The following is a 72,089-nucleotide window of genomic DNA, read 5'->3' on the forward strand; positions in this document are numbered from 1 at the left end:
ACTTCTGAGATGCATATGGAAATACAAACGAAAAGTGACAAAGAAATCACCGTTAAAATGTGTGAACCTTACTAACAAAGTACATTGAAGTGAAATACTTATGATAATAATTGTTGAATTTTAATTATTTTTAGATGAATTTCTGTGGTACTGATCAAAGTATGAAAAGTATTTTTTAGAACATAAAAAAGACAACAACAAAAAACAACAAAAAACGAGATAAAAAAACATTTGATATTACCAAATGATAATTTTCTGCATCTTATTTGATAGATATTTATTGTGGTTAATCCTGGGTATTATTTTTTTAGTCTTAGATTTGTAGTCGACTGAAAAAGTCAGATTTCATTTTGAAAATATTAATATGCTATAACCCCTCGCAATGTCTGAAAATATTCTAAGTCCATAATAAGTACAAAAAAAGCACAATGGCATTAGCTGAAAAATTCTAAGTCCCAAAAAAGTAGGAAAAAAGTACATCCATATTTTCACAATCTTTCAAAAAAAATTTAAGTCAGATTTTAGCACAAAAAAAGTACTCTGAAAAATTTCAGAGTCCAAATAAAGTACAGAAAAAGTACCCTGAAAAATTTCTAAGTCCAGAATAAGTACAAAAAAAGTACTCTGAAAAATTTCAGAGTCCAAATAAAGTACAGAAAAAGTACCCTGAAAAGTTTCTAAGTCCAGAAAAGTACAAAAAAAGTACTCTGAGAAATTTCAGAGTCCAAATTTAGTACAGAAAAAAGTACTCTGAAAAATTTCTAAGTCCAGAAAAGTACAAAAAAAGTATACTTTTTTGGTACTTTTTCAAAAAAGTAGGAAAAAGTGTATACTTAAAGTAGCATAAAAGTATACTTTAGTGTGCTTTATTTCGGTATGGGTATATACACATTCTTTAGCTTAGTTGATTAACCTGCAGACTATTGCTAAGTTGATAAACCTGCACACTATAGCTTAGTTGATAAACCAGCACATTCTGTAGTGTAGTGATAAACTATACAATATTCAATGCCACTTATATTTAAGTTGTTATAATATCAACAATATGCTATTTGAGAAGTTATCTTATGAGTTTTGAAGAAAGAATCTGTTTCCTGATTCCATGACCATTTGATGTTAATTCTGACTTTGAGATTGATGTTAGGTGATCAAGGCAGCCTGTCAGGTAATTAGCAATGTGAAAAGGAATTTAATGAATTCATAGCAGAGAAAACTATCTTGATGGAAAAATTAGGATAAAATGTGTTTTAAATGAATTCACGGCTGAAAGAATTGAATTATCTGTCACTATACAGGAATCAAAATTCAAGGTCATAATGTCTTCTTGAGCTAAATCATGACAGGTTAAAAATTCTGAAAGCATTGAATCTGCTATAGATGTGTATGGGGATATTTAAAGTCCATCAGATATAGTTTGGATCTTCAGCCAACCATCATTATAGATATTCAAATTGTTCTGCAGTATGTGTCCATGTCCATGTCTGTCCAGATTTGTCCGTCGGCTGTGTGTCGATTTTAAACAATTCTTGTCATTTTTTCTTAGAAAGATATTTATCAAACTTTGAATGTAGGTCTTGCTCCCAAGTTGTGCCTATTCAATTTGGAGTCTGATGTTGAACACAAAATGACCAAAAGGTTAGGCCATCTTTGATTTTGGCAGTTTAAGATTTTTTTTGATTATTTCTTGAAAAGAACTAGAAAGATATTTCTCAAGCTTCATAAAATTATACAGGTTCTCCTGGTTGCTAGTTGTGCGTTTTCAATTTTGAATCTGAACCAGAAAACAAAATGGCCGCTGCAGGCAGCTCTCTTTGATTTTGGTGTTGATATGTTTTGAAAGTGTTGATGTGTTATGTGAATTAAGATACAAGATCATTCCTGATGATAGTTATATAGAAGGTAAATAACAAAGATTTAATGTATCTTGATAGATACTAGAAATTGTTTGTGATATAGGCTATATGTGCTTCCTTTGACAGAATACACACATATAATAACAACAGGATGATTTCCTGTAATGCTGGCTGTGCTCATGGTTCTGAGTTAAATGTGCCCTCAAGCTCTGAAATACACCTAATAATGTATACTGCTGTATTGTTGAAGCACCTTGGCGACCCGGATTTGGGTGACAACATGATGATTGGTTGGTATTGAGAGTAGAAGGGATTGGTTAATGGCATTTTTTCTGTTTTAAATATTGATGCACACTTTATAAACTTGCACTTGGAGTGGGGATTTGAACAGATCAAAAGAACTAATAGAGACAGGTTTGGCTTCTCAGTTGCAATTTTAATCCCAAAGACGACCGTTGTGCTTTTAATCCTGCGATAGATTGATGAAATATTTACAGAAGTGTGATGATGATAGTTTCAAATCCATACTGTATTAAGTTATATGATGAAGAATTGTTCCTCAAAGGTGGCATCCTGTCGTTTTTTTGGGCACATGATTGCAGAAATAAAATCTGATTTAATGTGCGGATTGTATTAGTTTATGGTCACATATCACTAATTTAAGCTCCAAAGTTAATGTTTCTATTTCAACTGGGTGTCTAATATATCAGATCTGTTATTGATTTTGCGTCTTATGGGCTGGATTTGAATAAAATATGAGCAAATTTTGTAAGTTTATACTTTCTGTATGAACCACTGGAATTTCTATTTGACTGAAATATCTGACTGTTTTAACAGAGAAAAAAATTAGATCTTTTGCAGAAAGATTGATGTGATTTTAATGCATCTCTGAAGTAATTTGTTTTTCTGGTGAATATTAAATAAGACAGAAGGAAGGGATTTTTCTGGTGAATATTAACTAAGACAGTGGGGAGGGGCTCTCTGGTGAATATTAACTAAGACAGTGGGGAGGGGCTCTCTGGTGAATATTAACTAAGACAGTGGGGAGGTGCCCTCTGGTGTGAATATTAACTAAGACAGTGGGGAGGGGTTCCCTGGTGTCAATATTAACTAAGACAGTGGGGAGGTGCCCTCTGGTGTGAATATTAACTAAGACAGTGGGGAGGGGTTCCCTGGTGTCAATATTAACTAAGACAGTGGGGAGGTGCCCTCTGGTGTGAATATTAACTAAGACAGTGGGGAGGGGTTCCCTGGTGTCAATATTAACTAAGACAGTGGGGAGGGGTTCTCTGGTATCAATATTACCTAAGACAGTGGGGAGGGGTTCTCTGGTGTCAATATTAACTAAGACAGTGGGGAGGGGTTCCCTGGTGTCAATATTAACTAAGACAGTGGGGAGGTGCCCTCTGGTGTGAATATTAACTAAGACAGTGGGGAGGGGTTCCCTGGTGTCAATATTAACTAAGACAGTGGGGAGGGGTTCTCTGGTATCAATATTACCTAAGACAGTGGGGAGGGGTTCTCTGGTGTGAATATTAACTAAGACAGTGGGGAATGGTTCCCTGGTGTCAATATTAACTAAGACAGTGGGGAGGTGCCCTCTGGTGTGAATATTAACTAAGACAGTGGGGAGGGGTTCTCTGGTGTCAATATTAACTAAGACAGTGGGGAGGTGCCCTCTGGTGTGAATATTAACTAAGACAGTGGGGAGGGGTTCTCTGGTATCAATATTACCTAAGACAGTGGGGAGGGGTTCTCTGGTGTCAATATTAACTAAGACAGTGGGGAAGGGTTCCCTGGTGTCAATATTAACTAAGACAGTGGGGAGGTGCCCTCTGGTGTGAATATTAACTAAGACAGTGGGGAGGGGTTCTCTGGTATCAATATTACCTAAGACAGTGGGGAGGGGTTCTCTGGTGTCAATATTAACTAAGACAGTGGGGAGGGGTTCCCTGGTGTCAATATTAACTAAGACAGTGGGGAGGGGTTCTCTGGTATCAATATTACCTAAGACAGTGGGGAGGGGTTCTCTGGTGTCAATATTAACTAAAACAGTGGGGAGGGGTTCCCTGGTGTCAATATTAACTAAGACAGTGGGGAGGTGCCCTCTGGTGTGAATATTAACTAAGACAGTGGGGAGGGGTTCCCTGGTGTCAATATTAACTAAGACAGTGGGGAGGGGTTCTCTGGTATCAATATTACCTAAGACAGTGGGGAGGGGTTCTCTGGTGTGAATATTAACTAAGACAGTGGGGAATGGTTCCCTGGTGTCAATATTAACTAAGACAGTGGGGAGGTGCCCTCTGGTGTGAATATTAACTAAGACAGTGGGGAGGGGTTCTCTGGTGTCAATATTAACTAAGACAGTGGGGAGGTGCCCTCTGGTGTGAATATTAACTAAGACAGTGGGGAGGGGTTCTCTGGTATCAATATTACCTAAGACAGTGGGGAGGGGTTCTCTGGTGTCAATATTAACTAAGACAGTGGGGAAGGGTTCCCTGGTGTCAATATTAACTAAGACAGTGGGGAGGGGTTCTCTGGTATCAATATTACCTAAGACAGTGGGGAGGGGTTCTCTGGTGTCAATATTAACTAAGACAGTGGGGAGGGGTTCCCTGGTGTCAATATTAACTAAGACAGTGGGGAGGGGTTCTCTGGTATCAATATTACCTAAGACAGTGGGGAGGGGTTCTCTGGTGTCAATATTAACTAAGACAGTGGGGAGGGGTTCTCTGGTGTGAATATTAACTAAGACAGTGGGGAGGGGTTTTCTGGTGTGAATATTAACTAAGACAGTGGGGAGGGGTTCTCTGGTATCAATATTAACTAAGACAGTGGGGAGGGGTTCTCTGATGTCAATATTAACTAAGACAGTGGGGAGGGGTTCTCTGATGTCAATATTAACTAAGACAGTGGGGAGGGGTTCTCTGATGTCAATATTAACTAAGACAGTGGGGAGGGGTTCTCTGGTGTCAATATTAACTAAGACAGTGGGGAGGGGTTCTCTGGTGTCAATATTAACTAAGACAGTGGGGAGGGGTTCTCTGGTGTCAATATTAACTAAGACAGTGGGGAGGGGTTCTCTGGTGTCAATATTAACTAAGACAGTGGGGAGGGGTTCTCTGGTGTCAATATTAACTAAGACAGTGGGGAGGGGTTCTCTGGTGTCAATATTAACTAAGACAGTGGGGAGGGGTTCTCTGGTGTCAATATTAACTAAGACAGTGGGGAGGGGTTCTCTGATGTCAATATTAACTAAGACAGTGGGGAGGGGTTCTCTGGTGTCAATATTAACTAAGACAGTGGGGAGGGGTTCTCTGGTGTCAATATTAACTAAGACAGTGGGGAGGGGTTCTCTGGTGTCAATATTAACTAAGACAGTGGGGAGGGGTTCTCTGGTGTCAATATTAACTAAGACAGTGGGGAGGGGTTCTCTGGTGTCAATATTAACTAAGACAGTGGGGAATGGTTCTCTGGTGTCAATATTAACTAAGACAGTGGGGAGGGGTTCTCTGGTGTCAATATTAACTAAGACAGTGGGGAGGGGTTCTCTGGTGTCAATATTAACTAAGACAGTGGGGAATGGTTCTCTGGTGTCAATATTAACTAAGACAGTGGGGAGGTGCCCTCTGGTGTCAATATTAACTCAGACAGTGGGGAGGGGTTCTCTGGTGTCAATATTAACTAAGACAGTGGGGAGGGGCTCTCTGGTGTCAATATTAACTAAGACAGTGGGGAGGGGTTCTCTGGTGTCAATATTAACTAAGACAGTGGGGAGGGGTTCTCTGGTGTCAATATTAACTAAGACAGTGGGGAGAGGTTCTCTGGTGTCAATATTAACTAAGACAGTGGGGAGGTGCCCTCTGGTGTCAATATTAACTCAGACAGTGGGGAGGGGTTCTCTGGTGTCAATATTAACTAAGACATTGGGGAAGGGTTCTCTGGTGTCAATATTAACTAAGACAGTGGGGAGGGGTTCTCTGGTGTCAATATTAACTAAGACAGTGGGGAGGGGCTCTCTGGTGTCAATATTAACTAAGACAGTGGGGAGGGGTTCTCTGGTGTCAATATTAACTAAGACAGTGGGGAGGGGTTCTCTGGTGTCAATATTAACTAAGACAGTGGGGAGAGGTTCTCTGGTGTCAATATTAACTAAGACAGTGGGGAGGTGCCCTCTGGTGTCAATATTAACTCAGACAGTGGGGAGGGGTTCTCTGGTGTCAATATTAACTAAGACAGTGGGGAAGGGTTCTCTGGTGTCAATATTAACTAAGACAGTGGGGAGGGGTTCTCTGATGTCAATATTAACTAAGACAGTGGGGAGGTGCCCTCTGGTGTCAATATTAACTCAGACAGTGGGGAGGGGTTCTCTGGTGTCAATATTAACTAAGACAGTGGGGAGGGGTTCTCTGGTGTCAATATTAACTAAGACAGTGGGGAGGTGCCCTCTGGTGTCAATATTAACTAAGACAGTGGGGAGGTGCCCTCTGGTGTCAATATTAACTCAGACAGTGGGGAGGGGTTCTCTGGTGTCAATATTAACTAAGACAGTGGGGAGGGGTTCTCTGGTGTCAATATTAACTAAGACAGTGGGGAATGGTTCTCTGGTGTCAATATTAACTCAGACAGTGGGGAGGGGTTCTCTGGTGTCAATATTAACTAAGACAGTGGTGGAGGGGTTCTCTGGTGTCAATATTAACTAAGACAGTGGGGAAGGGTTCTCTGGTGTTAATATTAACTGAGACAATGGGGAGGGATTCTCTGGTGTCAATATTAACTAAGACAGTGGTGGAGGGGTTCTCTGGTGTCAATATTAACTAAGACAGTGGGGAAGGGTTCTCTGGTGTTAATATTAACTGAGACAATGGGGAGGGATTCTCTGGTGTCAATATTAACTAAGACAGTGGGGAGGTGCCCTCTGGTGTCAATATTAACTCAGACAGTGGGGAGGGGTTCTCTGGTGTCAATATTAACTAAGACAGTGGGGAGGTGCCCTCTGGTGTCAATATTAACTAAGACAGTGGGGAGGTGCCCTCTGGTGTCAATATTAACTCAGACAGTGGGGAGGGGTTCTCTGGTGTCAATATTAACTAAGACAGTGGGGAATGGTTCTCTGGTGTCAATATTAACTAAGACAGTGGGGAGAGGTTCTCTGGTGTCAATATTAACTCAGACAGTGGGGAGGGGTTCTCTGGTGTCAATATTAACTAAGACAGTGGGGAGGGACTCTTTGGTGTCAATATTAACTAAGACAGTGGGGAAGGGCTCACTCTGGTGAATATCATTTAAGACTGTTGGGAGGTGATTTCACTTGTGAATTAATAATTAACTAACAGAGTTGGGTGACGTTTGTGAAAAGGCATGCATTTGGACTAATGTGAAATATATAGAATATGATCTTTGTGTTAAAATCACAATTCATCTTTAGGTCAAAGGGGTCAGGTAAGTGTAACTAATGGAGAATGATTAAGGTGAGGGTAACTTGAGGGCATTGTGATGGTTTTTGAAGGTAGATTGTTGTGTTGTGTGGTTGGTTTGAGGGTGAGATAAGTATGACTAATGAACATTGTAGATATGTTGTAAGATTGTTGTATAAAGATGATCTGAGGCTGTACATTGTAGAGATGTTGTAAGGTTGTTGTATAAAGATGATCTGAGGCTGTACATTGTAGAGATGTTGTAAGGTTGTTGTATAAAGATGATCTGAGGCTGTACATTGTAGAGATGTTGTAAGGTTGTTGTATAAAGATGATCTGAGGCTGTACATTGTAGAGATGTTGTAAGGTTGTTGTATAAAGATGATCTGAGGCTGTACATTGTAGAGATGTTGTAAGGTTGTTGTATAAAGATGATCTGAGGCTGTACATTGTAGAGATGTTGTAAGGTTGTTGTATAAAGATGATCTGAGGCTGTACATTGTAGAGATGTTGTAAGGTTGTTGTATAAAGATGATCTGAGGCTGTACATTGTAGAGATGTTGTAAGGTTGTTGTATAAAGATGATCTGAGGCTGTACATTGTAGAGATGTTGTAAGGTTGTTGTATAAAGATGATCTGAGGCTGTACATTGTAGAGATGCTGTAAGGTTGTTGTATAAAGATGATCTGAGGCTGTACATTGTAGAGATGTTGTAAGGTTGTTGTATAAAGATGATCTGAGGCTGTACATTGTAGAGATGTTGTAAGGTTGTTGTATAAAGATGATCTGAGGCTGTACATTGTAGAGATGCTGTAAGGTTGTTGTATAAAGATGATCTGAGGCTGTACATTGTAGAGCTGTAAGGTTGTTGTATAAAGATGATCTGAGGCTGTACATTGTAGAGCTGTAAGGTTGTTGTATAAAGATGATCTGAGGCTGTACATTGTAGAGATGTTGTAAGATTGTTGTATAAAGATGATCTGAGGCTGTACATTGTAGAGCTGTAAGGTTGTTGTATAAAGATGATCTGAGGCTGTACATTGTAGAGATGTTGTAAGGTTGTTGTATAAAGATGATCTGAGGCTGTTTTCGACGTGAGGGTGAATGGAGGGTGATTTATCAGTTTGAGGACACGGTGAGAGACGTCACACCTTGGTGCTTGTTACCTGACTCTCTAATCCTCACCAGACTAGATGGGCTTTAGGAAAATGTGTAACAGTCTCTTTCGCATGATGTGTTTTGAAATCCTATTAGTGATCCAGGAAATATTTTTGCTAATAGCCTTACCACCACTTCACGCAAAATGGTGGCCAATGTATTGATGCATACTCTCAATCACTGTAATTATAGAGTATCCACTCAAGCCAATGACAACCTATCGTTGTTGTAGAGATACAGGTAAGCCCCGGTAGACTCGCAGCCATACCACTTACAGGTGTTAATTCTCACTAGGTGGCAGCTCTGATTCGCTCCGACTATCGGGGTCCTTATTTGGTGGTCTTAGTGACCAATGCAATTGTATCAGAATGGGATTGATACAAGATCACTGGAAACAGACTGAGGTCCCCATGGAGGGAGATAGACACCGTAAGAGCTGCCTCAGATACTGGGATGTGTTAAAATATTGATGGGTCTGTTGTAATCAAATAGCCAGTGAGGCAGTAACACTCGCTGCACTGATTTTATTGGAAACTGGAATCTGTTTTCAGACATAACTTGTTACTATTTGAGCAACTTTGCAGACACGTTCAAGTTCATTACATCCCTGAAGCTTATACACCTTAAATAAAACCAGTTATCAGAACCATTGTTGGCCCATACTGACATTGAAAATCAAATATTTATATGTAGTTTGGTGAGTTTCTTTACTGAATCTTACTACTTTTGCAATCCCTTTCTTCAAATTGCCTGACTAAATATCCTTGATGTATATGTTGTGAGCAGTGATTCAAAGGGTCTTACATTTTTCAAAAGAAACTTGTAAATGTACCCTTGTAAAATATTCATCACTTGTGTGTTTGTTGTTTTCCTGTTGGAGAGTTCCACCTGTAACCATGGACACTTTGTATCACCTCTATAAGTGGTAGTTGGGATGAAGTGTTAAGAGCTCCCCTAGTCTGTTTAGTAAATGTTTCTAGATTTTGACACATCAGCACCGTATTTCTGAACAATTCAATTTAGTTAAAAAGTCCAATCATAAACACGTTTTGCTTATAAAGCTTATCAAGCAAAACAGCATAAAACAGTGTATGTGACTGATTCTGAGCATATTTCTTACATCATTTTACAGCAGATTATAGGTCAATCCAGCTATATACTAAAAGTAGATTATTGTGACAATGTGACTCTTACATAGCAAGGTTGAGAGACAAGGTTAAGAGACAGACAAGGTTAAGAGACAGAGACAAGGTTCAGAGACAGAGGCGTGGTTAAGGCTGAGAGACAAGGTTAAGAGTGAGAGGCATGGTTAAGAGTGAGAAACAAGGTTAAGAGTGAGAGGCATGGTTAAGAGTGAGAAACAAGGTTAACACTGAGAGACAAGGTTACGACTGAGAGATAAGGTTAAGCATGAGAGACAAGGTTAAGAGTGAGATGCATGGTTAAGAGTGAGAAACAAGGTTAAGAGTGAGAAACAAGGTTAACACTGAGAGACAAGGTTAACACTGAGAGACAAGATTAAGACTGAGAGATAAGGTTAAGAGTGAGAGACAAGTTTAACACTGAGAGACAAGGTTAACACTAAGATACAAGGTTAACACTGAGAGACAAGGTTAAGACTGAGAGACAAGGTTAAGACTGAGAGACAAGGTTAACACTGAGAGACAAGATTAAGACTGAGAGATAAGGTTAAGAGTGAGAGACAAGGTTAACACTGAGAGACAAGGTTAACACTGAGAGACAAGGTTACACTGAGAGACAAGGTAAAGAGTGATAGACGAGGTTAACACTGAGAGACAAGGTTAAGAGTGAGTGATAAGGTTAACACTGAGAGACAAGGTTAACACTGAGAGACAAGGTTAACACTGAGAGACAAGAGAGACAAGGTTAACACTGAGATACAAGGTTAACACTGAGAGACAAGGTTAACACTGAGATACAAGGTTAACACTGAGAGACAAGGTTAACACTGAGATACAAGGTTAACACTGAGAGACAAGGTTAAGAGTGAGAAACAAGGTTAAGACTGAGAGACAAGGTTAAGACTGAGAGACAAGGTTAAGACTGAGAGACAAGGTTAACGCTGAGAAACAAGGTTACCACTGAGAGACAAGGTTAAGACTGAGAGACAAGGTTAAGACTGAGAGACGAGGTTAACACTGAGAGACAAGGTTAACACTGAGAGACAAGGTTAAGAGTGAGAAACAAGGTTAAGACTGAGAGACAAGGTTAAGAGTGAGAGACAAGGTTAACACTAAGAGACAAGGTTAAGACTGAGAGACAAGGTTAAGACTGAGAGACGAGGTTAACACTGAGAGACAAGGTTAACGCTGAGAAACAAGGTTACCACTGAGAGACAAGGTTAAGACTGAGAGACAAGGTTAACACTGAGAGACAAGGTTAACACTGAGATACAAGGTTAACACTGAGAGACAAGGTTAAGAGTGAGAAACAAGGTTAAGACTGAGAGACAAGGTTAAGACTGAGAGACACGGTTAACACTGAGAGACAAGGTTAACGCTGAGAAACAAGGTTACCACTGAGAGACAAGGTTAAGACTGAGAGACAAGATTAAGAGTGAGAGACAAGGTTAACACTGAGAGACAAGGTTAAGAATGAGAGACAAGGTTAACACTGAGAGACAAGGTTAATGCTGAGAGACAAGGTTAACACTGAGAGACAAGATTAAAAGTGAGATACAAGGTTAACACTGAGAGACAAGGTTAAGACTGAGAGACAAGGTTAACGCTGAGGAACAAGGTTAAGACTGAGAGACAAGGTTACCATTGAGAGACAAGGTTAAGACTGAGAAACAAGGTTAAGACTGAGAGACAAGGTTAAGACTGAGAGACGAGGTTAAGAGTGAGAGACAAGGTTAAGAGTGAGAAACAAGGTTAACACTGATAAACAAGGTTAAGACTGAGAGACAAGGTTACCATTGAGAAACAAGGTTAAGACTGAGAGACAAGGTTACCATTGAGAGACAAGGTTAAGAGTGAGAGACAATGTTACCATTGAGAGACAAGGTTAACACTGAGAAACAAGGTTAAGAATGAGAGACAAGGTTAAGAGTGAGAGGCATGGGTAAGACTGAGAGACAAGGTTACCATTGAGAGACAAGGTTAACACTGAGAAACAAGGTTAAGACTGAGAGACAAGGTTAAGACTGAGAGACAAGGTTACCATTGAGAGACAAGGTTAACACTGAGAAACAAGGTTAAGACTGAGAGACAAGGTTAAGACTGAGAGACGAGGTTAAGAATGAGAGACAAGGTTAAGAGTGAGAGGCATGGTTAAGACTGAGAGACAAGGTTACCATTGAGAGACAAGGTTACCATTGAGAGACAAGGTTAACACTGAGAAACAAGGTTAAGACTGAGAGACAAGGTTAAGACTGAAAGACGAGGTTAAGAATGAGAGACAAGGTTAAGAGTGAGAGGCATGGTGAAGAGTGAGAGACAAGGTTAAGAGTGAGAAACAAGGTTAACACTGAGAAACAAGGTTAAGACTGAGAGACAAGGTTACCATTGAGAAACAAGGTTACCACTGAAAGACAAGGCTACCATTGTACACTACCCTTTGGCGGAGTGCACCACCAGCTTCTATTCCAGAATGTTTCTAGTGCGGAAGAAATTTGGGGTCTGAATGCCTTCAACAGGCATGTAGGTTCTCCTAACTTTCAAGATTGAGATTTCACAAGGCATCATTGCCTCCATGAAGAAAGAATGTTGGGCCCCTTCAATAGATTTGAAAGATGCCTACTTCCACATCCCCATAAGGAGTTTTTACTTGCAGCAGGAAGATTTTCCAGTTCCAGGCCATGCCATTTTGGCTTACCACTGTACCTTTGCTGTTCACCAAGTTGCTGCAGATGGTTGTTGGTTCCTGCACTCTGTGGAATAGATGTCATAGGCATTTATCCTCTGATAGCACCCTTGTGGCCAAGGCAGCCTTGGTTTCTAAAGCTGTTGTTGTTTCTGGTTGAAGATCATCTAGATCTCCCCCTTAGAATAAATCTCCTTCACTATCTCAGGAAGATTGGCTCAAGCAGGCTTTTCTAGAGATGTGTAGGCTAACATCTATGTATCAATAAGGTCTTCCTTTTCTAGCTCCATAGTGGAATCTGGCACAGGTGCTTGAATTGCTAATGTGGGCACACTATGAGCCTTTTGAATTGGCCTCTTTGAAGTTTTTTCCCCCTGCAAGACAATGTGCCTTATTTTTCTGTCTTCAGGTCATAGGAGTGCTTTGTCCTCTAATCCTTCTTGCTTCCGTTAGTTCAAGAATTTTTCTACCGGTTTGCTTCTCACTGATCCTGCCTAAATCTCATCTTTTTTGAACATCAGACAAGCTCAGCAGGATATCTCATCCAAGTCCATTAATTTCCACTTTGCTTATGACCATTCCGATTACCAGGTTCTATTCCGATTACCAGGTTCTGGTTCTGAACAAGGTGAGAGCTCATGAGCTCAGGGCACTTGCTACTTTATTGGCCCCTCCTTTCAGAGTCTCATGTCCGCTTTCTGGTAGGAACAGAGTAACTTTTTTATCTCTTGTCCTTAGCTTCTCATTCTGACTGTTGGTGTTTACATACTCAGTGGCTGTGCCTCCACAATGATACAGTGTTTTGAGATAAGCTGAGAGGAAGGCTAAAGTGACCTATTCTTATCACACTTTATCATTGTGAAATGTGTTTTTGCTGTCCGTCGTTCGTTGTCCGTCATGAAACTGTAAATAATTTTACATTTTGGACATCTTCTTAGAAACCCCTGAACAAATTTCAATGAAATTTTGCAGAAACCTTCAACGTCCAAATGTTAACCAAAAGTGTCATTTATATAGTCACCACCCACATGGAGACTGAGAGGCAAGGCAAAAAGTTGTCAAACTGGCAGAAACTTCAAAAATCTACTCCTAAATACCCCAAAGTAAGGTAGAATCAGATGCTTTTTATAGATGGAAAAGTTTTAAGGTGCTTTACCAGAATTGTAAATTTCATGACTTTTAATTCTTATGTTTGCCCCTTGGAAGTGGTAAAGTTTACTCTAGTTTATATAGGGAACTTGGTAAAAATAATCAGTATTGGATGAAGGTTTGATGGTATGCATGTGTTGAGCTGACTGTCCCCAAAGGGCTGATGGGCAAAACCAAAATGGTCAAATTGGCTGAAAAACTTGGGTGAATACTTTGAAATGAGATTCGATGAAGACCTACTTGAACTTGGTTGATCCCTGCATGATGCTGTAGGTAAGTAGGCTGTGACATTTAACATTGTTTTGAATTACTTAATTATTCCATCTCCATACGTGCAAGGGAAATTAAAACAAGAAAGTGTGTACTTAAAACTTCAAACTGTGTCAGGAATGTGTTGAAACAAAATTGTTGTCTCTTATTAAGGAGAGTTAGGTGTACTTTTCTGTACCAAAAAAAGCTGAATTTTCTGTGTCTTAGTATACACTATACAGCAGTTTATTGCCATGTTTACTGTCTACAGAGGTTCCACTTGTGTTTGTTTATCAATTTGACAATAAGTTGTGTTTATCAATATGACAATTAATTTTATCAGTATATATCTTTATACATAATTAGTGGCCATACAATGGAGTTATCTTATAAGCATTGTTATTGAATTTCATAACAAATAAACTTTGTGTGTTAAAAGTGACAATTTGAGTTTAATGATCCACCTACGCATCACAGAAATAACTCTGCCCATCCTGATAAGGCTGGATATTTACAGCTTCACGTTTTGGTGAAAGTTGTGACCCAAGAATTATGACCACGAAATTTTGTCTGAGACTTACAGGAAGTACTTCTACATCCATTGCAGGTATTGTTAATATCAAAAGGTCAGAGGTTAAAGCATTTTCATGAAAACTGTCCACAACGAAGAAACTGCGTCAAGTATAAATCAAATTGTATGTGATTTGGTATTTGATTGACACTTTCAATGTTTGTCAGTGTTCTTTTCACCTCCTTGCTGGAGAGTGTTGCGGACCTCTATGTTTAACGGGGTGTTTTAATTGCCGCTACACTCCCGTACACGTCAATTAAAAGTAACGGAGTATCGCAGTCAGACAGTAATAAGGAGCTGATTGCCATTTCTAAGGTGTTTAGCCGTCTCTTTGATGGGTATATCTCCTCCCCAAGCATTGTACTTTACCTCCAGCGTGATTTGAATTTAAAGTGAACACACGGATTACGAAAGGTTCCTGGTCAATTAAACATGGTGTCAGCTTGTAGATCACATCAATGCCAGTGTGGATCTAGGTAAATGCTGCTTGCCGTTCAGGCAGTACGTCTTCGTAATCTATATGTGAAGAGCAATTACTTACAGCTTTGAAATGCGCTGCTTTAGAGGCACATATCCGTCAGCAGGGCCAAAAAAAACTTTGTGAAGAATGACCTAGTGAGGGATTCCTTGAGAAATATATTCTGAAGGATTCTTTTAGCAATATGTTCTAAACAATTTCACCTGTGTCTTCTATATATTTCTTAAATTTTTGATTTGTCAGAAGTGAATAGAAGGAAAAATATTGTTCACTGTGATCTAACTCCTCTGTAAAAAATCCAGAGCGTTAGAATTAATTGAGGCTATTTTTTGCAATGTCATTTTATGATTAGGTCTTTTTGGTTTGGTTTATTTTAATTGTTTAAAAGTCCTATTTACATCCAGGGTCATTTAAGGACGTGCCTGGTTTTGGAGATGGAGGAAAGCCGAAGTACCCTGAGAAAAACCTGCGGTCAGTACCAAGCTCCTGCCTCACGTGGGTTTCAAACTCGCCTCCCAGAAATTGAGGGCTAGCGATAAAGTGTCAGGACACCTTAACTTCTCGGCCACTGTGGCCCCTTGTTTAGGTCTTGGTTTGTACAGTTTCTGATGTCTTTGTGTGTCATAAATATTTGACTTGTGTACATGTGATACATATTATGCATGACATGTGATTTGATTCCCCATAAGAGGACTTGCAAAGGTATATAGATATGCAGCCACTTGCCTGACCAGGTAGGTTTTCTCCCGATACTCTCAAAATAAGATCCCTCACACTTCCATCTGACAATGAAGTTTACAAATATGAAACAATATCCATTCATGATATTAACACTGACTACACACTACTGTGACAGAGACTCGTATCTAATCGTGATCAGATTTACTGAAGCAGGTAAATAATCCTTCCACAAATGTCTTTGATTAGTTCCCATGACTTATATACACTGATAGATAATGCTTTGCTTTTCAACCAACATTTAACACAGTTGACCCCTGTGACCTTGATAATAGGTCAAGGTCAATGGTTTGAATAAAATTGCAGCCCTTTATCCAAGTAGCATATGCTACTGACTCAATATCATGAACCTAATGTCCTCTTTTGTATTGAGAAGTCTTTGAAATATTTTAACACATTTGACCCCAGTGATCTTGAAAATAGGTCAAGGTTATTTGTTAGAACAAAATTGGTAGCCCTTCATCCCAGCATGACATTGGTCCATTATCATGACCCTGGGCCTCTTTGGTATTAAGAAGAAGTTGTTTTAAAGATTTTTATAGATTTGAACTCTCACTGTGACCTTGAAAGTATGCCAAGGTCATTTATTTGAACTAACTTGGTAGCACTTTATATCATGATCCTGGGACTTTTGGTTGAAAAGAAGTCGAAAATGTAAATTGTTTACCGACAGATGACAAGAGATGCATGATTAGGGACAACCAGACAATCGCAATAGGTCACTTGGGATTTTGTCACATGTGACTAAAAAATGGTGGAGTGTCACATTTGGGCCCCAATGGAAGGACGTATCTTACATCATTTTTTCACCTGATTCAAACTTACCAGTTTATAATGTCTGTATGTATAGTATTAGCATTTGTTTCAGAATATGTCATAAAATAAAATGTTCTAATGCATCCTTTTGAAGCTTTAAGACATCATTTAGCCACAAATGATGCACCAGTGTACTAGCTGCTAAGTTATTATTTGGGAACCTGAATTCAGCAATGAAGACACTCACTTCACTTCAACATCCTGTGGAAAATTCCAAGTAATAATTAAAATAAAGAAGTGTTTTTAAGAACTTTCGACATTATAACATCACATACACAAGTTGTTTATTGTATATGGTATGCATAAAAGGGAATCAAATTGTGCCAAATAAAGAATGTCAAAAACATTGTACAGTCCGTTAGGAAAATAAAAATCATGTTATTTTGGTTGCACTTTTATGTCACCTAAGCCTTAAGAATTTGGCTAACATCAATTGCAGTTGGTCGACACAAGACTACGTAAGATGGCGACTGCAGTTCATGGTTATCAGAAATTTACACCAATACAAGTGTTACCTTGGCTAGTGCAACAGGTCCGATCAATATCTACCAGTCAAATGCCAACCTGTGCCTATCTGAACCCTGCAACTTTAGACCCTACACATGGGATAGTTTTTATTCAATGAAATATTATTACAGTATATTTGAGTATACATAACTTTGGATAATTGGTAGAAAGTTCGGCCATGTGTCTGGGGCAAGAGTGATGCTGGCTGTTAGGTGCCACAATAAAATAAAAGTTTCATGTAGAATGTGGGAGTTGATGAGGAATGAGCTGAAGTAGATATTAAATGATATAAACTGCCATATACAATATTCAATAAGGTTCAGTGTTGGGTGAGTCACAGAAGTATTAAGTGTCTCCCTATTGTCTTGACAGGGTTCTTACAAGGAAGTATAACTAAGACACAGAAAAAAAGTCCCAAGGTTTTATTTATCAGCTGGCTCAAATCCTTCCTCTCGCTCTCTTAGCTAAAATATAGCACCTTTTTGGTCAGTTTCCGTCTCGTACGTGTCAGTCTGACTCTCAATCAAAATAGCCTCTTATTTGTGCTTAATGTATACTTGCACAATTATTCTTGACTAAGAAACCCCAGCTTATCACAAAACTCTCAAAACTTTCTATTTTTTTTTTTATCTAAAGCCAGACTCATTACAGGTGTCTGCTCGAATTTAATGAAATTACAATTATTTTATTTGAGTACAGGTGCTGACAGATTATATAATTTGTCAATTCTGATTCAACTGGAACTTCCTAGCTGAAACCAGTATAGTTTACAATATTTTATCATCTAGCTATGACCTTAAGGTTGATAATCTACACAGGTAAGCGTCTTGAGGTAAATTTGACCTGAATATATATTGACCTGAAATTGACCTGAAAATGACCAGAAAATGAGGTTAATTTAACATGAAGAAATATTCAGGTCAATTTGATATCAATTTGACCAGAAAAAACTTCATGTCTATTTGAGATCAATTTCAGGTCAAATTAATTGACACGAAAAAATCTTCATATGAAATTAGGTGAAATTCATGTCAATTTGACCTGAAAATATTGACCTGAATTTGACCTGAATTGACATGAAGACATTTTGCCTGTGTAAATGCTACCATAGGACTTTCAAAATATTACACTACTGATGTAAAATTGATCAAAACACAAAGGCGAGACTATAAAACAACTCTGATGCCTAATTCTAAAGTCAACTGACCACTTATGTAAACACTGCTGTTATTTTGACCTTCTGACTATGCAAACCTCATCATAGTTCTATAACTTCTCTCATATAATTTCTATTAGTTAAACAACTTTCTGTTCATGTTCAAAAAATTGTTCACATCCTCAATTTACCTAGAGAATTATTTGAGCTCTTATAAAAGCATATATATATTTGGATCTTCAATAAAGCTGCCTGCCTGCTAGACTCCATTGGTTTACATAAGCAATTAAAGAAATAATAATTGATTTTCAATTTTTTGTATGCATGCAGCTTTCTGATTGGTTGAGTTTTTTTTCATATCTCCTTTAAAAAAAATGATTAAGCTCGATCTGCCCACTTGATAATGATTGGAAAATTCAATGGCAATGCACCACCGAGCAGAACTACTTTTTTATGAATGGATTTCTGTTTACTATAAGTGCTATTGTTTATTTGCAAGAAGTGTGTACTGCTAACTGTTCTTCAATGTTGTCAAAAAAGCTGCAACAATTAACACTAAAAATGTACAGTATCTGTTATGGAAGTAGGGGATGGAAATTATCTGTAATGAAAGTAGGGGATGGAAATTATCTGTAATGGAAGTAAGGGATTGAAATTATCAGTAATGGAAGTAGGGGATGGAAATTATCTGTAATGGAAGTAGGGGATGGAAATTATCTGTAATGGAAGTAGGGGATGGAAATTATCTGTAATGGAAGTAGGGGATGGAAATTGTCTGTAATGGAAGTAGGGGATGGAAATTATCTGTAATGGAAGTAGGGGATGGAAATTATCTGGAATGGAAGTAGGGGATGGAAATTATCTGTAATGGAAGTAGGGGATGGAAATTATCTGTAATGGAAGTAGGGATGGAAATTATCTGTAATGGAAGTAGGGGATGGAAATTATCTGTAATGGAAGTAGGGGATGGAAATTATCTGTAATGGAAGTAGGGGATGGAAATTATCTGTAATGGAAGTAGGGGATGGAAATTTTCTGTAATGGAAGTAGGGGATGGAAATTATCTGTAATGGAAGTAGGGGATGGAACTTATCTGTAATGGAAGTAGGGGATGGAAATTATCTGTAATGGAAGTAGGGGATGGAAATTGTCTGTAATGGAAGTAGGGGATGGAAATTATCTGTAATGGAAGTAGGGGATGGAAATTATCTGGAATGGAAGTAGGGGATGGAAATTGTCTGTAATGGAAGTAGGGGATGGAAATTATCTGTAATGGAAGTAGGGGATGGAAATTATCTGAGATGGAAGTAGGGGATGGAAATTATCTGTAATGGAAGTAGGGGATGGAAATTATCTGTAATGGAAGTAGGGGATGGAAATAGTCTGTAATGGAAGTAGGGGATGGAAATTATCTGTAATGGAAGTAGGGGATGGAAATTGTCTGTAATGGAAGTAGGGGATGGAAATTATCTGAGATGGAAGTAAGGGATGGAAATTATCTGTAATGGAAGTAGGGGATGGAAATTATCTGTAATGGAAGTAGGGGATGTACATTATCTGTAATGGAAGTAGGGGATGGAAATTATCTGTAATGGAAGTAGGGGATGGAAATTATCTGTAATGGAAGTAGGGGATGGAACTTATCTGAGATGGAAGTAAGGGATGTACCTTATCTGAGATGGAAGTAGGGGATGGAAATTATCTGAGATGGAAGAAAGGGATGGAAATTATCTGTAATGGAAGTAGGGGATGGAAATTATCTGTAATGAAAGTAGGGGATGGAAATTTCTGTAATGGAAGTAGGGGATGGAAATTATCTGTAATGGAAGTAGGGGATGGAAATTATCTAATGGAAGTAGGGGATGGAAATTATCTAATGGAAGTAGGGGATGGAAATTATCTGTAATGGAAGTAGGGGATGGAAATTATCTGTAATGGAAGTAGGGGATGGAAATTATCTGTAATGGAAGTAGGGGATGGAAATTATCTGTAATGGAATTAGGGGATGGAAATTATCTGAGATGGAAGTAGGGGATTGAAATTATCTGTAATGGAAGTAGGGGATGGAAATTATCTGAGATGGAAGTAGGGGATGGAAATTATCTGTAATGGAAGTAGGGGATGGAAATTATCTGTAATGGAAGTAGGGGATGGAAATTATCTGTAAAGGAAGTAGGGGATGGAAATTATCTGTAAGGAAGTAGGGGATGGAAATTATCTAATGGAAGTAGGGGATGGAAAGTATCTAAGATGGAAGTAGGGGATGGACTTTATCTGTAATGGAAGTAGGGGATGGACTTTATCTGTAATGGAAGTAGGGGATGGAAATTATCTGTAATGGAAGTAGGGGATGGAAATTATCTGTAATGGAAGTAGGGGATGGAAATTATCTGTAATGGAAGTAGGGGATGGAAATTATCTGTAATGGAAGTAGGGGATGGAAATTGTCTGTAATGGAAGTAGGGGATGGAAATTATCTGTAATGGAAGTAGGGGATGGAAATTATCTGGAATGGAGGAAGGGGATGGAAATTATCTGTAATGGAAGTAAGGGATGGAAATTATCTGTAATGGAAGTAGGGGATGGAAATTATCTGTAATGGAAGTAGGGGATGGAAATTATCTGTAATGGAAGTAGGGGATGGAAATTATCTGTAATGGAAGTAGGGGATGGAAATTATCTGAAATGGAAGTAGGGGATTGAATTTATCTGTAATGGAAGTAGGGGATGGAAATTATCTGTAATGGAAGTAGGGGATGGAAATTATCTGTAATGGAAGTAGGGGATGGAAATTATCTGTAATGGAAGTAGGGGATGGAAATTATCTGTAATGGAAGTAGGGGATGGAAATTATCTGAGATGGAAGTAGGGGATGGAAATTATCTGTAATGGAGTTAGGGGATGGAAATTATCTGTAATGGAAGTAGGGGATGGAAATTATCTGTAAAGGAAGTAGGGGATGGAAATTATCTGTAATGGAAGTAGGGGATGGAAATTATCTAATGGAAGTAGGGGATGGAAAGTATCTAAGATGGAAGTAGGGGATGGACTTTATCTGTAATGGAAGTAGGGGATGGAAATTTGTGTAATGGAAGTAGGGGATGGAAATTATCTGTAATGGAAGTAGGGGATGGAAATTATCTGTAATGGAAGTAGGGGATGGAAATTATCTGTAATGGAAGAAGGGGATGGAAATTATCTGTAATGAAAGTAGGGGATGGAAATTATCTGTAATGGAAGTAAGGGATTGAAATTATCTGTAATGGAAGTAGGGGATGGAAATTATCTGTAATGGAAGTAGGGGATGGAAATTATCTGTAATGGAAGTAGGGGATGGAAATTATCTGTAATGGAAGTAGGGGATGGAAATTGTCTGTAATGGAAGTAGGGGATGGAAATTATCTGTAATGGAAGTAGGGGATGGAAGTAGGGGATGGAAATTATCTGTAATGGAAGTAGGGGATGGAAATTATCTGTCTGGAAGTAAGGGATGGAAATTATCTGTAATGGAAGTAGGGGATGGAAATTATCTGTAATGGAAGTAGGGGATGGAAATTATCTGTAATGGAAGTAGGGGATGGAAATTATCTGTAATGGAAGTAGGGGATGGAAATTATCTGTAATGGAAGTAGGGGATGGAAATTATCTGAAATGGAAGTAGGGGATTGAAATTATCTGTAATGGAAGTAGGGGATGGAAATTATCTGTAATGGAAGTAGGGGATGGAAATTATCTAATGGAAGTAGGGGATGGAAATTATCTGTAATGGAAGTAGGGGATGGAACTTATCTGTAATGGAAGTAGGGGATGGAAATTGTCTGTAATGGAAGTAGGGAATGGAAATTATCTGTAATGGAAGTAGGGGATGGAAATTATCTGGAATGGAAGTAGGGGATGGAAATTATCTGTAATGGAAGTAGGGGATGGAAATTATCTGTAATGGAAGTAAGGGATGGAAATTATCTGTAATGGAAGTAGGGGATGGAAATTATCTGTAATGGAAGTAGGGGATGGAAATTATCTGTAATGGAAGTAGGGGATGGAAATTATCTGTAATGGAAGTAGGGGATGGAAATTTTCTGTAATGGAAGTAGGGGATGGAAATTATCTGTAATGGAAGTAGGGGATGGAACTTATCTGTAATGGAAGTAGGGGATGGAAATTATCTGTAATGGAAGTAGGGGATGGAAATTGTCTGTAATGGAAGTAGGGGATGGAAATTATCTGTAATGGAAGTAGGGGATGGAAATTATCTGTAATGGAAGTAGGGGATGGAAATTGTCTGTAATGGAAGTAGGGGATGGAAATTATCTGTAATGGAAGTAGGGGATGGAAATTATCTGACATGGAAGTAGGGGATGGAAATTATCTGTAATGGAAGTAGGGGATGGAAATTATCTGTAATGGAAGTAAGGGATTGAAATTATCTGTAATGGAAGTAGGGATGGAAATTATCTGTAATGGAAGTAGGGGATGGAAATTATCTGTAATGGAAGTAGGGGATGGAAATTATCTGTAATGGAAGTAGGGGATGGAAATTGTCTGTAATGGAAGTAGGGGATGGAAATTGTCTGTAATGGAAGTAGGGGATGGAAATTATCTGTAATGGAAGTAGGGGATGGAAATTATCTGAGATGGAAGTAGGGGATGGAACTTATCTGTAATGGAAGTAGGGGATGGAAATTATCTGTAATGGAAGTAGGGGATGGAAATTGTCTGTAATGGAAGTAGGGGATGGAAATTATCTGAGATGGAAGTAAGGGATGGAAATTATCTGTAATGGAAGTAGGGGATGGAAATTGTCTGTAATGGAAGTAGGGGATGGAAATTATCTGAGATGGAAGTAAGGGATGGAATTTATCTGTAATGGAAGTAGGGGATGTACATTATCTGTAATGGAAGTAGGGGATGTACATTATCTGTAATGGAAGTAGGGGATGGAAATTATCTGTAATGAAAGTAGGGGATGGAAATTATCTGTAATGGAAGTAGGGGATGGAACTTATCTGAGATGGAAGTAAGGGATGTACCTTATCTGAGATGGAAGTAGGGGATGGAAATTATCTGAGATGGAAGAAAGGGATGGAAATTATCTGTAATGGAAGTAGGGGATGGAAATTATCTGTAATGAAAGTAGGGGATGGAAATTTCTGTAATGGAAGTAGGGGATGGAAATTATCTGTAATGGAAGTAGGGGATGTGCATTATCTGAGATGGAAGTAGGGGATGGAATGCATCTAATGGAAGTAGGGGGTGGAAATTATGTAATGGAAGTAGGGGATGGAAATTATCTGTAATGGAAGTAGGGGATGGAAATTATCTGTAATGGAAGTAGGGGATGGAAATTATCTGAGATGGAAGTAGGGGATGGAAATTATCTGTAATGGAAGAAGGGGATGGAAATTATCTGTAATGGAAGTAGGGGATGTGCATTATCTGAGATGGAAGTAGGGGATGGAATTCATCTGTAATGGAAGTAGGGGATGGAAATTATGTAATGGAAGTAGGGGATGCAAATTATCTGAGATGGAAGAGTAGAGGATATAAATTATCTGTAATGGAAGAGTAGGGGATGGAAATTTGATTATTTTTTTTGTTCATGTTTAATCTGGTAGCCTAGTTAAGAGTATTCAGAGAAAAGCACCTTCTCTTGAATGTGTGGTAGTTGACTTTCAATTTTTCTCTCAAATTTGATCACAGCAATACCCATTTGTTGCTGGTATTTCTTAATGTTACTGAAGATCAACTGGCATAGTATTTGCTTCATGTGTTATTTTTTTTATAAATTGATTACCATTTAAAATACTAGAGAGGCTGTTTAATGAGTCAAAATTGAGTTGGGTACAATCTGATAATCCAGAGCTGATTTTGGTTGATGTGGGTTAATGTGGGTTACAAGGTTAGGGCTATTTTATCATCAAATGCCTATTTTAATGCATTTAAAAGACATCAATTGTGAACTTTAAGTTATGTCATCTCTCTGTTGCCCAAGAAGTGGAATTGGTGTTAATTTAGTTGTCATCAATCTGCCAGGACAAGCAGTACCATTTGACTCGGCCATCATGACTCCCAAGATCAATAGATTTATTGGTGTCTTCTGATAGGCAGCTGGGGTGCGGGCTGATTGTCATCTAATTCAGAGTACTTTATACTAAAAAATGTGACTTTAACTTTAGAATTAATGTCTCTCATTTTCTTGAGACATCCCTTATGAATTTGCAGCATGATCACAGCATAGATGCAGTATGAATGCAGCATGGAATTGCAGCATGAATGAAGCATGACTGCAGCATGGTGCCTAATTTACCTCACTATATATTCTTACTAGTTAAAGCATGATTGCAGCATGTTTCAATTATGCAAATTATGCTGGGATCATGCTGCATTTATGCTTTAAGGAAGCATGGCCGCAGCATGATCCCAGCATGGTCTGTGAAGCATGATCCCAGCATGGTCTGCAGCATGATGCCAGCATGGTTTGCAGCATGATGCCAGCATGGTCTGCAGCATGATCCCAGCATGGTCTGCAGCATGATCCCAGCATGGTCTGCAGCATGATCCCAGCATGTTTCAATTATGCAAATTATGCTGGGATCATGCTTCAATCATGCTTCATGGCAGCATGGTTTACAAAATCAATGAAAATCATGCAATAAAAACTTGAAGAATAATTTTGTATTACATTTTATTTGGTAATTAACATGGTATAAAACTTTTCATACAGGCTGTTTTTTCTAGTTCAAACATTTAAAACTTATCAATGAAATGAGAATGTGACAAAACAAATTTTAATTCTAATTTACCCATGGTACTTATTTTATTTGCCTCTTATATTCTTTTTCTCAAAACTTCCATCACATACACAACACAGCTATCTTTTTCTAGTACAATTTTCAAATACAACTAATATCAATTCATCCTAGCTAGAAGTGGTTTGTTTCAACAAAAATAGTCAGCAAGATATACAAGTTCAATGTCAGTACATACTACAGTATGTATTTATAATTCTGTTATTTTTTTCTAAAATAGTAGGAAAATAGTACAAAATAATATTTTCCAGCAGAGTTATAGTAGGATATGTATACATTTTGTCACCGACGCACAAGACTGATTTCAGACAGTATACGTAGTTTCCTCGAAGTAGCCCAGATGTACTGGAAACTGTTTTCATGTGTGTCCGTGAACTTAAAATAAACAAAAACAAGCAACAGTCGAAGACTTCTTCTATCGAATTTAACATTATTTCTAATAAACTGTGAAAAGATTATCATAATTTTGGAATCAATTCTAAATACTGACTAAATGAAATGTTGATTGACAATTTGAACAATGGTGTGTTGTTTGATGTAGCACGTACTGTAGTGATATATCTCTGTCACTGTCCCTGGGGATTTCAATACAACCAAGCTTGAGACGACTATATTATATTTTTTGCTAGTACAACAAATAACTAACAAGGATTTTTAGATTATATACATGATTTTTGTTTGTATATATATGAATGTTTACACTTTTATTATGAAAGGAAATGTTGTATACCTCGACAGATAACATATCTCGAATAATCTTAATTAATGTGAAACATAAACTTCTTAATTTCTCTTCATCCTTTCTGCTTTGTGTTAAGTCAATGCCATCAATTTGGACCACAATGCATGCGGTGTTCCTCATTCCAGAATGTACTGCATGAAGACTCAGTCTCTGTTGGAAGAAAGAAAGACTTTTAGAATATTCTTTTATTTCAAAATTAGAATAATTGTCAAGTTTTTGAAGATAATGTATGTATTTAACTGATGTACTTTTCATGATCACTTTGCTATCATTTTCATTATGTTTGCTTTGGAAGCCTTTTTATCAAGAAAATTTAAGCCAGCCACACAAAGCTACAAAATAAAACTTGCCAGGATGACTTAATTATTAATTAAATCAAGCTACTCCCGAATTCTCCATCAGTTCATATCAATGTGAAACTGCAATATACTATACATAAAACAATGTTACTTACTTATAATTCATCTTAATTCACCTATTTCATTTAATCGTTTCAATTTGATGCAATAATCTGCAAACATCGATCCTCAAAAGAATGTGGAGGTAAAGATCTTTCACGAAACGTTTCATTATCCAAAACACAAATTTTCCTCACCATTGTTTGTGAATACGTATGTACGTCATAATCATAACAAGGGTTGTGTGAGTGGGGAAAAAATGCAATTTAAGTCGGGCCGAAGATCGTTAATAATAAATAAATGAAATTGAAAACTTACGATTGTAACACATGGATCGGTACTGCGTTTCCTTCGGCCGTGTAATCTGTGATAAATTAATCATCAAAACCCTGAAAAATAAATAATTAGGTATTATTGATATGAATAGATCTATATCAAATTCATCGTCGTATAATGTGAAACAGAGACTTGTATATCAGATGTCAGAACGTGAAGAAGATTATATAATTAAAACTTACCCTGTCTCGTAACGATGTTTGTCGGTAAAAATATGCATCGGTCGTCAAAAACAACGAGAAAGCTGATATTCATTCGTCGGTAACTTGAAGTAAGTCGATCTTCTTCAGTAAGACGGAAACAAACTTCGTTTTTAGGCTATCGTCGTGTTTGTTTATACTTTTCTTCTGGAAATAAACATCCGGTGAATTCAAACATGGCTATCAGACTTCCCGCTAAACTCGTGTGTGTTGCATCATGGGATAAATATTTTACTGCCAGAGATTAACACGATTCATTTTTACTTGTGCGTGTTTTTTATTCTAAATCATAAACTTCTATTGTGTCATACTTTTAAGATAAATATTACAGTATTTAATACTTGCATCGTGCACATTTAGATCGCACGAGCTCGAGGAGCACTCTCGTCACATCTCGGGAGCAAGGTAAACAAACGAGGTCATAGGTGAACCGAACGATAAACATGTAATCTGACCAGAGGTTTTGGCCTCGTCTGTCATACGCCTATTGTTTAATATGGATGTATTTTCAGACGAGGAACCGACCAATGCACGTTTTCTTTTTATGTTCACGATTTCAAATAATTCAGATTAAAGTATGGGAATATATCGTCTGTTGTTAGTAAACTCATGTCGAGGTCGAGATCATCACAGCGCTTAACTTCAATATACGTTTTACAAGGAAGCGTCCGAGTGACAACATAAGTTCGACACATGTTTATTGGAGTTTATAGCGATGAATGTTGTGTCAAACACGAGGTGATTTCGTATGCTATTATCAGATGTAATCTTAACACCGCATATATCCAGAAAGTATGCGATACAAAGACAAAGAGCAGGTGATTCTAATCTTATTTGATTGAATTAAAAGCGATATTCCAAGCACATGTGTAACTGTTGGTAGAGTGACACCGATTTTGTTTTGGCGAACATGTTACATGTATGGCTACCTGGTAGTAAGCTGGTGCATGGTAAATGCCAACGTCTTGGTTTATGTCAGTGTTTGGATAAAGTGACTGATTCTATCTCCGATAAAAAGTGTATAATCGAAGCAAAAGTCAATATACTGGTTCTTCAAAAAACGATCTAAACTCTGAAAATTTGAATGAAATTTTTATAGGGATGAGTTTTAAGTCGTCACACGAATGTACTAACTTGCAACATTCATCAATGTTTAAGTTAATTCCTTCTGAGATAGAACTACAAGTGAAAGCTGACAAAATATCACATTTAAAAGCTGTGAACCGTTATACTAACAAAGAACATACTTATAAACGAAATATTTAATTAAAATAATTGTTATTGAATTTTAAATAAATATGTGTGGTACTGATCAAGTATAAAAAGGAAATTCTGCAACACAAACATGTTTTTAAAAATTATTTTGTTATCACCATTGATACCTGGAAATTTTCTATATTTTATCTAAAATTAAAAAAAAAGATACTAAAATATCTAATACCAACTTTTGTTAATTTTCTGTATCTTATTTTATTAATTAATAATTGTTTAGGTTAATCTTGGTACCTGGGAAATTTGGTCCTAGATTTTGGATCCTCGCTTGGACCTACATTTCACCCACAGAAATTTTGTGATGTCCGAACAAAGGAATGCCCTTTTAAGCTAATACAGAATGGCCAAGCATATACACATTTCAACTTCAACAGTCATGTTAATACATGAAAGAATGGTGCAGTTCATTAAATTAACTAAGTTAATACAGCATAATTGCAGCATGGTACAGTTTGTATCTAAAATGGCAAAGTTAATACAGCATGGTTGCAGCATGGTACAGATCCTATCTAAAATGCCAAAGTTATTGCAGCATGGTTGCAGCATGATGCATTTCATATGATAAATTTACTAAGTCCACACAGCATGATTGCAGCATGATATAATTCGATATCCAAACTGGCAAAGTTATTGCAGCATGGTTGCAGCATGGTACATATCCTGTCTAAAATGACAAAGTTATTGCAGCATGGTTGCAGCATGATAGAGTTCAGATATTCAATTACCTCAATTTTTAAAGCATGGTTGCAGTACATGCTGTACAGAAGCATGGTACCATGCTGCTATGCAGCACATGCTGCAATCATGCTGTGAAACTAGCAGCATGATGCCAGCATAAAAGCAGCATGATTGCAGCATATGCTGCATTGCAGTCCATGCTGCAAATTGATAAGGGATTTACTATGTCACATTGTGATTTTGGTAATTATTAGATCAGACGTTTTATGCATTATAAATATCTTGTGTTTAAAGATACTTTGATTTAGATATCATAGGAGAAATTACGGTATAATAATTCTTTCTACACTGGGAGTTGAATCATTTAGAAACCTGGAAAACATACTGTTGATATTTATTGATGTTTAGCTAAATAAACAGTATATTCCAGGCCCCAGTCTCATCAACATTCTTTGACACTTGATTTCCATATAAAAACATTATTTGACTGAAGGAAACTTTCTTGACTAAGATGTTTTTTTTAATCCAGAAATTAAAGAAAAATAATCCTTAAAAAAAGGAACATTTATAAGATCAGAGTCATTTTGTAACTTGGCCCTACGTAGACCTACAAACCAGGCCCTTTAAAGGACTACAGGTTTCCTACCCTTCTGTCTAGTAACGTAGACCTACAAACCAGGCCCTTTAAAGGACTACAGGTTTCCTACCCTTCTGTCTAGTAACGTAGACCTACAAACCAGGCCCTTTAAAGGACTACAGGTTTCCTACCCTTCTGTCTAGTAACGTAGACCTACAAACCAGGCCCTTTAAAGGACTACAGGTTTCCTACCCTTTTGTCTGTCTGTGTCCGTCTACTCAGTTTTATGCACTTTATCGGCCATGCTTCAAGGTTAAAATTGTGGGTGAGAGTTTGTATGAAACTTCAATATGAGCAGCTACAGATCAAAATCAAGTTTCTGGGTTTTTCGGTCAAGGTCACTTGTATTTAGCAGGTATTGTAACATGTATTGCTTTAGCAATATTAATACCCAGCTTTCTTGTTAACCATGCTGACCCTGTATATTCTGTAAACCTGTATTAACCAGATATTGTATGATTTGTAAACCTGTATAAACAAGACCCTGTATAATCTGCAAACTTGTATATACCACACCCTGTATAATCTTTAAACCTGTATAAAGCATTAATTACTCTGCATAGAATTTAAACTTGTGTAAACCATGCCCTGTATAACCCTTAAAGCTTTATAAACAAGACCCTGTATAATCTGTAAACCTGTATAGACAAATTCTTCTATTGAAGAATTTTTGGGTAATTTCTTATTTAAAGAGAGCATATTTATTTCATCAGATCTGTTTTATATATTGGGTATTTGTGGAATTTGTATTCAAATCAATGATTATTAGTCAAATGTAATTGTTACATGGATCTTTTATGTTCCTTAACATCTACATAGAGAGCTTACCAAGTCTCCATTGAATGAGCTAGACAGTACAAATTACATTTTAGCTGTACATCAAACAGAATTTAGGCTTTATGGCTCTTGAATGGAAGCAATTCTATTTTGCTGAAAATAACAGATTTCCCCAGAGGTTTGATGCCAGTATTTGTAAATTTGTTTCGTATTAAAAAATGAAATGAAAGAAATAAGATTCTATAGAATTAAGTAAAACCTAGTTGATTTGAATTTGGATAAAAGTCAAATATTCTGAAGTCTATAGCTTGATGCCATCCTAAGGTTTTCTAAAGGGATTGTGTTTTTACATCTTTGAAGGTCTACAAGAAACTTACCTTAATGTTTCTTGTGCACAGTAATTGTGAGATGTATGCATGGGTCAAAGGTCAACTAGATGCATTAGTAGGTCAAGTTAGTCAAAGGTGGTTGATCTGTTTTATACTTAAAGATTGGAGTCTAAAGGTTAAACGTAATAGTTGTACTTCATACAAGAGTTCATGGTCAAAGTTCATAAGTCTTAAATGCAGCTCAGTACAGCCTCTTGCTCCTTGTGTTTACTGGTAAAAGGTAAACCTATCTTAACCTTTTGCCACTTTGAGTCTTAGGATCAAAGTTGAATTTTTTTTTAGCTCTTTGCCATTTCCTTTGATGTGTCTGGTACATATGATGTTGTGTCTATGGTTCAAAGGTCATCCTAGTTCAGCTTCTGTTAATCTTCATATGATGTTGTATCTCTGGGTCAAAGGTCATCTTTGTTCAGCTTCTGTTAACATTAATTTGATGTTAAATTGTTTCTCTGTGTCAAAGGTCATCATACGTCATCATCTTCTGTTAATCTTCATATGATATGTCTCTGGGTCAAAGGTCATCCTAGTTCAGCTTCTGTTAATCTTTATATGATGTTATGTCTCTGGGTCAAAGGTCATCCTAGTTCAGCTTCTGTTAATTTTCATATGATGTTATATGTCTCTGGGTCAAAGGTCATCCTAGTATTGCTTCTGTTAATATTCGTTTGATGTTATATCTCTGGGTCAAAGGTCATCCTAGTTCAGCTTAAATCTTCGTTTGGAGATGAGTATTTAAGATAGTGTTTTTGTGTTTTAAGGCCATTCTCATCTTGCAGTTGTACTTTGTGTGATGTTCTCTTTGTTTGTTGAGTTGATTACATTCTGCATCAATTTATAAGTAAATTAAACCTAATACTGTGACACTCAGTCAGCCATATATAAAGACCAATATCCTGTCATATTCTCCTCAGGATAATTACAAGAACATGTACCGTATTTACAAGTGCAGCTTTAATTTCACATCCAATATAAAAGTGGAACTAACATTGACTTGGTTAGTGTTTCAAAATGAAATTCAATTTCAAATTGAAACTGTCAAGCATCTGTAAAACTGCTAGCATAATTGTCCAGGTATTTGGGCTATAGCAAATAAATTGTTGTGCATACTTGATGGAATATCATTGGCTGCTGGGATATAGTAGACTTTTATGTTCCGGGTGATCAGATAAGGAAAAGATTTGGGACTGATAATGATATTACAGGGAAGCAACTGAAGGGTACTGGAGTATATGGCCTGTCATATGTCAAGTTCAAATTCTTACAAAATAAGTAGAGGTGTTGGTTCATATATACCTTACAAATAGTGGTGTTGGTTCATATATACCTTACAAATAGTGGTGTTGGTTCATATATACCTTACAAATAGTGGTGTTGGTTAATATATACCTTACAAATAGTGGTGTTGGTTCATATATACCTTACAAATAGTGGTGTTGGTTCATATATACCTTACAAATAGTGGTGTTGGTTCATATATACCTTACAAATAGTGGTGTTGGTTCATATATACCGTACAAATAGTGGTGTTGGTTCATATATACCTTACAAATAGTGGTGTTGGTTCATATATACCGTACAAATAGTGGTGTTGGTTCATATATACCTTACAAATAGTGGTGTTGGTTAATATATACCGTACAAATAGTGGTGTTGGTTCATATATACCTTACAAATAGTGGTGTTGGTTAATATATACTTTACAAATAGTGGTGTTGGTTAATATATACCTTACAAATAGTGGTGTTGGTTCATATATACCTTACAAATAGTGGTGTTGGTTAATATATACCTTACAAATAGTGGTGTTGGTTAATATATACCTTACAAATAGTGGTGTTGGTTCACATATACCTTACAAATAGTGGTGTTGGTTCATATATACCGTACAAATAGTGGTGTTGGTTCATATATACCTTACAAATAGTGGTGTTGGTTCATATATACAGTCAAACCTGCTCTAACGACCCCCTGTATATAACGACTGCCTGTCTATAATGACCGGTTTTAAGATTCCCCGTGAGATTTTACTATATAACGACCCTCTGTATAGCGACTACCTGTCTAATGTGGCTAACGACCGGTGATTTCGGAACGGCGGTCGCTAATTTGTTTTCTATAGCGACCGATTTCTGTCAGCCATCTTCTGCTCTCGGCAGTCATCCCTCATAAAATCCCCGGAAAATTCAGACACATCGACTCTGGCTTGATTATACAAACAAAAGACCCCTACCACCTGTTAGCCTATAATTACTGTAGCTGCCCTGGCCTGGGGCTCGGTAAGAGGGTCGGGTCACCATGCGTGTCGGTATTACATTGCAACTGTGCACAGGTGGCTTCATTTGACACGGTCAGTTAATTGTGTGATTACAACTAGGATACATCACTTCAATAACAAACACTGGTCATATCTGTCAACAAGATTTACTCACATGAAAGCCAATAATGCCTTTCTTAATCGTAGCTGTCGGTACTAGCGTTTGTACTGCCGCCATCTTTAATTAGTCAATACTAATAAAAAGTCGTAAACTGACACAAATATCCGGATTTCAATTTGGGTCAGAAAAAAAAATATTTTGGTTTTAAGAGGTAAGACTATAACACAAAATAATTAGTAGTAACACAAATATAATTAATTTATTAATTATTGTGTATTCTTTTTCTTTATTTTTGAAAGAAAGGGAGATAATTTGATAGATACATATAGCATTATTTCAGAACAAAATATTTTTAAAAAAATTATCCATAAGACCATTTTGAGTTATATTTTGTGTTTGGGTCCACAAATCATTAAATATCAAACCCTTCAGATTTATAAAGTTTATGCATTTATTTAACTTCTGACTGGTCTTCTGAATGCCCTGTTCAATGACAATTTATTTATGGCAGGTTTAAGTAAATTGGTTGGTGCAATAATTTTGACCTGTCTATAAAGGCAACCTGTCTGGTGTTGGTTCATATATACCTTACAAATAGTGGTGTTGGTTCATATATACCTTACAAATAGTGGTGTTGGTTCATATATACCTTACAAATAGTGGTGTTGGTTCATATATACCTTACAAATAGTGGTGTTGGTTCATATATACCTTACAAATAGTGGTGTTGGTTCATATATACCTTACAAATAGTGGTGTTGGTTCATATATACCTTACAAATAGTGGTGTTGGTTCATATATACTTTACAAATAGTGGTGTTGGTTCATATATACTTTACAAATAGTGGTGTTGGTTCATATATACCTTACAAATAGAGGAGTTGGTTCATACATACCTTACAAATAGTGGTGTTGGTTCATGTATACCTTACAAATAGTGGTGTTGGTTCATATATACCGTACAAATAGTGGTGTTGGTTCATATATACCGTACAAATAGTGGTGTTGGTTCATATATACCTTACAAATAGAGGTGTTGGTTTATATATACCGTACAAATAGTGGTGTTGGTTCATATATACCGTACAAATAGTGGTGTTGGTTCATATATACCTTACAAATAGAGGTGTTGGTTCATATATACCTTACAAATAGGTCGAGGCGTTAAATTTGTTTATATATACCTTGTAAATGCAGGTGTTGGTTCATATACATGCATATTTCATGTTTTTTGTTTAAATTATCCAAATATCCAGGAAATTATTCATTATATTGTTGATGCAATACTCCCTTTCTACATTTTAACGTTTCCCTCCCTCATAATATTCTTACATTTTTGCCTTCCTCCATCATTGTTATTTGAACATTTACCCTACCCTGTTTTAAATTTTGATTTCCCCAATTTGTTTTAGAATTTCAACACTTAATACCTTGACCTAGAATCGCTAACAAGTCTTGGAAAAAATAGCAGTAGGATACATTTATATATTAATTATTCAGAATATAAAGTATCGGCTATTATTAAAATGTATATAGGTCTAATACATGTACGTCACTTGTTTAACATTTGTACAGTCTGTAACATCCTAAGTGTGACAGGAAAAACCAGATTATTGTGGAGACCCCCATCTGGAAATGAACAGGGTTTCCTGGTGTGATAACTTAAGGGTCTCTAAAACCAAAGGAGCCAAACAAGTAACCGTGGTCATATAAGGATGGATGTCTGGAGGATATTAAAGCACAGAAGCAAAGATTAGAGATAAGGGAAAAGATAAAGATCCAAGTGTTCTAATGTGGACAGCACCAGATCTACTTTAAGTCACTCCACTACCCTATGTAGAAGACGTCAAACTTCTGACTCTGCAGGTGCCCCACTTTTAGGCCTCCAACAATTAACGTGCAGTGGAATTGCACCATACATTATCTTTGGGCTCACAGATGACCCATAACCAGAGGACATTGTCCAAACCACTGTCAATTCTACTAGGGGATCGAGACACGCCCACAATTTGTCATCACATAATTACTCTATGCAATGAAATACAATAGGAAGATATAGTTTCTACATGTCCTCACTGAAACTTATCACTAATCCATTCAAAACAAGATTAAAAAAGATTGAATTCTTATATTGCATTTATGATTAGAGTAAAATGTTCCTCAGACAAACAGGCGCAATACAAATTTGTGCATACTGTGAATTAAATTGAAATCTCCAAATTTGGCTCAATCTTTTGGTATAAGAAACGATTTCCTTATTTCTGTGGAATTTGTTATAATGAAGTTTACTGTATTAAGTCTGCACTGTGTCTACTGAACAATTTGCAGGAGGCAATGTAACTAAGGCATTCAAGCAACAATAAACAGACTTTTGAAGAGAAAGAACTGTGAAATGTTATATGTTAGAGTTATATAGAGAACTTTTAAAGTACTCACACTTGGCACAAAATCAATTTGGTGTCGATGACACAGTGCCAAGAACATAGTTAAAATAGTTTGTCGTTGCTGAAGAACTTAAGAAACTCGTGGAACTAGGTACAATACTTGCTCAACGATTGTGATTTGCGTCGTGTGATTAATAGCGTCCAGGCGGCAAGTGAAAAGGACGTCCTAAAATAGATTCCTGACGTCAAAGTCGTTTGTGTGGCAGCTATACTCCAAGGAGAATTTTCAGTGTGCTGAAGTGTTCCACAGCACTGACTAGAAACTGTACACGTACTACCAAGGGGACAAATCTGTCTTGTGTAAAAATGTCAAATGTGTATCTGACAGCAGGTGCTTGGATCTTGGGTTGTCGTGGAACAATGTTGTTGGATAATGTCAATCTGTGTCCTTCCCGTTATTTCTCCCAGTGGTTGTCAGTGTAAGATACACAATTATTTCTCTCAATTTTTTTAGCTTTTAATAAAGGAACAGATTAAAAAATTGAAATGTCAATTGGTACATATATATCATTGAATAAAAAAAAAAAAGTGTATTGCAATTATTTCAATAAGAGATGGGGATAAACAGGATTTGTTTTATTGTTTTCCCCTTCAAATAATCACCTTTCATTCTGCTCAGATATTGACCCAGCTGTGGTCATAGACCTTTGTTCTACTTTATCACAGTTAATGATTGCAGTTAAATGCCGTGGAAGGAGTATGTCGTAACAATTTTAAGACAGTTCTCTGTCAACTGGATATATATTTAAATTGCGCAGTTCCCTGCTGACTGGACCCTTTCTGAAGCAGTTAACATGAAAAATATGACAGGCATTTTTGAGTTTATGCCTGCAATGTTTGCCAATTCACCTGTTTTACACCTGAGTTTATGAATGTCTACCTGTGTGATAGAGACAAGATGGCCGAGACAGTTGTTATCAGGTTGGCCTTTCATTGATCGTGATTTTCTTGTTCACTGTCCACTCACGTCAGGTCAGCATGTCTTTATTAGGAGCATTAAGATTTGCCTAAAGGTCACTCTAATGTCAAAATCAATCAATGCTTAACAATGCAAGTTGACAACCTTAAATGTGATTTTAAAACAATCATTTAGGTAGAGCATCCCACTACATATTCTATGGTGTAGTGTAATATATATATGTAGAGGTACCACGGTAAATCTTTCTACCTTTTTGTTTTGACAGTTTATTATATATTTTAGATCCAAAAATTCACAGTATTCTGAAATTTAACCAAATGGGATGGAATTGTGAAACTTATAAGGTACAACACAAATATGTTGTTATTACTATGTTTATAAATATTTCGTTCTGTCATTTTGTCAGAAAAGCAATCTATCAGATTGTTTTTGAAAATAAAGTTCCGTTAGAATCCACTGGGTATACAATCAATATTTTAATGGATGTTGCATGCATATCAAGTTTATCATCAGTTCTAGTGTTGCATCATTAAATTTTGTGTATCTTTAAAATATGTCATCAGTTCTTGTGTACTGTTTAAATGTGTTATCAGTTTTTGTGAACTTTTCAAATGTGTCATCAAGCAGTTCTTGTGTACTGTTCACATGTGTCATCAGTTTTTGTGAACCTTTCAAATGTGTCATCAAGCAGTTCTTGTGTACTCTTCAAATGTGTCATTAGTTTTTGTCAAATGAATCAGTGGTTTTTGTATATTTTCCTGGTGTGTCATGCAGTTCTGCACCATGTTTTGTTGACCTTCCAATACAATTAAATTGTGTGTACCATTCAAATTATTGGGGGCCGCGGTGGCCGAGTGGTTAAGGTGTCCCAACACTTTATCACTAGCCATCCACCTCTGGGTTGCGAGTTTCGAAACCTACGTAGGGCAGTTGCCAGGTACTGACCGTAGGCTGGTGGTTTTTCTCTGGGTACTCTGGCTTTCCTCCACCTCCAAACCTGGCACGTCCTTAAATGACCCTGGCTGTTAATAGGACGTTAAACAAAAACAAACCAAACCAACCATTCAAATGTGATATCAATTCTTGTGTATCTTTCAAATGTGTCATCACTCATATATATATAACTGATATAAAACCGAATTCTGAATAATAAAATCATGTAAAAGGGTTGATCTTTAATTACAGTAATGCTGTATATATTCATAACACCACTGAGCAGTGTCACATCAGTTTTTGGTAGGGTCTGTTGAGAATACCCAAAAAGTGTGTCCGACTCACTGGATTGAAGCCTCTAACAGGCCAACGTCCGCGTCCTAATCCACGCCTTAATTAAGACTTTATTGGTCTGGTATAGTGATTAACAAAGTAGATTTAATTTGTGTTGTGGTTTAATTATCTTACAGTTTGGTTTACGTTCTCATTGGCACATTTGGTGTGTATAATGCTTGAAGTATTTGATGTCGTGTGTATTCAAGTTCGGATTCCATCATGAGACGTTGAGCCGTTTGTTTTACGGCCTTGGTAGTGACGAGATTTGCCTGGGAACTGTTTTATTACTGACAACTATCGTGGTTATAATGTTCCTGTTTGTTATCCTCAGATGCACTGCTCCAAACCCTGACCATCTTAAATGTTAGCTTGATTTTCGTTCTGAAAAATCTTAATTACACATCAAGTGTGGAAGATATTTTCAGATATTTCTGCATTGTTGGGACATTTAAGACACCGGTGTTGTTAGAGAATCTGTTAAGACACCTCCAATATCAGAGTCTGAACATGCATGTCAGTCAAAGGCACCTGTGATATTAGACTATGCAGATCTATCTATATTCAGAGATCCTTAAGACACATCTAAATTCAGTCATTAAAGATACTGTGCCCTGCAATGTTGCACTGTGTCCTGCAATGTTGCACTGTACCTTGCAATGTTGGAATATGAAGAGTTTTTATATTGACAGCAAACCTTTAAGACACCTGTATATTGTCAAAATGTTGGGGACAGCTCTAACTTATGATATTAGATTGCTTATTACTATCTTGCGTGTTAAAGGTATAGGAACCTAACATTATTTTAATTTTTTTTTTTCAGGGGGGGTAATTCAAATGTAAAGCATTAAATTTTAAATGATTAAAAGTGAAATCAATTCAAATTTGAAAAAAAATCAGAAATATCATCCAGGATTTTTCATCAAATTCTAAATCAGCCAAATAAATGCATGATTCTATTGGCAAGAGCTTCAAACTACTTTTTAAAAAAGAATGCTCTTGTGAATGTGAAAGTTACTTGACATGCTTACATATTTAGTAATTGAATTTGCCACTGCTTGGACTGAATTTCTGTTGAGTTCTCAGAAACATAATACCAAAGACTTTTAACAGTGCTACCTACAATTCAAAAAACAGTGTGCAGGCTTCTTTATTGGGCGTTTTCTTGACTGTAGTGTGTATATCCATAAGTGGTCGAAAACAATGTCTAACTCACAAGCATCCTTAATGATTCCAAGGTTTGTCTTAGGATTAACGGGGGCATTGTTGTGAAGCTCTCCTATCGGAATCCAATTTCACTGGCTCGTGTTACTGCCACTTCATTACTGTGTGACCAGTGTCGATGGACAGCTACAAACCAGAGATGTTTCTCCCAGATTGGCAACTTAGCATTCAATTAAAGGCTTTGATCGTAGGCCCCGGCTGTACATTTTCCAAGGACTACCTCGGAAAAACCATGGAAATCATTGACCTCGGAGTATTGAAACCTGGTTTCCATGTTTTTTCCGAGTTTTAAAAAACGAATGAAAGAGATTCAAGAAAGTAATAATCTCGGAAATACCTCGGAATTGAGAATGAAAACTCGGACATGACCTCGGCTTTCTGAACGCTACCTCGGACATGACCTCGGCTTTCAGACCGCTACCTCGGACATGACCTCGGCTTTCAGAACGCTACCTCGGACATGACCTCGGCTTTCAGAACGCTACCTCGGCTTTTGGAATGCTACCTCGGACATGACCTCGGCTTAACAGAACAACACTACTACCTTGGACAATTCTTGGGGTAACCTCGGAAATACCTTGGACATGACCTCGGAAGTGAATTGAGAATTCAAAAGAAATATTAGATAATTCAGTACTCTCAGTGCACAGTGGTCCTCCCCTTCCAGTTTTAGCACCACATGATGTTTGTTGTTGTCTTGTACAAATATATCAATAATAAATCTGGAAATTAAAGATTAAAAACACGGTTTTCAGGTGAAAAGTTTGGAACAATAAAAAGGCGAAAGTCTATTATAAAACAATTATTCTTATTGCTGTTATTTTATTAATTCAGAAAACTAGTGGTGTTCTGATAGTCAAAAATCGACCACTTCAACAAAAATTAGAGTCATCACTTATTTTGAGAAAAGGAAAGTATACTCTTAAATCAAGATAACTAGATTTTGACTATTGTACGAAAATACTGCATAACAGCACCTTGTCAAAATGGCAGATGATAAATGAAGTCCAAAGTGCTATATGAAATGCTATAAATTACATGTTCTTAAAGTAGTGAAGATATATACTATTTGGATTGATCAATTAATTGTTCACTGTATTCCTTTCAATAATTGATTGTTAATTTGCTTTCCTCCCAACACTACAGAAAACTGTTCATGAACTATAAAACCAGCTAATTTTCCTCATCGGCATCGGCTTGGCTTGAGGAGGTCAGCAAGCTCCCGGTTGATGTGTGACTCCTTCCTGACACCATAGAGTTCAGCAACCACATCTAAAACACAAAGAAATGGAAAATGGAGAGGTTTTATTTAAAATCTTTAATTTAGAGTATGTGTGGCCCTTTTCAGAGGCCCCATTGACCTATGAATATTTACATTCCTTTAAAATATTATGAAACGAGTTTGATTTTGGAATCAAATGCAATTCAATTGTTTGTTTTTAGGGGCTTAACATCCTTGCAAGTTATAGTCATATGAAGACAGGTGTCAAGAAAATATGTCAAGACAGATGTCATGGACTGAGTGCAATGACATTACTGACTTCATTCATTTCACTGAGCATAAAAACCAATTACCATACAGAAGTTGTAATTTTTCTCTGTCCTCAATCCGGGGCTTTGCTGGAGTGCTTCTGTTTGGCGCTTTCCCAGTCAGGCTCCTCCCTACATATTCCTCTCTTTTGAACAGCCTTAAAAACAAACGCTTTCCTGCCTTTGAATAATCATCTATGCCTTGGCATAGTGACTTCAATTGTTCCTGTTAAAGAGAAAAAAAAAAAAAAAAAAAAAAATAGGGTATTCCATTTATTTATCTATATAGTATGTACAGTAAATTCAAACTTGAACCTTCGAGACAACATATATTACATACATTAATATAAATTAGATAAATCATTAAGTAAAGGCAATTTTAGATGTGTGCTATAACCTGGCCTTGAACTCATAATCTATGACATATACAGGCCTACCAAAAATACATTAAACCTTCAGCTTAACTCGCTATACAATTTTATACCTTCACAGTTCTGTTAGGTCTTGGTTGAGAAGCAGTCATTTACCAGTTACCTTTAGAAATATTTTAGCATATTTAGCCCATGTGACATTCTGATGTCCTTAGTGCAAGTAAGCTATAATGGTTGAAATGTGGCCATAAAATCCAATGTTTCCCTAAATATTACAAATAAAAATTAAAATTAAAGTTACAATATTGTCTACTGTCATTACCTTGGTGTAGGACATCTGGCCAGTAGTTGTAGTTGTGTCCAGGCTTGTTGGTCTATTTTCTAAAGATGTGGCCTTCTTTATATAAAAAAAAGTGATTATAGTGATTCTTTTAAGAGTTTTTATTATTTTTTTCTCATGTTTTCATTTGAAAGAGATTTATTTTACCATTAACTTAATATAACCTCTTCTGGTTTATCTGAGCAGACCAGTTAATATCACTAGAAGAAATTAAGTCTATCTATTCACTCAAGTATTTAAGTTTCCCTGAAATTGTCAAAGCTTGACAAATCAATTAGAATTTACAAAGCTAAGATAAAAACAACATACCATTTGGTTAGTTGTTACAGCATCTTGAACTGGCGTTGACTGTAAAAAAGGGCACTGCGATGTTATATTCTCAGTAAGATAGCTTGTATGTCTAGATCCTGTTTCCGCCGCCCTCCCCCCCCCCTTTTTTTTAGTTACATTGATACTTGATGAAGAAATGGTGTGCTATTGAAAGTAAACACTACAAGTGACTTTAATAAAATTTTGCTTACATAAGACATCACAAAGACATCGCAATAAAGATTTAAGCTGTGGAACTTTTTACTTAAAGTGTGGGTTTTTTTTTAAAGATATATTACACTGTTCATCTCTGCCAAAGTTATTCATTCATGTACTTGACCACTGATTTTGCTCCAGAAATATAAATAGATGAATAACCTTACCTCTGTGATAGTGGTTGCACCTGAAGAGCAAGGTTGGTTCCCATACCAAAAAAAGGTATAAAAAGTTATAACTTTTTAGTACCTTTTTAGTACCTTTTCTGTACCTTTTTCAAAAGGTACAAAAAAGTTATAACTTTTTTGTACCTTTTTGAAAACTTAGAATTTATGAATGTAACTTTTGATAACTTTTTTGGACTTAGACAATTTTAGATGTAACTTTTTTGTACCTTTCTAGACTTAGAAAATTTCAGGTATAACTTTTTTGTACCTTTTCTGGACTTAGAAAATTTCATGTATAACTTTGTGTAACTTTTCTGGACTTTGAAAATTTGAGGTATAACTTTTTTGTACCTTTTCTGGACTTTGAAAATTTGAGGTATACCTTTTTTGTACCTTTCCTGGACTTAGAAAATATTTACAACATCTGAAAAGATTGATTAATTTTAGCAAAACTTTGCTGGACTTAGAAAATTGCATGTATAACTTTTTTGTACCTTTTCTGGACTTAGAAAAATTTACAACATCTTAAAAGACTGATTATTTTTAGCAAAACTTGTCTGTATCTTTTCTGGACAACCATAAGATTACTAAATAAATCTTATGTTTGCTTATGACACAATAATTACTGTAAATGTAATCACAAATAATTATACAAGACAGTGACAGTGAAATTCTATTACAGGTAATTCAATCAATATAAGCTCAATCCCCATTTAAATGGAAATCTTAATTTAATAATGTACATACAATTGATTAAAATACAATTATCAGTGAACTGTAGGGAATTTGTGATGGGTCAGAGAGGCGAATCGCCTTTAGAAGACCTCAACGACAGGTAAGCTAGGTAACAGGTGATTGGAATCCGAAATGTGTGTTGAATTGTCCATGCATAGATAAATTTTTCATTCCAGAGAGGCATCAAAAATATTTTGATAAATAACATACATATAGATTTAAAATTAAACAAGAGATCCTAGAGGGATCTTGGCGCCCACCATTGAATGATCTTCATAGGTTCCATGTTAGATTGATCTTTTCTCTTTTTTTCCCTTCCTCTTACTAATCTGTATAAATTGAGAAACATCCCTCCAGTGCTTTTTAAACAAGGGAAACTTATATTTGAAATTTGAGATTTGGCTATAATGGTTGTCTGTCGACAATACTTTCAGATTGGTCCAAAAATGCAATACGACGGACCAAGGAGAACCTACATATGAAAATTGAGAAAGATTCCTTCAATTCTTTCTGAGAAATCTCGATACCAAACTTCAATTGTCAAAATCCAAGATGGCTGCCTGTCGGCCATCTTGTTTTCCAATCGGTTCCAAAATGCAATATGCATAACTAGGCACCAAGGGGAACCTACATATGAAATTTGAGAAAGATCCCTTTAGTACTTTCTCAGAAATAGCGATAACAAACTTCAATTGTCAAAATCCAAGATGGCTGCCTGTCGGCCATGTTGTTTTCTGATCGGTTCCAAAATACGATATGCATAACTAAGCACCAAGGGGAACCTACATATGAAATTTGAGAAAGATCTCTTCAGTACTTCCTCAGAAAAAGCGATAACAAACTTCAATTGTTAAAATCCAAGATGGCTGCCTGTCGGCCATGTTATTTGGTGATCGGTCCCAAAATGCAATATGCATAACAAGGCACCAAGGGGAACCTACATATGAAATTTGAGAAAGATCCCTTCAGTACTTTCTCAGAAATAGCGATACCAAACTTCAATTGTCAAAATACAAGATGGCTGCCTGTCGGCCATGTTGTTTTCCGATCGGTCCCAAAATGTAATATGCATAACTAGGCACCAAGGGGAACCTTAATATGAAATTTGAGAAAGATCCCTTCAGTTCTTTCTCAGAAATAGCGATAACAAACTTCAATTGTCAAAATCCAAGATGGCTGCCTGTCAGCCATGTTGTTTCCCGATCGGTCCCAAAATGCAATATGCATAACTAGGCACCAAGGGGAACCTACATATGAAATTTGAAAAAGATCCCTTTAGTACTTTCTCAGAAATAGCGATAACAAACTTCAATTGACAAAATCCAAGATGGCTGCCTGTCGGTCATGTTGTAATCCGATCGGTCCCAAAATGCAATATGCATAACAAGGCACCAAGGAGAACCTACATATGAAATTTGAGAAAGATCCCTTCAGTACTTTCTCAGAAATAGCGATAACAAGAATTGTTTACGGACGGACGGAGGGACGGACGGACGGACCACGGACCACGGACGCAGGGCGATTTGAATAGCCCACCATCTGATGATGGTGGGCTAAAAAGGTATTCACTTTTAATTTATTGCATTTTTAGTACAATATTCACACCCTTGAAATGCGTTTTTTTTTGGGGGGGGGGGGGGGGCAGTTTTTTTTAAAGTTTATCTTTTTATCTCAGTGGACCAATCATTGCTCAGAGGACGTAAATAATTACAACTTAGCATTGATAAGTCACGACATGAACAAACTCAGTTGTTATAAAAGATAAGCAGTTCGTTAATCCCAACACAGACGTTCATAAACGTACGTACATAGAACATGATGATATAATTTACTTCACGTGGGACGATGGGTCGCTCACCCACAAAAATATTTTCCGGAAAACCCAAGCTTCATTCATCCCAATGGGATTAATATAGCATGGTCTTTGTCAGTACATCGCATATTTTCTGGATGTTTGCGCTTTTGACATTAAATCTTGTAGTAGCATGCACAATTATGCCGCATTGGACACAAACTCCAGCGGTAAACAAACACACGTGTGTAACACTTGTGTCATTTTGATCGTCCAAACTCTCAGACGCTTTGATTTAACTCCATGTAAGTAAAGCGTTTTTATGATCTCGATATGACGTAAATTGCAATAAACATTTTAATCTGAAAACAGCGCACACGATGTTTTGTCAGTGAACACATTAAACAAAACAATCAATTGGTCATATATCTATAAGCCAGATCGTCAGATTATTCACAAAGGACATATGCAGGAGAATTGATCTCGTAGCATTACAGTAGCCTAGTGCTGTTACTGAAACGTGCACATCATGTGTGTAGGCTACCTCACGAAAAGTGGGACCACGCACCAAAAGTTAACCGACCCCGTCAGACACAAGCTGATCACCGAAGACCTCATCCTCGGGGCATCAATTAGAATATAATTAGCGGCAGTCTACTGTACCGAACTCATTGAATTTTGTAAATACCTGTGTACCTGAGGAGTGTCCAGTTCACCTGCTGACATAGCGGTGTCCTGGGGCGTTAATTAATTAGTTACATCGTTGTCATGCCTGACTGCCTATGATTTGTTGCATTGGCCAGTTTACCTGGGTATCTCACCTGTGCACAATATTATCGGTATCAACAATATAACCGAACATATGACACGTTAGTTTCTCTGTACAGACACTTATGCATGTGTGCCATCATGTGCACTGTGAAAGAGTACGATGTTGCAGTAATCATAATAATAATTAAATAAAAATATATAACAACAACTAAAATATATATATATAATAATATCGATAGGATTTCTCATGATATCGTAGGCGGCCTAATAACTTTATTCGACATTTTTCTTCTTCGTTCACTTGGCCCTACTGTACACATGTATACCCACCGCCAGGCGGCGCTCCCTTCAGTTTAGCGGGAGATTTGTATTACAAGTGGCGGCCATTTTGTTTGTTTACGGAAACGTGATGAAAGGCCTAGAACAAAATCACGTTATATATACAGTATATATTGGCGACATTTAATTTCCCCACTCACGGAATACAATCGACAAACTGGGAACAGAATATCAAATTTCGTCTAGCTTTTGGCGACTTATGATACCCCTTTCACCGGCAAACACTGAATTATTGGACAACATGAAATCAGGGTAAGTTATGTTCTTATTTGTCTTCGAATCGCAGATTTTGTCGCTCTCGCGATCGTCATACATTAAACAACATTGAGTGAATATGTTCATATGAAATACTTCATGTTTCAGGACTAAATTCACCAGCATTCATGATCCTCGGACCACCCGCCCCCTACGCACAGCCGATTTATAAATGTTGCATCTTTCAATCGTAAGTTTAATTTGCTTGCCAAGTGATTATTTTTTAATCCTTCACCTTCACATTCAGGGTCAATATTATGATATATTTAAAATGGATTCACACATATATGTGGCCATACACGTTTTTCGTTTATGGCGTTTGGTATGAACGTCCCAAAGTATATATAATATACTTCGTTTTTCAATGGATTTTCTTGAAATTCGATACACTATATATTGGGGTGTAGGCAATAATTCGTCAGCTATTTTACCTGATAATTTTTTTCATGTTTTCCCGTACATTTGTTACTATTTTTTACTGAAATAGACGAATATATGCACCATAATTTATGGTAAGTATGAACATTTTGTTCTTTATTCCTAATTATACGCACAACATTATTTTTTTTAAATGTAATTAACACGCAATTAATATCTACGGAATCGGCTACGGTAAATTAAATATATATAGAAATGAGAGGGATTGTTACTTGTTGTGTGCGTGAAATTTCAAGGAAATCCAATAAAATAAAGTCCTAATTGAAAATTTGTCAAAGTATTTAAAATAGATCTACAAAGTAAAATCTATATACAATTTTAGCACATTTTATTTATTATACATAGACCATTGGAAAATTTGAGAAGAATCTTTCTTCTTTTATTTTATGTGAATTCATTTAAAATGTTTTATTGCTGAATTAACACACATTGATTACTTTCACCATCAGTTTCCCTTTTAAGTTGATCATCCCCGCCCCCAATATATTAGCTTGTATGCAATGCAAGATGGCGTACAGGCTGTCATTTTGAATTTTATAATTTTGAAGTTTCTCAGAAAGTTATTTATGGATCTTATTCAAAAGAAACATTTTAGGCTTCTGCTTTCAAATTAATAAGATCTAGAAGAAGAGAAAAGTGATTCCTTATTTGGGAATCACTTTTCTCTTCCTTCTTAGGCTAAAGAACAGTCTTGTATATATGATATACCAGGTATATAAAATTGATATTTATATAATAATCATACAATTACATGATATCTCTGGGGGTATCTTCTTTTTGATTTGACATGATAAGTTGTGTTTGTTAGCCTATAGTAATTACCTCTGTCTCCCAGCCCTCTAATTTTGCTGCTGTCTAATAATTCTAGAATTTATTGACAAATTTACACGAAATGGGCCAGGTACAGTTCACAAAATTATGTCAAAACCCAGGGTCAAAGCTCATGAAGGTCATTAGATTGAAAGGTCAAGGTAATTTTTTTTTCTTTTCATCAATATTTTGTTTTGGCATGATGAAGCAAATTTAGTTGGAATTAAACTAGGTGTAAACTGACAAGGTCAAGGTCAAATTTTGCGTTTTTTCACTGATTAAATATTTTGTTTCAAGGCTAAAGCAAAGTTGGTCAGAATTAAACATTATAATAATGCATGGAGTCAACTGACCAAAGGTCAAGGTCACTTGGTCAAAGGCCAAGGTCAGATTTTGTTTCAATATAATTCCAACCAATATTACTCGGTGATTTAGGCAGATGGGTTCTTGATGATTATGGGAGATATATATTATTTATTGCCTCATGATGAAATTGATGGGGTCCTTTAAATTTTCAGTGTTCTAGTTAATAAATTATAATAACCCAATTAACTCTCAGCCTGTCCTAGTTATTAAGTTATTACACCGAAACCAGAGTTACAATATGTAAATAGATCACTAACTGTTTTGTTTTCTTTTCTTTTTGATGGACTATAGAGTGTCAATCCCAAGAAGAACCCTGATCAGCTCCTGGAAAAATCAGTGTTCTTGCAGTATTGTCAGTCAAATCTCAAGGAAAGGATCCCAGAAGAGGAACATTTACATTATTTCAGACTTTTTTCTTTCCTGTGTAACAATGCCTCAAACAGCTAACACATTTTATATAGTATACAATACAATGTGTATTAATAACAGTCCAGTTAGAGTGCTGTGTTATGCAGTAAAAATACTTAATTCTTGATGACATGTTGGTTTTATGTTTACATTAAATGGTAGTTATAATATATACTAAAGAAACATAGTGGATAATGCCTTGTACAGGAGCAGGAGTATGACAGTGTAATAGTACATGACTGCTGCGTTCATCCATGGAAGGAATCTGTTATTCGAAATAAAGCTTTCCATGAGGACGAAAAATAGTGCTTTTGTTAGTCTTTCAAGAAAATGTGCAAAGTGAAAGGAGATTTCCGTGATGTTTTTATGAATAGTAATTCATTGGTCTAGAAGACATGTATTTCTGTACCTTTTCCATACTTTTTCTGTAACTTTTCTATACCTTTTTTGTACCTTTTCAGTACCTTTTTCATACCTTTTTAGTACCTTTTTTGTAACTTTTTAGTACCTAGAAAAAGTTATAACTTTTTTGTACCTTTTTCATATCTTTATAGTACCTAGAAAAAGTTATAACTTTTTTTTAACTTTTTAGTACCTAGAAAAAGTTATAACTTTTTTGTACCTTTTTTATACCTTTTCTGTACCTTTTTAGTACCTTTTTTGTAACTTTTTAGTACCTAGAAAAAGTTATAACTTTTTTTTAACTTTTTAGTACCTAGAAAAAGTTATAACTTTTTTGTACCTTTTTCATACCTTTTCTGTACCTTTTTAGTACCTAGAAAAAGTTATAACTTTTTTGTACCTTTTTCATACCTTTTCTGTACCTTTTTAGTACCTAGAAAAAGTTATAACTTTTTTTTAACTTTATAGTACCTAAATTATACCTATTTTTGTGTGAAATGTAACTTTTTTATACCTTTTTTGTACCTTTTTTATACCTTTTTTGTACCTAATAAAAGTTATAACTTTTTTTAGGTACAGAAAAGTTATCAAAAGTTATAACTTTTTAGTACTAGATTGGAACCGCTGTTTAAACATGGTTCCAATCTAGCATCAAAAGTTATAACTTTTTTGTACCTAAAAAAGTATAACTTTTTTGTACCTTTTTTTGGTATGGGTTTCCATAGTTGACGGTATTCATCTGTAAAGTAATTATAAATATTAATTTTTGATAAGAAAACTGGAAAAAGGGAACCCAAAGGGATTTAGCATTTGGTGCCGAACACTGTCAAGCGATCTAAATATTACTTAGAACTTATTAGAACTACATAAGACAAATCGATGGTGGGATTTCACAAGCGACTAATTTAAATTGGATGTCTCATCGATTGATTATCAATATAAATCCATAATCAATATAACACTATCATGGAGCCTACTCAAATGTATTGTCATATATACCTGCTGTTGATTATACAGCCAGGTTCTGAAGCTGATGAATATAGGCCCAGCACTTTGACAATTCTAACTCAACAGCCTCCACCCTCTGTTGCAACTGGACATCTGGACCAGTTCTGTTGTATGTGGCACAAGATGACGTGTTGTTCAGGACATCAAATGATTGTCCTAATATAGATGAACTCCTGCAAAATAATTAAAAAATTAAAAGGAACCCTGCTAATTGGAATTTTGGACTTGTTATCTTTCATATTGTATATTTCATGCTGGTTTACTGTTGTTACTGATCAGTCTGTATTGCTTGAACAATTGATGAAAGCTATTTTGAACACAAGTTTGTTGTTAACTCAATAAACAGTAAAAAAAAAAAAGAAACTGACTTAAAACTATTTTCATTAATTTGTAGCTGTAAAAAAAAAAATGAACAAAGGGTCAAAATGGTCATATGAGTTCTGAGTCATTTTAGCCAATTTGACTATTTTGGCCCTGCCCATCAGCTCACGGCCAGATAAAGTATATTAGTAAGTATATTCGTAACTGATTTATGTTAAGTCAAACAGTATCAGATTGTACTTAAGCTTACATAATATTCTTACCTAGTTGACGATTGTGTCAAGTCTTGATCATCCGAAAGACTATTGAAATTAGTCTCTGGAACAGAGCTGCATGATTGCTGATGAACAGCTACTTCCTGGGTCTCAATACTGGGCGTTGGCATGACAACCAGCTGCGGGGTGGATGGTGTTGCATCAGACTGTTTTGATGATGATACAGTACTGATGCAGCTGGAAGTTAGCAAATCTAACTCAAGTAACTCCAAACAACTGGCAGCCTTCTCAATGTTCGTCTAAAATTGTATTAGAAAAGGAATCAATTTTAAGTTTAAATGCTGTTAAATAGGATCTGAAAAGTCATTTCTTTTTAACATAAATTTGAATCTAATATTCTATGCATTTATAACATAAATCCATATTCATTTTCAACAACATATAGTTCTTTCCATTTAATATGGCTTCTGATCCAACTTTAAAAATATCTTAATAATTACAATGTCAATTATTATCCAATTGATGATTTTATTTGATTAATTCAGTTTGTTGAAATAACAGTTTTTGAAAACTAACCTGCTGCTTTTTCTTTAAATTTTTCATTTTTTTATTTGACTTCTCGCCTTCACTGAGGTTAGACTTCCTTTTTTTTGCTGATGCCTCTATGTTAGGCTGTTCTTCCTCCTGATCAGTACGGACAGTAGGCTCTGGTTCTCCCACCTGCCCAATTTGAAGCTTCTTTAACAGCTCTACAAACTCGGCACTGTCAATAATTGCCTTAAATTCCTTTCTTTCGGAATCATCTGAAAGATCAATACAAAGTTACAAACATGATGTAAAATCATACTAGATTCATTTTCGTATCAAAGTTCTGTTGGAAGGTTATTTTGACTGGCAATGACGAGGCCTATAAAGGCAAGTTTATCTTGAATAATTTAACTTGTTTGTTTTCAAACATGTGCATGTTCTGAATTTGAAATAAGTTACATTATGAAACATCATAAATTAATAAATAATTGTTAAATTGGAAAGCTTTAGCTATCTACTACCACCCTACATGAGGTCAATAGCATATTATCTATTTTCTTATTAATGAAGTATTTGTTATCAATAAAAGCTTTATAAAACACAACTTTGGGTGGAATGCTCATGACATTAAAGTATTGCGTTGAATCCCACAAGATGCCCTTGAAATGTTATTTTTCACTTTGAGTCAAATTCCAAATTGTTATAAAGATATTTAAAAACGATTTCAGTCAACGATGTGGTCAAATTTTAAATTCTAGGTAAAAGAAGTACTAGATGTAGATTTCTACATAAAAGATCGATTGTTGATGTCCCGATCCGCATCCACATAAATTTCTGGTTCAAATATAATGCGGCGGGCACAAGGCCTGCGTAAAAAGGTTATCATGTCAAACAAATTTACACTAAACTGCATATACACATCAACTGAACAATTTATATAAAACACGATTTACCAACCTCCTAATTTTCCAATCACGGATTCAAAAATCCCACATCCTGGCAGCCGAGCCTCGACTCTATCGCCAACTTTGTAGTCGCTGAATTCTTTTCTTGGCGATGTAATTTCTCTTAAACTAATTACAGATCCTGTAATGGGATCGTCGTTAACCCATATCATCAGTGCGATCGGCATTTTGTCAAGAGATGACGAGAACAAACGCTAAAAATAAGAGATCGAATGCAGGTAATATGACACGATAACTATCATTCAAAAGGGCGCGCCTTCCCATCGATCCTCATCTTCAGCATCCGCATCCGGTGATCTTGATCGGATAGAGGCTTTTATATAAGCGACTGATTGATTCAGAATAAGGAGGGAACTGACGGCGACTGAATATTGGGTTACATCGAATTTTGATTATTAACGTCAACTAGTATCTATATAGATCTATGTAGTTTCTTGAAATACATCGGTACCTAGTTAGTAGTCTCCATGCATCTCTGCGATCGCGATCAACAGCAGTCGATTCTACATGAATGGCAAATATTGCAACAGTTGGTGTTGGTGACGAAATTTCTGTAAACTCCCGCTGTTCCATGACCACGATTCACGATCCGCGGTCTCAGGGCTCCAGGTAAGTTTTCGTATATTTGACATTGTGAAGAATTTTGAAGAAACATAAATTGTCGATGTTCACATAGTTGATCTACCGATCTTTTCGGTAAAAACAAACTAGGCCTATTTAGGTAATTAGCCACTGCCGGCGATGTATGGTCAAAACAGTCCCGCGTGAAATTGGCCCCGATTTACCCAAGTGAAATCGGCCTCCAGTAAAATTGGTTTCTATATCCTGAAAACGCCATGTGACACGTTTTGTGTCATTAATTAATTATCTGTATAAAAACATCCATAATAATGATGCCGTCAATCAATTAATATATTTCCATCTTTAATTGATATGACGTCAAACAAAAGTGGTTGAACGATTTTAATTTGAAAACCAAATGAATGAATGTATTCATGAATGGTGCGTACAACATTTAAATATATTATATCATTCTGTGACAATTCAAACCATTATTTTAAAGATATACATGTACATATGTTTAAGCCACATTTGTACTGCCATCCAAAGGCCATATGTTTTAACTCCTTCTAATTATTTACTTTTTGTTAATCCAGTTTGATTTAATTCAGCATAAATACAAGTTTTGCATTGTGTCTTTTCAGCAATGGATGAAGAAGCGCTGAGTGCTTGCCAGGTTGCTCCTTCAGAGTGGAAATGTCCAATAGAATCTTGTTCACAGATTTTGAGTCGCAAGCAGACATTGGAAAATCACCTTTCTAATATACATGGAGTTAAGTGTAAGAAAAAACACTTATTTTGATCTTCTTTTCTCACATTATTCAGGAGGATTTTACTGTGAGATAATTGATATTGATGGATTTAACAAAATAATTTTGATGCACAACATAATAATTGTAATGTTACATATTTTATTTTTCAGTGTGCAAAGTCAGAAAAAGATACAAGGAATACAACCTTGATGAGTCAATTCCAGTGCCAAAAGCTACTAGGTGGCGACACAAATCCAACATAAAGTAAGTGTAAGATTTCAAACATTGTGTAAGTAAAAGCCTTTTCAGTACATGCACCTAATGAGTGCACATAAAAGTTCTATCACAAATGAAGAATTCCAATATTATACCAAAAGTATCTGTGATATATATGGAAATATTACAGCTGAAAATTATGAATATCAAAAACCAGTAAAGTAACAAGTCTTTACATGTATCTCCACTCAGTTAGTTACATTGGCATGCACATGTATGTATCTATTTTCAATGCAAGGCTAATCATTTTTATAAACAGGACTGTTGGTTTTGCAAGTGTGATAACACAATATTTGCTCAAATAAATTATAAAGTTAATATCAATTGACTCAGTAATATTTTACTACCAATAAACCATGTTCTTGTTTGTCAAAATGAAGCTATTATGGCACATTGAAATAATAGTTCATTTTTTATATATCAATCTAACAATGGATTTTATTTATATACAAATTTGTTTTATTTATTTACAGGTCAGTATCAAAACATCAAAGAGGAAACTTCCACTCTTCAACTTCAGCAACAAACTCTACTAGCAGTGATGTTTTGGATGGAATGGAAAGCTTTGACATGATGGAAGATATGGACATAGATAATGAAGAAGCATCGGATCCAGGTTTCATTGTCAAATCTGTTGTTAATGATTCAGAACACAATAATTGTAGTTCAGGAGAAAACCAGGAAATGTGCCCTAATGATAGTGGTGTGTCACATGATCAGCAGCTGTCACAGAGTACACCGGTCATCCAGGATTCTCCACTCTATGCACTGCCTGCCTCCTCTTCAAGTTATAACAGTGATATTACTACCAATGAACACGTTCTTGCTACAACTGCATATGCTGCAAGGTACAATTTGTCAGATATGGCAATCAAAGATTTGTTAAAACTAATTCAAATGCATCTTCCAGCAGACAACACTGCAGAGAGAAGCTTATATGAACTGAAGAAAAAATGTGGTTTCAGTTCAGATTATGTGAAATTTCAGTTGTATTGTGATTGCTGCAAGAAGTTATTCTCAGACGATGAAGATACCTGTCAAACACCTGGATGTAATGGACGCAAGTCAGATTTAGAATCAAGAAAATATTTTGTAACAAGCAATCTGAAAACACAACTTGAAGAAATCGTTCTAAGGAATGGTATTTGGGAAAAGATCTGTGATATGAAGGTTGCACCTGCATCTCATGAAACTTTGAGTGACATAAGATTTGGAACAGCATACAAAGAACTACAGCAACCAGGCTGCCTTTTACACAATGAAAACAATATCACTTTATCTATGTTCACTGATGGAGTCCCTTTATTCCAGAGTTCAGGTGTCCAGATATGGCCAGTGTATCTTCTGATCAACGAACTCCCTGCAAAAGAAAGATTCACAAGGAAAAATATGATGCTCTGGGGACTCTGGCAGGGGAAAGGAAAGCCCAAAATGAATATGTTCCTTAAACCTCTCGTTCTGGATTTACTTGATTTGTATACTACAGGTCTTACAGCTAAAATTCTAGGACAAGTGATCACAATAAAGGCAATGCTGATTGTTGCAACAATGGACTTGCAGGCAAGGGCTTATGTCACAAACATGACCCAACACAATGGTGAGAATGGCTGTTTGTATTGTGAAGAACCTGGCGAAGTTGTAGCAAGTGGAGCTGGATCTTGTCGTGCCTATCCAGTGAGAGCAGAAAAACCACCTCTGAGAACTGATGAAAGTGTGAAAGAGAATGCAACAAGAGCACAGGAGGATGGGCAACGATATTTTGGCTTTAATGGTCTTAGTGTCTTCAGTTACTTGCCCTACTTCTCATTGATAAAGAACATTATGGTTGATTACATGCATGGCACTTTGCTGGGTATCACAAAGAAGCTAATGTTTCTGTGGTTTGATGATAAGAACAAGGCAGAAGATTATTATATTGGAGACAGAATGACAGAGATAGACAAATTATTGAAAGAAATTTGCCCCCCTCATGTAATTCATAGACTACCAAGAATTCTGACAAACACCTACAATCATTGGAAAGCATCTGAACTGCGTAACTGGCTTCTGTTTTATTCTGTACCTTGCTTGAAAGGAAAACTGAAACTGATTTACCTGAAACACTACAGCTCTCTTGTTGAGGCTATCTACATTTTGTTGTCGGAGGGGATAACTGCGTCACAAATGAAGAGAGCGGAAACACTCCTCAAATTCTTCACATCAACTGCCTCTGATCTGTATGGACCAAACATAATGAGTTTGAATATGCACAACTTACTTCATATGCTTGACAATGTGAGACAGTGGGGACCCATTTGGTGTTGGTCTTGTTTCCCTTTCGAGTCTTTCAATGGAGAGATAAAGAAAAATATCCATGGAACAGGAAATGTTTGTCGTCAAGTTTTTTGGAACTTTCAGGCTCAGAAGAGAGTAATGCAAACAGAACATCACATTGGTGAAGGTGTGGCTAAGGATTTTGTAAGGAGCATGTTTGAAGGCAAAGGACAGCGTTCTCTTGGAGAGGAGGCCTATCAATGCAGAACTGTAAAATGTACAGTAATAGAATCACATTTTGAGCCATTTGTCAAAGAGCAGCTGCAACATCTGACAGGTGATGTAAGTGAGGAATCATTTATGAAGGTTGCAAAGGTGATCAGAAATGGATTCTATCTGTACAGTACATCATGTTCCAAGGTAAAAAAGCAGAATTCTTATACTGTTGCTTTGGAATCCACAACCAAAGATGGAGAAGTTGGCATCGAAATTGAACAGTTTTTGTTGCACAAGAGTTCAAAACAGGTTTTTGCTGTTGGGAAACTCATGAGAGAAATGGAAAGTGTATTGGAGGGATATATTTCTCATATGAAACGCCTTGAATACAGGTAATTAATTGAAAAGTTCTGTTTCTGCTTTTCTTTTCTTTTTCATTTAATGTGAACCTATTGTTATGTTCTTAATTTAAAAAACTACAGATTTTGCTCTAGTGGTGATCAATTTAAAAGTTCTACATGGATTTGCATTGTATTTGTAATTGGTTATTGACAATTGAGACATGTACAATTAAATAAGTCAGTTAATCATATCTTTAAAAAAAATGACTTTTTAAAAGAATTATGAAGCAAGTTATACAACTTAAATTAATCACTCTTGTTGGACCGAATGTTATTGCACAAAAGGTCTGTGTGGGAGGAAACCAGAGTACCTGGAGGAAACCCACTCGTTTGGGCAGGTGCCTCCATACCTTTTCATGTCTGATTGGGGAATTGAATTCGGCCTGCCACCTTGGTGAAAGGCAAGTGTGTTATCCACTGCACCATCACATTACCCAATCATATTAATGATTTATTATCCTAATATTCAATGTCAGATGAGTGCAAGTGATATTTTCTTTCTTTTACAGCAGGAGAATTGTTCTGAAGTGTACTTCATTGAAAGAACCTATGATCATCGTCAAGAATCGAGATGCCCTTTATGGATCCCTGTTTCCCAATCATTTTGAGAGAGACTGATCATTGAATTTGTATATAATAATATCAAAAGTGTATGTTTAAGTTAAGTTATGCTACAACTCAAAAACCGGTGATGATCAAGTGTTTTCTTTTAAGAAGAAACTGATAATACATAAATGATGATAATGACACACAAAGTACATAGATCAGAATAATTACTAAGTCCATTGCCACTCTGTTCAAAATTATTCATTTCCAAAATGGACTTAGAATAATTTTTGATGGTCCGAGTTATTACCAAGGTCACTTAGAATAATTTTGATTGTCCGAGTTATTTCCGAGGTCACTTAGAATAATTTTGATTGTCCGAGTTATTTCCGAAGTCACCCTAAAAAAGTCCGAGTTTTTGTTTGCCATAGCCGAGGTTTTTTATCCGAGGTAATGCAGTTTCCAAGGAAAACCTCGGACATTTGTATTTTCCAAGGTTTTTCTAAGGTAATTCCAAGGAAAACCTTGGATTTCAACCATAACCTCGGAAAATGTACAGCCGGGGGATATGTTAGATATCGTGGACACAACAGACCGGAGCGACAGTGTCTAGATACAATCTACACCCCAATCTGAACGTTTAATAATCACTGGTAAAAATTCATTAATTAGTAACGGTTCTCACTTAAAACAAACAATTTAGATAGCTGGCATATTCACTTTTGTAATGAAATTGCTATGTTTTAAAATCCATTTGAAGGACTCTCATTCTGTTATACTCAAAAAAAGAGATTGCATGGATATCAAGTTTTCACCTGATAATATCTGTGGCATGCTATTTGCTGATGTAGTCTGGGATTGATAGCTGTTTTGGAGCCAGAGTTTACCATTTTTATCACCAATGCTGCACTGTTGACTCGGAGGTGAACACAAGAGGTGAACAAATCCGGTCTTATTAAAGGTTTCTATATACTCCAGTAGAAAAAAGATTGCATTTAATCTGTACTGATTAGATCTGGTGTGGAGTCAGCTCCCAATGTTGTGCTTTATTCAGGAAGGTGAGATTAAAAAAAATCATCTGATTTTCAAAACAAAACAAAAAAACAAAAAAAATTCTTTTGGATATGAAGTTATGTTGAAGTTTCTGAAGCCATAGACAAACTTGGAGGTATACATTTTATAATTATGATAGATCATACAAAACGTGAAAATCACCATCTAGTTAATAATCATATTCTGGATTTATCCATGTTTGTAATTAATGAATAATGATCAGGATCTTATTGATTTTCCTATAATTTCCAATCTGGATTTCTGCGGTTTCAGCCCCAATCATCACTGGCGAGTCTTGGAAGGACATTAAAACTTACAGCTGTATGGTGCAGTTTTATATTAATTTTTATCGGCATCAATTTTATCTATTACTAACTGAAAAACAGGCTGGATAGTGCTGTTATGATACTGTGAGTGTCATTGGGTAAGACACTTCACCTAATTGCACTGGTTGGCATATGACGGGCCTCCTATTTGTTGTTCAATGAGTTAGTCACCAACTTGTACAAGGAGACCCTGCCTCATAATGACCCTGGCTGTTCAAAGGGCGATAAACCCAAACATTTTCATTTTACTAATTTTGTATTCCCTCAAGCTCTTTTTTTTGTGTCTTTCAAAATTTTCACATTAATGCTTAATTTTCAAGCACCAAATGGCAACCTTTCTGTCAACAGTAGAACATTCTACACCTGTGAGTCAAACCCCAACCTTCCTGTCAACAGTAGAACATTCTACACTTGTGAGTCTAACCCCAACCTTTCTGTCAACAGTAGAACATTCTACATCTGTGAGTCAAACCCCAACCTTTCTGTCTACAGTAGAACATTCTACACCTGTGAGTCAAACCCCAACCTTTCTGTCTACAGTAGAACATTCTACACCTGTGAGTCAAACCCCAACCTTTCTGTCAACAGTAGAACATTCTACATCTGTGAGTCTAACCCCAACCTTTCTGTCTACAGTAGAACATTCTACACCTGTGAGTCAAACCTCAACCTTTCTGTCAACAGTAGAACATTCTACACTTGTGAGTCTAACCCCAACCTTTCTGTCAACAGTAGAACATTCTACATCTGTGAGTCAAACCCCAACCTTTCTGTCTACAGTAGAACATTCTACACCTGTGAGTCAAACCCCAACCTTTCTGTCAACAGTAGAACATTCTACACCTGTGAGTCAAACCCCAACCTTTCTGTCAACAGTAGAACATTCTACATCTGTGAGTCAAACCCCAACCTTTCTGTCTACAGTAGAACATTCTACATCTGTGAGTCAAACCCCAACCTTTCTGTCAACAGTAGAACATTCTACATCTGTGAGTCAAACCCCAACCTTTCTGTCAACAGTAGAACATTCTACACCTGTGTGTCAAACCCCAACCTTTCTGTCAAAGTAGAACATTCTACACCTGTGAGTCAAACCCCAACCTTTCTGTCAACAGTAGAACATTCTACACCTGTCAGTCAAACCTCAACCTTTCTGTCAACAGTAGAACATTCAACACATGTGCGTCAAACCTCAACCTTCCTGTCAACAGTAAAACATTCTACATCTGTGAGTCAAACCCCAACCTTTCTGTCAACAGTAGAACATTCTACACATGTGAGTCAAACCTCAACCTTTTTGTCAGCAGTAAAACATTCTACATCTGTGAGTCAAACCCCAACCTTTCTGTCATCAGTAGAACATTCTACATCTGTGTGTCAAACCCCAACCTTTCTGTTGTCAGTAGAACATTCTACATCTGTGAGTCAAACCCCAACCTTTCTGTCAACAGTAGAACATTCTACACTTGTGAGTCAAACCCCAACCTTTCTGTCAATGGTAGAACATTCTACATCTGTGGGTCAAATCCCAACCTTTCTGTCAAGAGTAGAACATTCTACACCTGTGAGTAAAACCCCAACCTCTCTGTCAACAGTAGAACATTCTACACCTGTGTGTCAAACCCCGACCTTTCTGTCAACAGTAGAACATTCTACACCTGTGAGTCAAACCCCAACCTCTCTGTCAACAGTAGAACATTCTACATCTGTGTGTCAAACCCCGACCTTTCTGTCAACAGTAGAACATTCTACATCTGTGTGTCAAACCCCAACCTTTCTGTCGACAGTAGAACATTCTATATCTGTGAGTCAAACCCCAACCTTTCTGTCAACAGTAGAACATTCAACACATGTGAGTCAAACCTGACCTTTCTGTCAACAGTAATACATTCTACACCTGTGAGTCAAACCCCAACCTTTCTGTCAATGGTAGAACATTCTACACCTGTGAGTCGAACCCCAATCTTTCTGTCAACAGTAGAACATTATATGTTTTTTGAGGTCATCTGACCCAAAAGATGGCCCTAAATGGTCCCCCTGGGGCCGATATGTGGACCAAAAAGGTCAAATTGACTGAATTTTCAAAAATCTTCTCAAGACATATATTTGGTAGAATAAAACACTTTTTATAGAACGCTAAGTCTTAAAGTGTTATACAAATTTGGTTATATATATGATCCTGGGTTGATTCTCTAGGGAGGGGTGAACATTTAATGTGGTTTAGATAGGAAAATTATATTTTTCATTGCATTTTGTTTATATTCAGTTGGAAAAATATTCAATCCTTGATAAAATTCTTGGACAGGGTGCCAGTTTTAGGGTATGAACAAATCGACACAGACCCATCCCCAGGGGCTTGAGGCCAGGGCCCAAAAGGGTCCAATTGGCTATCGGACCCTATGTTTTCTCCTGCCTAGTATTGTGTGTGTAGACTTCAGATAAGTTCAGATTGGAGGTAAAACCAAAGTGCACATGGACGCGCTGGCAAAGCACAGACCAAGATGTCCAGTGATTCATGCATAATTTAAAGGGTAGACGTTGTATTTTCATTGTTTGGTCAGACATTCATCACATCAAAGTATTAAATTGCTCCCAGCTACCACCTTCCTTTCTTCATCTCCATAAGTCCCCTCATCATCTTAACCTGTAGCCCCTATTTTATCAGAATGGAGAATGTCTTTGTTTGATCTATAGCCTTCTATTTAGGGTACAGAGGTGAGTTTCATCTTACATATGTAAACAGGTATTGCTTCCTGAATTTCTACTGTGATTAAGTGAAACAGTATTGTTTAAGTCACTGATTGTGAGAATATCCAAGAGAGGGATGTCTTATTCATCAAGTAATGATTTGTTATGTACAGGACATTTTTAATGTTCAGACTTATAATTTGTGTCTAGCATTCAATCCATCAATTATTTCTAAAGTGCTGATAAACTTTTAAACATTTTAGACCAACAGAAAAGTTCTTGTGCATGCTGTCCATCAGCTGTCGGCGTCCAGGTCAATATTTCTCTGGAAGATTGATGGATCTTACTGGTGTATGATAAAATGGCAGTATAACGATGATGGAAACAAAAATGAATTATGAAGTGATTTCATGATCATGTATTTTCCAATGTCTTTTAATAAGCTGTTTACTAAGTAATGAGTTACATTGCCCTCCATTGACACATTAACTTTGATCCTTACAAGTTCCAACAAAGTGCTTTATGTATTGTCAATAGCACTGAATTTGGAGGTGTATTCAACACTCAGTCAGCTTATCTTGTAAGGTCAAAGGTCAAACATTTTGTGGGGTGATTAAAGTATGAACAGTATCTCAACACAAAATCCTAGGTCCTGACCAGGGAAAGTATTGTCCAACTTGTTGATGGAATCAGTGTCAGGAAAACCTTAAACTGATCTCATTGTTAATTAATTACCATGGCCTTGTTGACCAGATCAGAACATTAGCCATGACCTCTTGACCTCTTGACCTCTAGCTGTTGATATGCAGGTGAACAACTTGTGACCTATTTACCTCTTCCTATTAAATGCATGTGAACCACCAATGACCTATTGACCTCTTGCTATTTATAAACAGGTCAAACAACTCATGACCTATTGACCTCTTGCTGTATATATTCAGGTCAAACAACCCATGACCTATTCACCTTGTTGTTTTTCTATATACAGATCAAACAACCCATGACCTATTGACCTCTTTTTGTTGGTTATGTGATTATATACAGGTCAATAACAATCCATGACCTATGACCTCTTGTTGTTTATATACAGGTGATCAAGCAATGACCAATGAATGGCTGAACACCATTTCTGTCAACGATGGTTGATAATTGACTACTCACTCCTTCCTGAATAAAGGGTTTCAGTGATGCAGGAAATTTTCTACCACTTCTTTCTTAATACAGGGTTTCAATGTTGCAGAAAATTGACTAACACTTCCTTCTGAATAAAGGGTTTCAATTTTGCAGGAAATTCACCACCACTCCTTTTTGAATAAAGTGTTTCAATGTTGCAGAAAATTGACTAACACTTCTTTCCGAATAAAGGGTTTCAATTTTACAGAAAATTGACCAACAATTCTTTCTGAATAAAGGGTTTCAATGTTGCAGGAAATTGACTAACACTTCTTTCTGAATTAAGGGTTTCAATTTTGCAAGAAATTCACCACCACTTCTTTCCAAATAAAGTGTTTCATTGTTGGTATAGTCTTACCCATGTCCGTCCCGTGCCATCCAAATGCAATGTAACTAGCTAATCTCAGGAACTGCTGAGGTTTCAGGGTGTCAAGTGGCAGGGGGATCATTTTTAGGTCATCTGACCCAAAGGGTCAGGATGACCTATAGTCATCATGCTTCGTCCGTCGCCGTGCGCCGTGCGCCGTGCGCCGTGCGCCGTCCGCCGTGCGTAAACTTTTCACATTTCAATCTTCTTCTCAAGTTCCACCAGTGGGATTAAGCTGAAACTTGCCTGAAATGATCCTGTGATGGTCCTGACCAAGTGTTGTTATTTTTCGGGTCAGTCCGAAATCCAAGATGGCCGCCATAGCCGCCATTTTGAAAACACATTTTAAACTTCTTCTCAAGTTCCACCAGTGCTGTTGGGCTGAAACTTGCCATAAATGATCCTGAGATGATCCCGACCAAGTGTTGTTATTTTTTGGGTCGGTCCGAAATCCAAGATGGCCGCCATAGCCGCCATCTTGAAAAACATATTTTAAACTTCTCCTCAAGTTCCACCGGTGCCATTGAGTTGAAACTTGCCTGAAATGATCCTGAGATGATCCCGACCAAGTGTTGCTATTTTTCGGGTCGGTCCAAAATCCAAGATGGCCGCCATAGCCGCCATCTTGAAAAACACATTTTAAACTTCTTCTCAAGTTCCACTGGTGCCATTGAGCTGAAACTTGCCTGAAATGATCCTGATATAATCCTGACCAAGTGTTGTTATTTTTCGGGTCGGTCCGAAATCCAAGATGGCCGCCAAAGCCGCCATTTTGAAAACACATTTTAAACTTCTTCTCAAGTTCCACCAGTGCTGTTGGGCTGAAACTTGCCAGGAATAATCCTGAGATGATCCCGACCAAGTGTTGTTATTTTTTGAGTCGGTCCGAAATCCAAGATGGCCGCCATAGCCGCCATCTTGAAAAACACATTTTAAACTTCTTCTCAAGTTCCACCAGTGCTATTGAGCTGAAACTTGCCTGAAATGATCCTGATATGATCATGACCAAGTGTTGCTATTTTTCGGGTCGGTCCGAAATCCAAGATGGCCGCCAAAGCCGCCATTTTGAAAACACATTTTAAACTTCTTCTCAAGTTCCACCAGTGCTGTTGGGCTGATACTTGCCAGAAATAATCCTGAGATGATCCTGACCAAGTGTTGTTATTTTTTTAGGTCAGTCCGCCATATCCGCCATCTTAAAAAACACATTTTAAACTTCTTCTTCAGTTCCACTGGTGCCATTGAGCTCGAAATTGGTGAGGATGTTAAGGAAGGAGGGCAAACAAAGTGTTGTTATTTTTTTGGCCTCGTAAAAACTTTGGCATGGCAGCAATGGCGGCCATTTTGTAACATGATTGCGCAATCATGGTTTTCCTGAACAACACCTATTTCAAACTTCTTCTCAAATTCCACACCGTGGGATTCAGCTCTAACTTACCAGAAATGATCCTTAGATGGTCCAGACCAAGTGTTATCATTTATTGGGTCGGTCAGATATCCAAGATGGCCACCATGGCCAACAGTGCCACTATATACTTGCTACAGAGAATGCATACTACAATAATATAAGGGTTTTAATTTAGAGTCAGATGACCATTAAGGCCCCTGGGCCTCTTGTTGTCTTAGATATTTTCTTGCTAACTAAAATTTATACATTGAATCTCTGTAATACCTTTTTGTTGTTATTTATTTTAAGAATACAATTTGTTCAGAGGAAAGAGCAGCTTACAAAATGTGAAAATGAGGTCTATAAGTGTACTTGAAAATTTGAAATTCAAATCCGTAGACAAATATTCAGACTATATTTTATCATAATTGTGCTACGGTTGATTTGTTGATGAGCCAATTATTGATTCGGCAGTCTTCTGACATTGAAATATGATTTCATTTTTATGTGGTTGTTTACAATTCGCTGAGCAAAACAATATAGTTGCATATCTTGAATTTCATTTATGAATAATTTCTATCAAACTTTTTTCAAGTCAACCTATCAACATTTATTTCATTACTGATAGAGTAATATGAAATGTTTACAGAATTTGTTTTGTTATTAAAGTGACAATTCTGCCGATACACTGTTCACTGCAGTTCATATTCCATCATGATTAGCTATCACCTGTGTATGAGATCGCTGTACCCTTGTGGATGCTTTTTATTGGAGTGCAGCGGGTGGAAGCCTTTATTTCATAGAGTTGTCTAAGTACAGGTTTAATATTCGCAGAAAATGGATTAATAATTCATTCGTCAGCTTAAACCTATCGCTTACTTGTATAGCTCGGTTGGCCGACCAGACTGCCGAGGGAAACGAGCTGTATTGTTGTTCATTTTATTATAAAGTTTATATTGGAATTAATGTCATGTTTAGGGAATACATCGGAATGTATAGAAATGTGTGGCATTGACAGTTATGAATTGTCATCTCTCACTCAAGCATAGCTGATGTATGGGTAATTATTTTTTAAAGGGAGATAACTTAGTTACAAAACAAAATGACTATATACACAGTACATAAGTATGATACAGTAGAATTGAACCACAATAGTACTGATGAATTTTAGGATACTGTAGATTGAACTTCCTTCATAAATCATTTATTATGATGAACACTAATTGATATTTTTAGCCCACCAACAGATAGTGGACTAATCAAATTGCCCTGCCGCTGTGGTTTGCTCATCCCTCCTTCCGTAAACAATCCTAAATGTTGAGGCTATTTCTTAAGAATTAAGTACTGGAAGGACATTTCTCAAAACTCATATGTGGGTTCCCCTTGTTCCCTATTTGTGCCCATTCAATTTTGAATCTGATCAGTAAAACAAAATGGCAGACAGGCAGCCATCTTCAATTTTGAAGGTTAAGTTTCTCATCTCTATTTCTCAGAATGTTCTTCCTTGATCTTTCTTAGATTTCATGTGAAGGTTTTCCATGTTATCAAATTATTAGGAGGGAAAGCGGAAAGTAAAGAAAATTAGAATCAATCTTACGTACTAGAACTGATCAAGATCTTTTAATGATGATTGCCAAGCTCCCTCTGAGATCTTTGTTTTTTCAAATGTCATAATTGATAAAACTTGCCTTTGTTTTTTCAAATGTCATAATTGATAAAACTTGCCTAAAAGTCATCATTTCAGCTTGGCCAATCCCAATTGTCTAAATGAAACATTCTATATTTGTTCATAAAATTACTATCCAATTGAAACTTGTTTCAAAGCTTGTACTGATCGGAATTGAGACACGTACATTAGATGTATACCCTGCCTTTTATACCCAAAATAGATGAACACCACTTAGCGTTAGTTTCTTCTGAATTTATATATATTCCAACTCTTCATTTTTCAAATGTTATAAAAACATGAAAGTAAGTTATTTACAATTTTGGTAAATGATCACTCGGGATGAATTCGTTACCAAATAGACTGCCTGCTGTATGTGTGTTGAAGTCATCGTCTATGTTTCATGTCTGTATATACTGTCATTAAGGGGAAAATGAGGTAATTCAAAGATGTCTGTATGTTCATATGCAAGAGACGAAAAGCGTTAATACCTAAATAACGTCTGATGATGCAAGTCCTGGTGATTTAGCTAGTACTGGATCACGGAGGCCTGGTAGAATGGCCACCCATTGAGGCTATCCGCCAAGAGGAGATGAGACGTTTAGTCCTAAACAACATATCTTGATGCCATACTCTGATGGTCCGTCATAACACAGTGATAGCCGTATTGATCTCGCAACTATTCGGAGGAAACCAAGTTTTCATATGAGATGGCTCACGTTGTTACACATCCACAGCCAGAAACCCCACAGGGGAAGAGGCCTAGTAATTGTATGGGATAGAACGGGATCTTGTGGGGGTCCCAGAGGTCTGCCATCTCATTCACACAAGGAAGTTAGGGAGTACTAAATACTTAGTCGACCAGTTGTTTCAGAAACGATTTAATAAACCCAGTTTCAGAACTGTGTTACACCTTGAAATTTGAAGCTGGTTTATTGACAGAGAATTACTAAGAATCTCTGTAACAAAAAATACAACTCTACAACAAATAATACAACTCTATAACAAACAATACAACTCTATAACAAACAATACAACTCTATAACAAACAATACAACTCTATAACAATCAACACAACTCTACAACAAACAATACAACTCTATAACAATACAACTCTATAACAATCAACACAACTCTATAACAAACAACAACTCTATAACAAACAACACAACTCTACGACAAACAATACAACGTCAGAACAACAACTCAAACAAACAAACAACGCGAGAACAAGCAACACAACGCACAAACAACAAGACAACGCGTGAACAAGACAAACGCGAGAACAACAACACAACGCGACAACAAACAATACAACGCGAGAAACAGACAACGCTAGAACAAACAAGACAACGCGAGAACAAGCAATACAACGCGACAACAAACAATACAACGCGAAACAAACAAGACAACGCGACAACAACAATGACAATGTCTAGAACAAACAAGACAACGCAGAACAAGACAACGCGGAAACAAACCATACAACGCTAAACAAGACAACTCGACAACAAACAAGACAACTCGAATAACAAACCATACAACTCTATAACAATACAACTCAATAACAAACAATACAACTCTATAACAATACAACTCTATAACAAACAATACAACTCTACAACAACAATACAACTCTATAACAAACAATACAACTCTATAACAATACAACTCTATAACAAACAATACAACTCTATAACAAACAATACAACTCAACAACAAACAATACAACTCTACAACAATCAATACAACTCTATAACAAACAATACAACTCTATAGCAATACAACTCAATAACAAACAATACAACTCTATAACAATACAACTCTATAACAATACAACTCTATAACAATACAACTCTATAACAAACAATACAACTCTATAACAAACAATACAACTCTAAAACAATACAACTCTATAACAATCAATACAACTCTATAACAATACAACTCTATAACAAACAATACAACTCTATAACAAACAATACAACTATATAAAACAAAAGGATCTTTGTTATAGAATGTACATCGATACAGTCCTAACACACATGCGGAGAAAAAAGTAATTCTATAGAAGTCATTCTATACAAACATTACTCCGTTAACATTGAAATATAACTCCTAGATAAAGAACTCAACAATAACTACACCTATAAATAGTAACACAATATAACACTTACTTTGGAGGTTGATACATTTTTTGAATGTCTCTGTTATGATTTCTAAAAAAAAAAGATTTCTAAAGCATTATGCAGGTAATTTGAGATTGACAATTGTATTGCAATAGGCATGCAATTATGTAACTCTTGTTTTAAAACAACAACAACATGAACTTGCTTCTACAGCTCCCTTCTATTAAAGTACACTTTACAATTTGTTTATTCAAAATCATACCATTAAATGTTTGTGAATTATGCAATGATGTCTGTTTACGTCATGAGCATGTAAGCAATTTCAGTCTGTTCTATTCATAGACAGAGGAGTTTCCCTTGGGTGACTGGCAGTATGTCATATCTGTATACGGCCATATGCCAATTGTCTATAGATATTAGGTTTAATTATATTCAAAAACCCATGTCTAGCTCAGAATTTACTATCTGTCCCATTTGGGCATAGTTATAAACGATATTTTGACAATAAAACAGAAAGTCTGTTTTGGTCAAAGTTAAGTAGGACACAATGCAACAAAACCATCTACTGTTTTACGTTCCACCATTTCAGGGGCATATAGTGTTACCCTAAGCTTGGCTGTCATCATTTTCTCATTCTGTCATTTTATCCTAATCTCGTTTCCACTCAAAAGAACAGTCATTTGGGGTGTAGTTGTAGAATGATAATATACAGGTCAAATTCTGAGCTGGTTATGGTCAATTTTTTTTTTTTTGTGTTATAGTAAGTTTACTGATTGTAATTTAATAATCAAAATTTTAAAAAACAAAACCGCTATGATTAATTGTCCAGTCGTCAGGTAGTTGACCTACATTAAAACTGGAAAGCCTTGATTAACTTGAATCTAAAAAAAGAAAAATAACAGAAAAAAGGTATACCAAAGGTTTAGAATCTTTTGTTTTTATTACATTGTTCCAGTCCCTTATAGTTTTGTTTCAGTGGTGTACTAATATTCTGAAAACAGTTATTGCCTCCAAACAAACCCAATAACACTAACAAGTCCTGAAGGACTGCAAATAAGGTACACAAAGACACCAGAATTGGCTACTGTAAAGAGCTCAGCTAAGTTTACAAATTATTGTTATTTTATTTTAATTCACTGTGGTCAATGAAATTTAATTAAGCAGCAAACATAACGAGTTCCCATGGCATTTGCTCACCATACATCTTGCTGCCATATCGAATATAACAAGCTTAAAACCACTGTTCAATACTTATATTTACATTGCCTTAGCATTTTCATCAATTGTGAAAACTGAACACTCAAAAAGGATACCGACTTCTAGCTGTTTAATTTACATTTTCAACTTTTTCTGCAAAACCGATGAACCAGATTTCATGAAATTTGATAGAGGCTTCCATGGCCAAAGATCAAATAGAAATGTGAATTATGTTATCCACACACCCCAGAGGAGGCTGAGGGGCAGAGCCAAAAGGGTCAAATTGACCAAAATTCTAAAAGCTTCCTCCCAAGACCCAGATAAGGTAGAATCAAATACTCTACATAGATAGAAAGCTTGGTCTAAGATGCTTTACCAAAATTTTGAATTTCATAAACCTGGTGTCTCACCTATGCCCTTGGCGAGGGGTAAACATTTTAAAAGTTTATATAGCAAAATCACATTTTTGACTGTTTATCAGCATAATTATAAGGATGACAGTTTGATGGTATACACATGCATATGTTGGCCCTGACTGACCTTCTTGGCTGATGGAGGGGCCAAAAAAGGTCAAATTGACTGAATATCTCAAAACTCAGATGACAGTTAAGGCCCATGGGCCTGGATCTTCATTTTTGTGTGTATTTCGTCAAAGATGACTTTGTTTTATCGTATATGGTGCTGCAGGAATAGAGAATGTTTGTGTGTATTTCGTTAAAGATGACTTTACATGGATTCCACTAATAACTGATGTGATCCATCAATTTATTGTCCCTGCCCTAGTTATCAAAAACAAGGATTACCCAGGATATAAACATCAGTTACAGAACACTGTCGACATCAGGAAATTAGCATGTAGATACGAGTTACAATTCGTAACTGAGACATCTCCTATCTTTACTGCAAGTCAATTTCATATACATAGAATTTAAATCTGCATATTTTGAAATTTGCATTTAGATTTGAAATTAACTAAAAGAAAAAAAGTATAGATTTATTTAAATTGTTCATTTACAAGTTTGGAGACAGGGTGACATGTATTTTTGTAGGAATTGGAATATATACTGATAGAGAATAAGAACCTCTTTCAATTAGTGTCTTTGATTACAAAAAAAAAAAGTAAAAAAGGAAGAAGCTCTAACATTTGGTAGCCATGACAACAAATGGAGAATAGTTATTTTCTTCTTGACATTTTGATTGGTTGATGACATTTTGTCTGGGCTCCAGTTACTGGAAGTTTTGTACTTAATGAATACAACACAGTTGTTCTTGTCTACAATTGTCTGGTAAAGTTGTTGTCTTCATGTTAATGTTTCAGGGATTAATTTCCATTTTAACAAAATGTCTGGTTGAAGTAGCTAATCAGGATGTTTTCAATAACAATAATATTGTTCAAGTTTCCAAGAAACAAGGAAGTCTCCCCTTCATTAATCATTCTTGTGACTAAATTGTTGTGGAGTCTTTCTTGAAATCATCTTGGTCTTGTGTTCCACGTAATTCTTGCCATAAATCAGACGATTTGTATTCCATTTCCTAATCCTTAAGTTCACTCGGTGATTGAAAGCAGAGGTTTCAGTGTGGATAGAATTATACATTTATATAATATTTGTTATATATGCATATAATGTTAAATGATATTCAGTGAAAGATTTTAATTCATGAATACATTTGTTCCATGAATTAATGCAAGAAATTAATGTGAAATTAATGGGATTTTATGGAGATTGTCTTGGAAACCATTGTGTCTAAATTTTCTCTTAATCATGCTCAACATCAATATTGATGTCTTGATTACATGAATTTAATGTCTTTTTTTGTTGTTGATGAATTCTTTATAAATCGCTGTGCCTTAACTGGAAAATATGTAGTTTATGATATTTCATCATTTCTAACCAACCCAGGATAACTATCAACCTTCATATTGTTTTGAAACTTTTTTCTAGCAGTTAATGTACTTCTGAACAGTCGTATTATTTAAATGAAAATAATATTTTCTCAAGGTAGGTATGTATCATAACAAGAATGAAGACATGCAAGGGATAAGATTAATGGCCAATATTCCAAGTTGAAAGTCAGAGAGGGGCAAAAGTCAAGTGGTCAAGGTCCTACATTTAAATATTTTAGGTGAAAAGGAGGGGACTATATGTTTCATCCCCATCCGTTTGTTCATCCATTCGTCTGTCTGTCAGTCCATCCAATCAGTTTTTGGCATTTTTCTCAGCCATGTTTCAAAGTATGTAAGTGAAAGTTGGAATGTAACTTCAGTATGAGTAGCTTTAGATCAAGTTTGGGTTTCAGGATTTTTGGGTCAAGGTCACCATTTTTAGCAGGGGCCATATAAGTGGGCATTTAATTCAATTAAGCTCCAGTCTACCCTGAGTTAAATTACCTTGATAAACTTGTGACCTTTATAGAGATTATATTGGGAGGAGAAAGAGGTGGTCTTAGTTGACAGGTTTTTGTTTTAACAGGTGGCTTTTTAGAGTAGTATTTTTATGTAGCCGATACCTTGCTAACACAGAGGTGACCTCTACAACTGGTTATAACTGATCATCTCCTATACAACAACAGTTTTGTATTCTTTTGAAATGATTCATGTCCAACTTGATTTGCAGTTAAAATGCTTTGAAATGCTGTTAATTAATGATGTACAGAATTTATCATGTATGTCATGATAATTAGTATTTATTCCTGCAAGTGTCAATTAAGATGGCTATATGGAATTTATATTACCTAATATTAATTTCACAGCTTTAATCATCTTGGAATAATTTTTGACAGACCATACTTTATCTGTGTAAGTTATGATGTAGTTTCGAGTTGGAAATAAAAAAATGTTGCTTTGAGAATGACATGTTCAGAATGTTGATGAAGGAACCTAGAGTTTATGTATATATATATGTCAATGAGGGAAAGTCGAGGCCATCGATGTAATTCAGAAACCAACCTTGGGAATAATTTAAAAACCCTTCTTTTCATTTGAAAGACAAATGACAACATCAGGGTCTGATTCCGCCCACACTTAAAAACAAATGAGGAAATTATAATCAATTCATCTTGACAGATAAAAATTCAATGTCATTGTCTGCAGAAGCGACTGTTAATCTGGCGATAAGTAAAGGATGGTTGAAGGAGCCATTGTCGCCTTCAGAGTACGACCTGTATGATGAGAGTGTCAGAGTAACTACCTGTATGATGAGAGTGTCGGAGTAACTACCTGTATGATGAGAGTGTTGGAGTACTACCTGTATGATGAGAGTGTCGGAGTAACTACCTGTATGATGAGAGTGTCAGAGTAACTACCTGTATGATGAGAGTGTCAGAGTAACTACCTGTATGATGAGAGTGTCAGAGTAACTACCTGTATGATGAGAGTGTTAGAGTAACTACCTGTATGATGAGAGTGTCGGAGTAACTACCTGTATGATGAGAGTGTCAGAGTAACTACCTGTATGATGAGAGTGTTAGAGTAACTACCTGTATGATGAGAGTGTTGGAGTACTACCTGTATGATGAGAGTGTCAGAGTAACTACCTGTATGATGAGAGTGTCAGAGTAACTACCTGTATGATGAGAGTGTCAGAGTAACTACCTGTATGATGAGAGTGTTAGAGTAACTACCTGTATGATGAGAGTGTTGGAGTACTACCTGTATGATGAGAGTGTCAGCGTAACTACCTGTATGATGAGAGTGTCGGAGTACTACCTGTATGATGAGAGTGTTGGAGTACTACCTGTATGATGAGAGTGTAGGAGTAACTACCTGTATGATGAGAGTGTTAGAGTAACTACCTGTATGATGAGAGTGTCAGAGTACTACCTGTATGATGAGAGTGTCAGAGTAACTACCTGTATGATGAGAGTGTCAGAGTAACTACCTGTATGATGAGAGTGTCAGAGTAACAAACTGTATGATGAGAGTGTCCGAATACTACCTGTATGATGAGAGTGTCAGAGTAACTACCTGTATGATGAGAGTGTCGGAGTAACTACCTGTATGATGAGAGTGTCAGAGTAACTACCTATATGATGAGAGTGTCAGAGTAACTACATGTACCTGTATGATGAGAGTGTCGGAGTACTACCTGTATGATGAGAGTGTTAGCGTAACTACCTGTATGATGAGAGTGTCGGAGTACTACCTGTATGATGAGAGTGTTGGAGTAACTACCTGTATGATGAGAGTGTCAGAGTAACTACCTGTATGATGAGAGTGTCAGAGTAACTACCTGTATGATGAGAGTGTCAGAGTAACTACCTGTATGATGAGAGTGTCAGAGTAACTACCTGTATGATGAGAGTGTAGGAGTAACTACCTGTATGATGAGAGTGTTAGAGTAACTACCTGTATGATGAGAGTGTCAGAGTACTACCTGTATGATGAGAGTGTCGGAGTAACTACCTGTATGATGAGAGTGTTAGAGTAAC

At 36.5% G+C, this 72,089-nt stretch overlaps 3 protein-coding genes and 2 long non-coding RNA genes across 6 annotated transcripts; 2 read left to right on the forward strand and 3 right to left on the reverse strand.

The window, feature by feature from the left end:
• Positions 1 to 24,930: 24,930 nt before the first annotated feature.
• LOC117327732 lies at positions 24,931 to 27,239 on the reverse strand. Its single transcript, XR_004532714.1, has 3 exons — positions 26,385 to 27,239; positions 26,185 to 26,255; positions 24,931 to 25,618 (listed from the first exon to the last, which is right to left on the reverse strand). It is a non-coding gene; the product is annotated as an uncharacterized LOC117327732 (long non-coding RNA).
• Positions 27,240 to 39,178: 11,939 nt separating this feature from the next.
• LOC117327733 lies at positions 39,179 to 41,350 on the reverse strand. Its single transcript, XM_033884859.1, has 5 exons — positions 41,318 to 41,350; positions 40,935 to 40,973; positions 40,608 to 40,682; positions 39,960 to 40,140; positions 39,179 to 39,656 (listed from the first exon to the last, which is right to left on the reverse strand). The coding sequence occupies exons 2-5, from the start codon at positions 40,935 to 40,937 to the stop codon at positions 39,568 to 39,570; spliced, it is 348 nt and encodes a 115-aa protein (XP_033740750.1). The 5' UTR covers positions 40,938 to 40,973; positions 41,318 to 41,350; the 3' UTR covers positions 39,179 to 39,567.
• Positions 41,351 to 44,169: 2,819 nt separating this feature from the next.
• LOC117327734 lies at positions 44,170 to 47,534 on the forward strand. Of its 2 annotated transcripts, XR_004532716.1 has the most exons (3): positions 44,170 to 45,206; positions 45,318 to 45,399; positions 47,115 to 47,534. It is a non-coding gene; the product is annotated as an uncharacterized LOC117327734 (long non-coding RNA). The 2 variants fall into 2 exon arrangements; XR_004532715.1 differs by having other exon boundaries at positions 45,206 to 45,399.
• A 1,108-nt stretch (positions 47,535 to 48,642) lies between these two features.
• Positions 48,643 to 51,615, reverse strand: LOC117328387. The gene is made up of 3 exons (XM_033885915.1): positions 49,754 to 51,615; positions 49,226 to 49,476; positions 48,643 to 48,814 (listed from the first exon to the last, which is right to left on the reverse strand). The coding sequence occupies exons 1-3, from the start codon at positions 49,778 to 49,780 to the stop codon at positions 48,643 to 48,645; spliced, it is 450 nt and encodes a 149-aa protein (XP_033741806.1). The 5' UTR covers positions 49,781 to 51,615.
• Positions 51,616 to 57,358: 5,743 nt separating this feature from the next.
• Positions 57,359 to 58,921, forward strand: LOC117328388 (mucin-3A-like). Its single transcript, XM_033885916.1, has one exon. The coding sequence runs from the start codon at positions 57,359 to 57,361 to the stop codon at positions 58,919 to 58,921; it is 1,563 nt and encodes a 520-aa protein (XP_033741807.1).
• Positions 58,922 to 72,089: the final 13,168 nt, after the last annotated feature.

This window comes from Pecten maximus, chromosome 5, assembly GCF_902652985.1.
Source record: "Pecten maximus chromosome 5, xPecMax1.1, whole genome shotgun sequence".
Taxonomy (NCBI): domain Eukaryota; kingdom Metazoa; phylum Mollusca; class Bivalvia; order Pectinida; family Pectinidae; genus Pecten; species Pecten maximus.

What these genes read in the sequence shown, in the direction of transcription:
- LOC117327733 (XM_033884859.1), bottom strand. An exon ending in GCCAGATGTCCTACACCAAG is followed by an intron (nt 40,141 to 40,607) that starts GTAATGACAGTA and finishes TCTCTTTAACAG; the next exon opens with GAACAATTGAAGTCACTATG. An exon ending in AAAATTACAACTTCTGTATG is followed by an intron (nt 39,657 to 39,959) that starts GTAATTGGTTTT and finishes TTTGTGTTTTAG; the next exon opens with ATGTGGTTGCTGAACTCTAT.
- LOC117328387 (XM_033885915.1), bottom strand. Translation starts at nt 49,780, where the DNA reads ATGAAAAATTTAAAGAAAAAGCAGCAG. An exon ending in ATTTAAAGAAAAAGCAGCAG is followed by an intron (nt 49,477 to 49,753) that starts GTTAGTTTTCAA and finishes ATACAATTTTAG; the next exon opens with ACGAACATTGAGAAGGCTGC. An exon ending in TTGACACAATCGTCAACTAG is followed by an intron (nt 48,815 to 49,225) that starts GTAAGAATATTA and finishes ATTATTTTGCAG; the next exon opens with GAGTTCATCTATATTAGGAC.
- LOC117328388 (XM_033885916.1), top strand. Translation starts at nt 57,359, where the DNA reads ATGCTTAATTTTCAAGCACCAAATGGCAACCTTTCTGTCAACAGTAGA.